Raw genomic sequence first — 72,089 nt, forward strand, 5'->3', positions numbered from 1 at the left:
ACCCATCTTAAAAGGTAACATCTCACACACAATCCGCATGATTTATCAATCTATAATGTGCATGTTGTATTTCTATTTGCATTATTTCAAACTTTGTGATTAAGATTTCGATAAATAGTTGCACCAAAAAGTGTCCTAATATAAATTTAAAATAAACAAAAATAGGAAAACAGCAATAACAATAACAATATTGAAGTAAACGAAAATATATTTAAACAGCACAACATGTTTGCTATGCAGCCGAATAACTCTTATCAATATACTCAAAAACGATGCATTGCACATGGATAATTTATCGTATTTTCTCTTTCAAGATTAGATTTAATAGTCCATCTATATCACAGATCTACCGATGTTATCATTAGTTCTGCATCTATGTTATGCGAAGAGAGGTGAAGTTAATCTTAGCACTTGAGATAAATAATCTTTATGTAAACTGCGAACTATAAACCTGTGTGTCTGAATGGTATATACATGTTCATGTAAATAATAGTTATCTCAAGTGTAACTTATGTAACACAACACATACATATACAACTATTATAAAATAAAACATAAACCAATTGACAAAAAAATGATCGGCCTTAACACAGGCTCGACAAGTCTATGCAGACATATCAACCAACGCGGCTTGGTTATATCGATATCGTTAGTAGTATGTCAAATACATCTGAAAATGGCTTCGGTGTTAAAACTTCTCAATATAGAGGATATGTGTTGTTCTGTCTGCGAAAATGAGAGCATAAATAAGAAAGGACTGGTTAATTGTCAGAAATGCTCGAATGCATACTGCGCTGAATGAATGGTTATGCACAACAGAGCATTGAAAAATCATTGGGTAATATCAAAATGTAGCAACTGGAATATTTCCAAAACTTTGGATGATAATGTTGAATTATGTTAGTAGCACTTTGTTGAAAATCTGACTATGATCTGTGAAGATCACTAGAGGCTGATCTGTCATGTCTGCCAGCTCCGAAATCGTATGTCAGTGACAAGTCATTTTTCGGTGAAATTGAAGCATGTATTATTTAGAGTGTTGAATACATCTGCCCATAAATGCATAGTGTTGCTTTATTTCCAAATGCTTGCTGAAGCAAACATATCAACAATAGATCAGTATACTGAATAACAGCAATGCAATGTTAGTCCACCAGCTCTTTATTCCGGAGATAAATGTTCAAAAGTTGTGGCATTTAAACAGTCAGATAGGTAGTTAAAGCGCATCGTAGCTAGGTGTATGCAGTGAGCTCCGTACAATAATTATGTTGATAAAGGAGGTTTAAATGTGTGTTTTGTTTGCAGGAGCAGATGAATCAATTGAGATGTACCCGCTTAGTTTTGAGTTCATGAATGTCATTAACCAATGGTGTTTTAGAGCTACTTCTACTACTACGTGTATTACTATTACTGCCGCTACTACTACTACTACTTCTACTACTACTACTTCCACTACTACTACTACTACTACTACTACTACTACTACTACTACTACTACTACTACTACTACACTACTACTACTACTACTACCGACTACTACGACTACTACTACGACGACGACGACTACTACTACTACGACTACTACGACTACCACTACTACTACTACTACGACGACTACGACTACGACTACTACTACTACGACGACGACGACGACGACGACTACGACGACGACGACGACTACGACTACGACGACTACGACACTACTACTACTACTACTACTACTACGACTACTACTACTACGACGACTACGACGACGACTACGACGACTACTACGACTACGACAACGACTACGACGACGACTACTACGACTACGACTACTACGACTACTACGACGACTACTACTACTACTACTACTACTACTACTACGACTACTACTACTACTACTACTACTACTACTACTACTACGACTACGACTACTACTACTACTACGACTACTACTACTACTACTACTACTACTACTACTACACTACACTACTACGACTACTACTACGACTACTACTACTACTACTACTACTACTACTACTACTACTACTACTTCTACTACTACTTACTACTACTACTTCTACTACTACTACTTACTACTACTACTACACTACTACTACTACTACTACTACTACTACTACTACACTACTACTACTACTACTACTACTACTACTACTACTACTACTACTTCTACTACTTACTACTACTACTACTACTACTACTACTTACTACTACTACTACTACTACTACTACTACTACTACTACTACTACTACTACTACTACTACTACTACTACTACAACTACTTCTACTGCTACTTACTACTACTACTACTACTCCTACTACTACTACTACTACTTCTACTACTACTACTACTACTACTCTACTACTACTACTACTACTACTACTACTACTACGACTACTACTACTACTACTACTACTACTACTACTACTACTTACTACTACTACTACTACTACTACTACTACTACTACTACTACTACTACTACTACTACTACTACTACTACAACTACTTCTACTGCTACTTCTACTACTACTACTACTCCTACTACTACTACTACTACTTCTACTACTACTACTACTACTACGTCTACTACTACTACTACTACTACTACTACTACTACTACTACTACTACTACTACTACTACTACTACTACTTCTACTACTACTACTACAACTACTACTACTACTACTACTACTACTACTACTACTACTACTACTACTACTACTACTACTACTACTACTACTTCTACTACTACTACTACTACTACTACTACTACTCCTACTACTACTACTACTACTTCTACTACTACTACTACTACTACTACGTCTACTACTACTACTACTACTACTACTACTACTACTACTACTACTACTACTACTACTACTACTACTACTACTACTACTACTACTACTACTACTACTACTACTACTACTACCACTACTTCTACTACTACTACTACTACTACTACTACTACTACTACTACAACTACTACTACTACTACTACTACTACTACTATTACTACTACTTCTACTACTACTACTACTACAACTTCTACTACTACTACTACTACTACTACTACTACTACTACTACTACTACTACTACTACTACTACTACTACTACAACTACTTCTACTGCTACTTCTACTACTACTACTACTCCTACTACTACTACTACTACTTCTACTACTACTACTACTACTACGTCTACTACTACTACTACTACTACTACTACTACTACGACTACTACTACTACTACTACTACTACTACTACTACTACTACTACTACTACTACTACTACTACTACTACTACTACTACTACTACTACTACTATTACTACTATTACTATTTCTTTGAGCTCATTTGATTAAGAGTACCGAGAACACAACGCCACAATAACGTAATTACCGGCTTCATTCAATACATATACATATCATATACCTTGCAAACAATATTTTATTTTTATTCAAATATATCGCAAACAAATTATCTACCACCATTAAAATATGTAAACATCACATGTACAACATGCTTTCAATATCAAACTTCCGTTTTTATATTTGTATGCGCTCCGCAGCTTTGTCCGAATGTCCGAATTATAATTATGATGGAATGAAATTTGCGAATGATTAATTATAGAAATCTGATATGCAGGTAACAATATACAAAAAGATTTCCTTAACAAATGCAATGTAACGAAAAATAAAGTCAAACTTGTGCGCGTAGACACTCCAACAACCATATCTTTTTTAAATAGCATTCGAAGCCTAATTGATTAAAACATTGAAAAAGATAGGGCATGCGATATGTAAGACAGAACTCGACGCGAATCTACGGTCACTGTTTTACGGCCATCTTTTTACCCGCTTCTCTTCACTTGAAGTGGATTTCCCGCAAAATTTGAAAGTCTCATGTAGTCTTAACCTAAAAGCAAAACAGTGAATTTCTAGTATACAAAAATGTTTTCCCTACCACGTCTACACATAAATATTCAACAAATGAAGTTTTGGCAAGTGCCCATACAGAGAATTGTATCTTCAAATAAATGACGTTCCATTTTTTTTAAAGAAATTGAACACCAAAAGTTTTTAGTATACGGTAACCTGCAGCATTCCTGTTGGGTCGGACTGTGCATCGTTATCAGATCGTTCCGGTAAAATAGTTTTTCAGGGAGTTATTGCCGTCTGATTATTACTATGACCTTCTCTAATGCATTTTTTGCCGAGAAAGATCTCAGGAATGCATGATCAATAATGTTTTAAGTATTTTTCTATTTTTGCGGGCATGCGCATTTTGAAAAGTTGTTCCGATCAGATTTTCAAGAGATTATTGCTTTTTGAATAATAATTCACTTACGCGTTTGATCTCGGACACTTATTATTCGAATGTTATAACACCACTTCATAAGTCGCGTCTGTAATGCGTGGAAATGCGTGTATTTTCGGATTGTTTCGCTTAAACATAAACAGGAACAAAGGATTATATATGTATGTTTTCGTGTCCTTATTAGATCACTTATGATCCAGATTCGATGGAACATAAGATTAATGCCGCATCCCTATAGGGCTTACATGCGCACATTTTCAAGTCGTTTGCGCCATGGCTTTGTCAGTAAAATACTGTAGTGCGTTCAGTTACAGCGAACGTTCGCCAATGATCGTTCGTTTCCGATTCGGTCTTATTGAACGATAAGTTCGGCGCGAGCGTTTCAAGATGGCGGCTCCCAGAATATTGATTGCGATTTTGATGGAGGAAATCGCGAATAACAACATTGTATCAGAGGAAAGGTCGTCGGAGGACTAAATACTGACAATTTCATAATACAAAACTATAAATACCCGTATTCTTTTTTAGATTAAGACTTAAATAAAATATATTTCAAAAATAATAAAACCTATAATAGTTTTATTAATATTACAAGTGGTGTGGATGCGATAGTGTTATTTTTCATTAGCGATCGAAATTTAGTGTAAGAGGTGCATTGAATCAGTTATAAAATAAAGCCCTTAAATAGCGCAATACATTACAATCTTCAAATATAGTTGTAATTTTCTTTTACATTGAATGAATTTTCGTTTCGTTTACATTTAATGAAAATATTAATAAATTTTAGCATTCAAATGGAAAAAAACACATGCATATTTTGCGCATTGAACTGTCTTTGAATGTACATGTATATTGAACACTCTTTTGTATTGATAATGAGCGATACAATTCTGGCATTTTATTTTACCATAAATCTATACATTTATTTTACCCAAGTTTTTCTATCCATATTATGATCAAACGCGATTGCTTGTTTTCACGATGATGTTTCGAACACTGCAGTAACGCACGATATTTAAACGTTATATTTGCAGGTACCCGTTAAATACGTTAATTGTGTAGCAGTAAAATTCCACAATATTTTTAATGTATTGTTATTATTAAACACTTTATTGTTATGTTTGTACAGAGACGTAGGTCTCTGGTTTAAACTGGCTAATATATATATACTTAATTGTTCCTGTTGATCCATTTCGGACAAATGTACGTCTATTTTTCAAAATATGTCCAAATATTTTATTAAAGCAACTGTTTAGTTTTTGGCTTAACATACCAAGAGATGACATGGAGGTATCATAAATCGTGTTTGACCAGACATCTGCGGTTTATGACCCCATACAGAGACATACAAGTATAGGTTCCTGGGTTTATGACAACCTGTTTTCTTAGTAATTGTCGGGACAGTATCCGATCATATGGAGATAATCGGTTTGTGATGAACGATGGGGCAATTAAACACTGGGTGGTTAAAAATGCTGAAATAAAGAGTGTCAACATTGATGTGAACAATTAAATAAAGCATTTACATGTATCAAGAGGATTTAGTTAATCTGTGCTTGGTCCGTTACTTTTTCTTCTTTATATAAATGACTTACCTAAATCTATTACTTCTCAAGTTCGCTTATTTGCAGATGACACTGCCGTTTATCTAACAATCAACAATATGCATGACTGCCATACTCTACAAGAAGATCTAGATAAACTAATGAAATGGGAACATCTTTGGGAAATGGAGTTCAGCCCAAGTACATGCCAAGTTTTAAACATAACCAGAAATAAATCAAAATTCTCTTTAAATTACAGACACCAAATACTAAAAACTGTTGACAATGCAAAATACTTAGTTGTGGACATCTCAAAAGACCTTTCCTGGAACATCCATATAAATAGAATTACAAATAACGCTAATAAATCTCTTGGTTTTCTACGCAGGAACATACAGACAAGAAATTCCAACATTCGCCAGCTTGCATACAAGACAATAGTTTGACCACATGTTGAATATGATTCTTCCGTATGGAGTCCTCACACTTTACAAAATATACAAAAAAATGAAAATGTACAGCGTCGAGCAGTCCGCTGGGTCAAGAATAATTATTCTCCATATGACAGTGTCCCCTCCATGCAACAGGAACTTGGTTGGCAGACCCTACAAACAGACAAAATGACACTAAATTAATAATCTTTTTCAAAATTGTTCAAGTTTAGTAGCCGTGCTGCTACCATCATATATCGAGCGACCCACCAGATTCACTCGTCACATGCACCCCGTCTCTTTCAGACAGATCCATACCACTGCAAATTATTATAAGTTTTCATTTTTCCCAAGACGCTATTGTGATGTGGAATAACCTCCCTGCCACTACAGTATTACATCCTGATCTTGAAGGGTTTAAGCGGTCCCTGCTTTCCCCTTCTGCCCCTTGAACTCCGAGAGACATGTTTTTATCAGTTTTAACTTTAAATCACTTCACCATGCATGATTAATCTAACATACTTTTACTTTCTCACTTATTCACTTTTAACACTTTTATCTTGCACTGACTGCGCACCTGTCAATAATACATGCAAGGGGAGTTAGACAGTATAGATAGATAGATAGACAAGGTAAGTTTTTACAGACATATAGGTTCAAATCAGTTTCTTTATGTTGATTACATAAAATCAATTAATTTGTTGTTTGTTTTCGTCCTTATTTGTGTTCGTTCATTGGATTCTATTTAATCTGAAAGAATTTCAATTTCTGAGTATTTTGTTGTTCTTAAAAAGGGTCGCGAATATGATTGAAACCTTATCACGATGCGGTTCATCAAACGCAAACAATAGCATAATGGCCGCAGTGTTGACGGCCAAAATTTGAGCATGCGCAAACTTGACGTCATTATCGGAATCCCCAAAACCTCCTATACACTTTGTTTATAATTCAATTCATTCTATGTACTACAAAAAAAGAAGAAAAAATATCGAAGTTACACTGAACAACAACGACAACTTATATGTCCGCCATCTTGGTTTCGCTAGCGAACTACCTCCCGAGAGGGTTCGCTTCGGTTCGCGAACGTTCGCTGCGAAATGAGCGTTCAATAGCGAACGTTCGCGACCGTTCGCGAACAATAGCGAACGTTCGCTGTAACTGAACGCACTACTGATCTTTCATTACAAATAAAACATTTTCCGCACGAGATCTCAGAAACTATTAACCCGAATGTGATGACAGTTGATATGCGATATTCTAATCGAGTGAATCGTAGAGACTTATTGATATTTAAATGATAACTTGTTATCTGCGATTTCTTTAATAGTATTATTGATTGGTAATGACTTCCAAATCTAGGATAAGAGATTAATATTGTTGTTTTTATCAGAATTTGGTATTTCAAACAAATACAACAATTTAATTTAATTTAAGTTATTAAAACACAACTTTATATGCTAATATATAGAATATCAACGTCTTAAATTCATGGTTAAATACCTTTAACGGAAGTAAGACGTTCAGTTTTAATATATTTCTCTCACATCGAGTTTATTATGAAATTATTGATCGGAAACTTGGAGTGTTTGAGTTCGATCACTGAAAGTTACAAGCTCTTGACAGAAACCGTAGAATACAATGTCCATCGATTAATTTGCTTGAGTGTCTTTTGTGAGACGCATTTAAATAAGATAATAAATTACCCTGTAATTGAAACATAAAGCGCGTGTATTTAGCTGTTCACTTTTACAGTGGGTATATGTTTTCTTAGTGCTGCTTTCTTTTTGAAATTTATATATTTTAATTTTAATAAATCGTTTGCTGCAATTGTATTTATTTCATAACTTCCTCACAATGAAGAACAAAGTGACCAATTAAACTCAGTATGTTCAGTGCAGTTTTCCGTGTATTTATAAACAAATGTAACAGTGGTGTAGTGGATATATGTTCGCATAGCGTATATCAAATATGTCAGGATAGCAGATAGCGTATATGTCCAAGTTTCCCACTCCGGGGCGACATTTTCTTAGTTAATAATGGTAAGTGGTATGAAACATTATAAGGATCTAAGTAAACACAATTGCAACAACGAAATGTGTACATTTTTGTCTGAATGTGAATATATCTTAATGCAGAAATAGTGTATTATTGTTTGTCGAAGTTTTGTTTATCATAACAACAAAAATATAACTATACAACCATAAACACGGCATTCTAACCAATTGGTATAAATGTTCGGCCTAAAAGCAGGCACGACAACTCTGTATATACACAATATATACGCTAACGCAGCAGGCTGTTTGAATATAGGGAAATCGAAAGTAGGTCTGACAATAAAGACATCTGAGCATGGCTGCTAACTTCGGGACATCGCAGAATAAAGGATCGGAAGAAAAATACGACGTGTGCTGTTCTGTTTGCGAGGAGGATAGTGCATATAAAGGATGGTTTTATTGTCAGAAATGTTCCAAATATTTCTGCAACGAGTGTGTGATAATGCATTAAAAGCTACTGAAGGATCATTCAGTATCAGCGAAAGGTAAATGTGACAACGGGCCTGTTAATAAGAAAGTGGATGATACTCTGGAGTTATGTGAGGAGCACGCTACTGAGAAAGTGACGATGTTCTGTGAAGATCACGAGAAGCTGCTTTGTCAGTTATGTCTATTTCACAACAACCACAGGTACGTATCATATAACCGTTAGACCAAACATATAAAACAACGTTTAATGTGCATTGTAGGGTTTTACACTAGCTCCTCTAATGCGAAATATCCATACGATAAAGAAAACTAAACTACGTGTCTTAATGACTAATTATGAATTCTAAAATTAATATTTAAACAAATTTGTATACTTACAATAATCAACAATTGATTTTTCAACATAGACAATATATAGTACTTAATAAATACCATCAATATCATTATTGTTATCATAATCAACAACACCATAATTTTGATCGGTAATATATTTTGATTTTATTTCCTTAAATATACACTTTATCGTGCATATCTGCAGTATAGATTTCATCATAAATTTTATCATCACCGGTTCTATTAATAACTCCATTTGCACAATGATCAGCATCAGCATATTTGTTGATTGTATTATAACATGATATTGTCATAAGAAAAAATAATTGTGATGGAGATAGTGATTGTCTTTATATCATTATCAACACCGCAACCATACTATGAGTCAATGTCATATACATCAGAAGAATCAGAAAAGGCAACGTCTGCAGATGTCACATTATAATGTCATGACAAACCAAATCATTCGTTTTAATTTTTAAATCATAGTTGTTTTAAAACCAAAAACTGATACTTTTATTAATTATATGTGAGACACGCCGAACTTAAGAGTGAAATAGTGATAAGTCGTTAAAGTTTATTACTAAATTGAATATGTTACTTATATTAACTCACATTTATCTTTCAGGCAATGCAGCCATGTAGTTTAATTATCTGAAAAATGCAAATCTTCAACACAACCTATAATCGTAACTGAGATTGCATAAAAAGCGAACAATTTCAGAAACGCTTAGCAGAAACGATGAACAGAATTGAACAGAATATGAAGTCTCTGAAAACATCATATGAAACTATCCTGTAAGAAATTCTTGATTTTCGTCGACAGATCAACGACCGTTTAGACCTTCTACAACAGCATACAATACGTGAATTGGATAAGTTGCACTCCAGTTTAAAGAATTCTTCGGAGGATGAATGCAAACAATGTGAGACATTTATTTCAAAGATTAAGGTGCATGATTTCAAAAGCATTAAATCGCACGCGAAATCATTCATTTTGCATAGAAAACATCTTGACCAAACTGCTGCGGAAGAGTTTTTTCTTCGAAACGTTAACACGAACGTAGACATTGAATTTGATCACAACAAAGACTTGGAGAAGAGTCTCGCTTCTTGCACAGATCTCGGGAAAATCCCTAGTCGCGTTGGTATGGTGTCAACTCAACATGTTGGTCCCAACAAGGTCATTAATGTTCAAGGAAACTCAAAATTCAAATCGGGAACAACTACTGATACCAATAAATGCTCCATAACTGGTATATTTGAGATGTCAAACGAGAATCTCGTCATTTCTGATGTAAACAATTGGTGTGTTAAACTCCTCGATCCAGCGTATAACGTAAAAGGGCAACTAAAGCTAACTACGTATCCGTGGTCTATTTGTGGCATTTCCCCCAATGAAGTTGCGGTGACTATAAGCGACTGTAAGTCTCTTAATGAGATTCATTTCTTACAAGTGGACACTGGAAAGCTTATTACGATAAAACATATGCAACTGTCTCATCGATGTTACGGAATAGCGCATAACAAGGGCGACATGTTCGTAACTTCTGACACTGCTTTGCTCCACTATACAACAGATGGACGATTAGTGAAGAAATTGTACGAAGATAAGTCTTCATTTTTCTCAGGTAAGTTACGTGAAGACTACACTTTTTATTTTGTCAAACACAATTTTTAGGCTATTAAAATTGTAAATAAATACACATTTGATGTTGGTAATGTAAAATAGGAGTAGAATGCAAATTTCAGGTTACGTATTTTGACATCATAAACCCTTTATTTGTACTTCTTTCTGAGTTGAATGCGTTTAACGTGTTGATTGTTAGAGAGTATGTAACTTGTTGATTGATTAACTTTTATTAATTATATGTGAGACACGCCGAACTTAAGAGTGAAATAGTGATAAGTCGTTAAAGTTTATTAGTAAATTGAATATGTTACTTATATTAACTCACATTTATCTTTCAGGCAATGCAGCCATATAGTTTTATTATCTGAAAAATGCAAATCTTCAACACAACCTATAAACGTAGCTGAGATTGCATCAAAAATCGAACAATTTCAGAAACGCTTAGCAGAAACGATGAACAGAATTGAACAGAATATGAAGTCTCTGAAAACAGCATATGAAACTATTCTGGAAGAGATTCTTGATTTTCGTCGACAGATCAACGACCGTTTAGACCTTCTACAACAGCATACAGTACGTGAATTGGATAAATTGCACTCTAGTTTAAAGAATTCTTCGGAGGATGAATGCAAACAATGTGATACATTAATTTCAAAGATTAAGGTGCATGATTTCCAAAGCATTAAATCGCATTAGAAATCATTCATTTTGCATAGAAAACATCTTGACCAAACTGCTGCGGCAGAGTTATTTCTTCGAAACGTTAACACGAGCGTAGACATTGAATTTGATCACAACAAAAACTTGGAGAAGAGTCTCGCTGCGTGCACAGATCTCGAGAAAATCACTAGTCGTGTGGCATTTCCCCCAATGAAGTTGCGGTGACTATAAGCGACTGTAAGTCTCTTAATGAGATTCATTTCTTATAAGTGGACACTGGAAAGCTTATTACGATAAAACATATACAACTGACTCATCGATGTTACGGAATAGCGCATAACAAAGGCGACATTAACGATTAGTGAAAAATTGTACGAAGATAAGTCTTCATTTTTCACAGGTAAGTTACGTGAAGACTACACTTTGTAGTTTGTCAAACATAATTTTTAGGCTATTAAACTTGTAAATGAATACACATTTGATGTTGGTAATGTAAAAAAGAAGTAGAATGCAAATATCAGGTAACGTATTTTGACATCATAAACCCTTTATTTGTACTTCAAATACGATTGCATTGCGATTGCTAGGAATGTGTACAACATGTTGCTAGGTTCAGGATCTTGTAAAGAAAAAGTGATATATAGTATACTCACATTTATTCGATTATATCATGCCTATAAGAGTTGTCATTATTTTGCTCTGGTGTATCTTAACAATAGAGAAATAAGATAGCAATTAAATCGAAACATTTGCGTATATATTTGAATTGCGAATACATTTTTGCGAAATTCTGTGTGGGTCAATATTTGTGATCATTGGTGTCGGACATTGACGTACGACCTACTTTAATGGACAGTGCATATAAGAATTTAGTCATTTGTTTATTGACGCGCTCGAACTTTATCAGTTACGGAATGTAACGTCAAACTTGTATAGGGGTAATTTCCCATTCATACCTGTGTGATGGGATGATTTACGCAATTATGTAAACAAGTTATACATGTCAACACAATTAGCATTATACCAGTTTGTTTACGTTGTAGGCCTTGTACAGTTGTAGGAGTTGCAGTAAGCAATGATGGACAAAGGATCTATGTGACCAACACTGATGCGGGCAGATTTGTCACCCTGGCCATGGATGGAGCAGTCAAAGCCACGCTCCGGGATTCTGCATTTATACATTCAGAGATAGCATGTAACATACACGTGGCAGCCACAGGACATGTGTTTGTCTTTGGAAGTAAATCAATATGTCAAGTAGCCACAGACGGAAAGAAAATTCTAGCCACAGTCGATGAAGATGGCTGTCCTAGATCTGTTTTCGTCAATGTACACAACAGCAAGTTACTTGTTGGAATGTTTGATATCGACACCATTACGGAGTTTAAGACAGTGATTTCATGACTTCTTAACTGATATGTCAAAGTGTACTGAACTGAGTGAACTATGGTATTTTTGTGAACACTTGATTAAAATGCATTTGATTAAAAATATGTACATGTTACTATCCAATGGTCAGTGCGCGTGTTAAACAGTTGTACGGCTTTGACGTCAGTTATTAATTCCATATACCGTGTACGCCATTCGCGATTACCTCGTATGAATATTTGATTTATTCGCCAAACTCGAACCAAAATCAAAATGAATTGCAAGTACACATACACAAATAATTTAAAAACACAATCCCGAGTCAAAACGTTTAATGCATATTGTCTTTCAACAATTTTAACACATAGCTTCACATGTATTGTATGTGTATACGAATCAATTGCAAGAAACTTTACAGTTGCACACAACCTTGTACTATGTCAAGTAATAAAACAGGAAATATATGTTGTATTATAAAAGTGGAGGTCTAATTCTAGTCATGCGTAATATATTGACGCAGAATGATACGGCATGCCATTTGGTCAACATAACATTTTACACACGCCTATATGTCGTTTTACCCGGACAGGCAGATACCAACTCTCGGCAAGAGCAGTTGAACTGTCTACAGACACTATTTGAGTCTGCTTATTATTTAAAAATTCACTTCGTCTGAGTTGGAAACACTAAACGACGTTTAATTATAAATAATACCACATACTTAAAGTTTTTCTAAAATCTGTCATATAATTCATGGTGTAAAACTTTATTGTGCTTTCAATAGTTTATTCTCTCAGCGATAAAAAATCAATATCATACATTCAGACCGCTTAATTACTCATAATTATGTTAATGGTTGTTTAAGAGAATGTTTACTATCGTTTCATTTCCTTGTATCGTATTTAATCATAAAAGTTATAACTGATAAAAATGTACTTTAATGAATTTTGAAAAACACAATTAATTGACATGCGAAAATTTGCAGCAACACTTAAGCAAAGAGTATGATGACTGTTTTATCTTTTGTGCGACTTTAATAGTTAATTAATATTATGAATTGCGTTGACTTATGTGTTAAATCGTATTTTAAAATAAATGTGATTTTGAAAACGCATTCACACAAGAGAACGATCATTTGCGATAGTAAAAAGAATGTTTTTATAACGATCGAATATATTCCTAACATATAAAACTGCATAAAGAATATAATACAAAAGATGGAATTTGTCAACAATTGGATTTGACTTTAAGTAGTTTAATTTTAGACAAATAAAAAAATGTCTAGCAAAACTAATAAACAGAAATGAAACACTTGATAATATATGCAGGACCTCTTCTTAACATTCCAGTTGCGTGTTGCTTTAAAAAAAACTACGTAAGTCGTAATGCAAAAACATGTTTTTTTGTTGTTGTTTTTTGTAAAATAACGAAATTCAATGTTTTTTATGAATTCATGTGAAGGATTTGTAATAAGAGGACAATTATGATAAGGACAGTATTTTGGCAGGTGTGTGTCCGGAAATAATTTTAGTTATATTGCTATTATTTCGAGTGAGCTTGGGTTTAGATCTGAAAGTTGTCCCTCTTAGGAACCTACCGTAGCAAGTAAATCTAACTGTTCGTTTCCTATAATGATTGCGTGACTCGGGATCGAGAGTAATTTAAGTGAATTATTTTTAGTTACAATTTTTTATATTCTTTTACACTGAGTCTATCAAGTGTCGGGTCGCGTATAAGATGTACCTGCTTGGAGTGCTTGAAGAGCGCTGAGCGAGTCAGACAGAATTACGTAATTCGGTCGTTCGTGCATTTCTAGTTCGTTGGGCCATGTGATAGCGCTGTCAATTATGGATAGTTCGCAGATAAATTTGGATAGTTGCGGTTTGTATTATATGTTGCTGTGTCGGATAATATAATGTTGAGAATCATATACTACATAGGCGGCGCCGGCTAGTTCTTGTTCCTCAGTTTTGCTCCCGTCAGTATAGATATGGGAAAACCTTGAGTTGTTATGTTGTATGTAATTTTAGGTCCACAAGCAAGTAAATACATTATACATGTTTTAAATATACATGTAAAATACTTAATACTTGTCATTCCGATCCGTATCTGTGTTACCTTGTTCATAACAAATGCGTATACACTGTAAACAAAAAATAAGTACTGACTCGTCTTAAGTAAACATTTACAACACTCGAAGGCTATTTCAAACATCACATATCAATAAAGAGACACTTTTGTACGTTGAAAAATGAGTACACATGTATTTGATATAAGATGATTACCTCAAATATCTGAAATGTTTTGTATGTAGCCGAACAAATGGACTATATAAAAGATTTTTCGGGAATTCCAGGAATTTAGATGGCGTTCCCTCGCTGCGCATATTTGGTTTTCAGCCGTTTTCAAAATGTGTTCAATCATGTCACTGCGGTCAGGTAACAAACTCAAACTTTTCCTGCGTGAGCTGTTTCACCAGGATAACGTGCCCATACTTATGCCTATGAGCTGTTTCACTAGTATAACGTGCCCATACTTATGCCTTAGAGCTGTGTCACAAGTATAACGTGCCCATACTTATGCCTTAGAGCTGTTTCACCAGTATAACGTGCCCATACTTATGTCTGTTAGCTGTTCACCCGTATAACGTGCCCATACTTATGCTTGTGAGCTGTTCACCAGTATAACGTGCCCATGCTTATGCCTGTGAACTGTTTCACCAATATAACGTGCCCATACTTATGCCTGTGAGCTGTTCACCAATATAACGTGCCCATACTTATGCATGTGAGCTGTTTTACCAGTATAACGTGCCCATACTTATGCATGTGAGCTGTTTCACCAATATAACGTGCCCATACTTATGCCTGTGAGCTGTTTCACCAATATAACGTGCCCATATTTATGCCTGCGAGCTGTTTCACTAGTATAACGTGCCCATGCTTATGCATGTGAGCTGTTTCACCAATATAACGTGCCCATACTTATGCATGTGAGCTGTTTCACCAATATAACGTGCCCATACTTATGCCTCTGAGCTGTTTCACCAATATAACGTGCCCATACTTATTCCTGTGAGCTGTTTCACCAGTATAACGTGCCCATACAAATGCATGTGAGCTGTTTCACCAATATAACGTGCCCATACTTATGCCTGTGACTGACAACTGCCCTACTTAAATCAGCGGTAAGAGTAGAATGGGCGTGGTACTAATTGTATGACCAATATCCACACAAATTCTGTGGACAGGTCGTGAATCAAACCTGCGATCCTAGGAAAAGAATTTCCAGCGCTCTGCCAACTGAGCTTACCTAGCCGACTTGAGTTGATTGCGAAAGTAAACGTATTCCTTACATCTACATTTCAATATACTGCACGCAAATCGTTGTAGGTTAACAACGGAGTAGTTTCCGCCTATCATTTTCCAGTCATTCTTGAGACCGTTTTAATAGCCTCGCGTAGGCTACAACAAATACGACTCGTCATTCAGTTGTGTTTACGGTTTGAGATTTGACGGGGCATATTAATAGGCAAAATTCATATTTGCCGTTAATGATAAAGTATCGGCATAGGAGCATTAACGATGCATACATGAGCTCAACAATGAATGTATTGATAATTTCTTAAGTTGATTGCTCTATCGTTTTAAGATTTCAAATAACAAACGGAATTAAAATTACTTGTTTAACTCAAATGACGAATCTGATGTTTGATAAGTGTTTCAGAATCGTATAAGCATTTCGTATTAACAATAAACTTGTCGATGTTTGTAGCAAAGTGATTATGACTTTTATTGTCAACATATGCTGATCTTAATCAAGAAAGTCGCCAAGGCAGCTTTGGTGGATGCCGGGCCTACGGTATACATTTTACCTACTTTGACTCAAAATAAATCTCCCCCCCCCCCCTTCAAGCTCACAGGGTCCAACGGGTCTTATTGTGAACAATATGTACATCTCATGGCATGGTATATGAGAAGAAATAGTGCTTTTTATATAGACGTCTCAATGACTAATGTGATACCAGGCGACGTCGGAATTGGGCACAATTGTAACAAATTTGAACCCAATGTGATGATGATGACAACATAAAATTTCATAGTATATAAAATATTACATATATACGCCTTGTCGCTTAAGAGAAGAAGAGGGTTCCTGTTATTTTGGAATGACGTCTTTATTAGAATTGTTAACCCTGGGGCGTAGTCCGCTTTGACCCCATTAGCATGCTTTTAAAAAAACTTTGTAGAGGACCATAACTCACCCTGGGAAAACGGGGTTTAATGCAGTTGCGTGAAGTGTCGTCCCAGATCAGCCTGTGCAGGGAAGACACTTTCCGCTTTACGGTATTTTACTTCAAAAGCAAATCTCTTCTTAACGACAATATAATTTAGGCGTAAAGTATAGTCATTAATTAGCCTGTGCAGACTACACAGGCTAATTTGAGACGATACTTTACGCGTATGCATTAAACCTCGTTTTCCCAGACCAATGCATATATGTTTTCGGCGTGCGCACGCGTCGAATCATCGCTGAATAGGAAGACTAGTAATTTTTCATGAGCAATTGCGCGAATAAACTTAACTGTTAATAAAGAATGGTATTTCAGACGCGCCTTGGGGAAAAACTCAGCTCAATACATGCGCGTGATGTGTCGTTCCAGATAAGCCTTTGTAGTGCTCATAAGCTTATCAGGCACGGCACTTTCCCACTAAACTGGATTTTCGCAAAGACGAGTCTTCCTTTAATCGATAAATACCGTTTAAGCGAAAAAGGCCTGACCTAATTAATCAATGCATCCAAATAATTTAAAAAAAAATAAGGAACACGTCTTTGAAGTTTTGCAAAAATCTGATAAACGGTTTAGAAGGAGATATCGTTTTATGAAAAAGTCGACGGACATAGGCAAGTACTGACGCATGGACGGACATCACGAGATCCCAATAGCTCGCCATAAAACGTTGTTTTCAAGTGATAATTAATACATAATATTGAGCAATATATACGAGCCTTGCTGTTTGAAAACGGGCTTTAATGCACGTGCGTAGGGTGTCGTAACAGATAAACCTGTGCAGCCCGTACAGGCTAATTAGGGCCGACACTTTCCGCTTTCATGGTATTATGCATGAATGGACGAGAACGGACATCACGATATCCCAATAGCTCACCATGAAACGTTGTGTGTTCATGTGATAATTAATACATAATATAGTGCAATATATACGAGTCTCGTTGTGTGAAAACGGGCTTTAATGCACACAGGCTAATCAAGGACGCCACTGTCAGCTTTCACGGTATTTTTTGTTTAAAGAAAGTTTCTTCTTTGGGAAAAGCCAGTTTAAGCGGAAAGTGTCGTCCCTGAAAGCCTGTGCGGGCGATAATCTGGGGCGATACTTAACGCATATGTATTAATCCCCGTGGTTTCACAGAGCGTGACTCATATGTTTTCGGTGTAAGTTCACGTTTTATCATTTCTGAAAAGGAAGACAAGAAATATTTGCATATGCAATTGCACGAATAAACTTTACTATTCATCGTCTACTTTATAATACCACCTCACGCATAGCAATGTTTTTAAGGGACATTTTCACGTTTTTGTAAATTAACAAAAGTAATGTTGTTCAGTTATGCACATTTTCGTTGTAGATATGATATTTGCGAGGAAACATTGACTATGCATTTAAATACCCAGTACATGCATCCTTTGACGATTATCAAACCTGAAAATCATAAAGCGTTACAAACGCGAAAGGAGATGAATAATTTGGAGAGATCTGATGTTATCGTTATATTTTGTGACATAACGAAGATTGCTTATATATATTGTAACATTCGTCGCTTTATAACAGTACGGATAGCCGAGTGGTCTGAGCCCTAGACTTTTACTCCAAGGATAGATTCAGTTAGTATTTATCTACACTTTTAGATTAATACCAAGTAAAGTCATATTGGTCTCAATTCCATATAAACTTTTTTATTTTATAAATATGAATAACTCATAAAACATTTTTTAACATATTGTTCACCTTATGTATTGTAAATGTATGCAAGTTTTTTGCGCTTTAATAAACTCTATTTGTGTTTCTTGCACATAAGAATCTGTTCTTGTGTTTGGAGCGGATACACAAATTATACGTGTTTTGTTAGCGCATAAAACATTGTACTCGTGTTTCTAGTGCATGATTTCAGTGTTTTTGTGTTTCTAGTTGATACAAAACTGAACTTGTGTTTCTTACAGATGAAAATTGTACCTGTGCTTATAGCGCATAAACACATTGTTATTTTGGTTCTTGTTGAATAATAAGTAGCCCTTGAGTTTATAGAAGATAAACATATTGTACTTGTGTTTCTTGCGGATGAACACATTGTACATTGGTTTCTAGCGGATGAACACATTGTACTTGGGTTTCTAGCGGATGAACACATTGTACTTGGGTTTCTAGCGGATGAACACATTGTACTTGGGTTTCTAGCGGATGAACAGATTGTACTCGCGTTTCTAGCGGAAGAACACATTGTACTTGGGTTTCTAGCGGATAAACACTTAGTATTTTTTTGTTGCGTATGAGCACATTGTACTTGTCTTTCAAGCAGACAAATACATTGAATTTTAATCGTATAAAATAAAAGCATATATACGCTACTTGTTTGCAACATGTCGAGCCAATTGTCAATAATGCCTGTAATTTTAATAAGATCCACATTGCACATGATTTGCTTTCAATCTTTAGTGCGAATTTGACTTTTATTTGATAACATACGTTTTTAAAACTTTTTGCGTTTAATCATTAGTTTAAATGTTTGTTTTGGTTTGTTATAGTTGTGTCCCTAATTTCCTGTGTCCATTTATTGTGAATAACATAAATTAGCTGAATTGGTTGAGAACATTTATTGTACGCATTATTCGGCTGGAACATGAATTATGCCGTGTCAGCATAATTTCGTGGTTCTTTTTAACGATCGAGCATTCAAATATATTCAATGATAATGTAATATGTTCACAGGTCCAATGTGCCTTTGACATATAATGAAATACAAATAGCTTTTTTTGCCGAAACATTTATGAAGTGCTAACTGCATGCCTGTGGAAGAACTGGAGATATAGAGATGTTGTACGTTTACCTTAACCAAGTACACAAAGGCCACAACTCTGCTAAATTGCAGGTCAGAAAAGATGCATCTTTACCTTATCCAGAGAATTACGCAGACTCTTACGCAGACGCCGATATTAATGTGAATAAGCAATGCTCGGACTGTTCGGTGAATATCCGAGCCAAAACTGTAGACATGGTGCACATACTGAATTAATGTATGATGTTACGTCATATGCGACATAATGGAAATTAAGGCACATGTTTGGTGGACGCATGTACGCGTTTGCGCAAAATGAAACAGTACGTCCCGTCGTACAACTCGTGATAATTCACAAATAAGTTGTGAAGGGACACATGTGGTCACCATGAGTATCATGTGTTGAGATACATCTGTCATAAATTAGTTGTGAAGGGACACATGTGGTCACCATGTATCATGTTTCGAGATATAGGTGTTACAAATGAGTTGGGAAAAGAAACATGCTGTCACCATGAGTATCATGTGTCGAGATATAGCTGTCGCAAATTAGTTGTGAAGAGACACATGCTGTCAATGTGAGCATCATGTGTCGAGATATAGACGTCACTCGCGTATCAATGATGTTTATGTGTTTATGTGCATGACTGAAGTCATTTTAATGTTTACTGTTAAGTGTATTTTTACAAACTCAAATTTTTTTTTCAAAGTAAGACCGACAATATTGAAAAAATGACGTAGGGACTAGAGAACCAGTTTTTTGTTAAGATCTGATCAGAACAATTGCTCGAAACGAAAACACGAACGCTCGTGGTTCAGGTTTTCTTTCTAAATAAACTTAATATCCACTTACTTGGAATTTTCTTAATCAGCATCGAATAATGATAAATTCCTATTATAATGCAAACAAAAAAGTATAACGTGTATAATTGTTTGTAAATATGCTGCTGAAATTTATAGTCAATAACAATGTTAAACTCAAAGAACTAACTGATAAACAGAGTGATATGTTTACACATACGTCTAGCTATCGTTTTTGCACACTTAAAAGTTGTAATATCATTCTAAATTATTCATTAGGCGCTGGACACGCTGTCTGTGCCAGGTCGCGGCATTGTTCGTATTCCACCAATGCAACGATGCAACGTAGATATCTAGCGCCGTTTCATAGTCGCCTTCCATTTCATAACAGTGACCAAGCAAATTGTGCGCTGTCTCACAGTGATGAATTTTGAAATTATTTATTGGATCAAGTATATAATACTTGAGTTTTCCAAGTGCATGAAGCTGTCTGTTGCGTTTACCGAGTCCTCCATACGCGAGATACTGTAGATAGTAAAGGAAAGGACGAGCAGATACCTCAGCATTGTCCATCCATATTTTGTCATTGTGATTTCTCTGTGCAACTTCCTCCTCAGTCATACCGCGATTCATTTCAAACCACAATATGTATGGGGCGCAGTGCGCTTCTTGTCTAATAAAACTGACACAGAATGCGAATGGTATTTCAATTAGTACGTTGTCACAACTATCTGACATCATGTTAGCAAATACATGAAGATCGATTTCCCCAGGAAATTGTCTAACTGCACACACAGTCTTGACCTTGCTATGATACCTCCTCTCCGCATCATTCAACACTCTAATTGCCGCGTGAAGATGTCCAAAGCAGTATAGCACAGAAGCCAACTTTAAGCGGCTAGAAACGACATCCGTTTTGAAGGAATATTGGAAGCGGCGTATAATTTCGATAAAAGCAGGGTTTGGTAGTCGCAAACACGTTGATGATTGCACTGAATTGTGTAATTCAAACAGGTGATTTATAAAGTCGAAAGCAACGGTTGTCAATTTGCAATTTTTTGAGTGTTCAACAACAGCTCGTAATTTATTGTGTATACCTTGCAGGAAGTTTGTATTCGAACTCTGTATCCGAGATATTATTAATGTTAATTCTATAATAAATCTTTGCAAGTACACGAACTTCAGAAATAAACTTACACCATTACGTAACCATACAGGTCCCAGTTCCCATTCGGTATCTTGTCCGATCTTCCGAATATCACACGCTTGTAACCGATATCCTAATTTATCTATATCTATATGAAATAAATCGTGCAAGTTGTTCTTTATCAAGTAGTTCACGTACTGTAAAAGGCGTCTCTGTTGCGCCATAACTAGTTTCCCATCGAACAAGTTCACTCCTTCTATGATATAATGAGGGAGGCTTCCCAGTCGCAGCCATTTTCTTAATACTTGTAAACAAAGTAAAAGTAGAAACATGAGGTTATGTTCCTTCCACAGAGAAGGATGTGCTCTTTCAATGGTGTGGAACATTAAAGTTTTACAATGAAAACTTGTGGTACAATCCCCAACCATTTTATTAAGTAAGGCTTTTTTAATTATTTTCAGACAAATGTAACATTTTATTTGTGTCATATTCAAACTAAACATTAACATTCGTTCAATAAGGTTCGGAGACAGGCGCCATTCTTCGCGCTTGTAATCACTGTCTGGATGTCCTGCAGGTACCAGGAAAATCGGACATCGTCGTGCAGCCTCCAGTAATTTGGCAGGCGGCCAATGTCTGCCTCTACATCTGTCTATCCAGTGCTGTATTTCAGGAAGAGGCTTGCAGACATGAAATGCCTCTACAATATCCCAGTTGGGAACATAACTCACAGAAGGTCCATTTTTGGTGATCTCTCCTAGACTTGATAACTTTTGCTCTGATTGCTGTTTCACTCTTTCTGAGCTTAATAGTACTTCCCCAGAATCTTTCCTTACAAACAAGTCATTGGCAAAACTGGTCACCGGTTCCGGTGTGTATGTGTGTATGACTTGTAGCAAATACTGTTGAGGTGGAGTGAAGTCGTCTATACGCATTAGAAGGTTCCCCATCCCAGCCTCCCAGTCTCTCAAGTCTGTCATGATGTTCACATCTAAGGCAGTATGTAGAAAATCAATATCAGAATTGAGACCGGGAGTGGTGCTGCCTTCAGATTGGCTCCCGAAATGGAAACCTTCAATGTGACAGCCTCCTGATATTTGTCGCCCTATTATCATCATGCTCTCTATCCTCAAATATGTTTCTCTCCGCTCCATTACAGTGCATTTTCCGGCGCCAATATCATCCAGCACATCTGATAACCGGATAGATAATGTTTGGAAGTGCTCTGGACTCTGGATGTAAAAGTATTACATCAGCATTCTGTAGGTTATTATTATTAAATCATCATCAACACTATAAAAATACGTAACAATATTCAGTTGTTTCTATTTAAACAAGTATACACGCAATTATATATTGTCATTTATGTTTGTTTGTTTTTTTTATTTTAAAACGAATTAATTATGGTTGTTAAACGTTATATTTTACTAATGCCGCATAGATTTAAATGAATACAACGAAATGCAAATGTATGTATGTCTTCAGACGATTTAATGCTTTTTTGAACGATTTGATGAATTTGCTCCGTTTCAATTTTCTGTAACATATACAAAAGAAGCAAGAACAGATTACATTGAGCAAAATAATACTACATAATAGCCATATACGTAAAATACATGTTTGTTAATGGCTAAGCATCATTTCAAATCATTACAATTATAATGCTTTACAAATACATATAGGATCTGGCACGAGTTGTCATATCATACCATATTTAATTAAACAATTTCAGGAATTTTGTACGTAACAGAGCCTGTGGCGAGCTTACTAACGAATTTCCCGGACGAGTTTAATAAAATATGGTATGATATGACAACGAGTGTCAGATATTTTTTATCACATGCTTTTAAATGAGCAAATTAAATAAATATTTACGCAAACATAATGATAAATCCCGAATGTTGTTTACATTTCGTGACGTCATTTGACGCATTGCAGCAAAATAACAAAATGCGATTGGTCAAAAACGAAAACTAAGCCAATGAAAACGCTTAAAAATGTTGTATTACACATGTGTAATAATAAACAAATATGTAATGGTTGTATAACATGAGAAACAGGGTAAAGCATGTGATAAAAACGATAAAACAATGTGGTGTGTTTCGGTTGTGTTTTTTATGTTTGGCTTCATTAAGATCAATTATTCTAATTAAAATACTCATGTAGCAGTTAGACGATCGGGATGGTCGAGTGAAAGGACTCGGTATTAGGACGAAAATTGTCCGAATTATGATGAAAGTACCCATTTCATTGAAATTTGTTCTTTAGGCTAAATGTGTTTGCTGTTTGGTTACCATGAGATCTTTGACGTATTTCGTTAAATCTATCAAGATAAGGCATATCATGACAATCTTCAAAAGTGCCAATAATTTGTAGTCAACTCAATTAAATTGTTTCCGATAAAAAAGCACTTTCAACATATTTCGCGTCATTTACAACACAACATAAATATAATTTTATAGAAGTTGTCTTAATCGCAAGAATTACACGCCAGAAAGCGTATATGATTAAATTCACAACTTTTGAAAACAATAACTGATAAATGCACAAAGACGTCTTTCTTAAATTAAATACGACGACTCAAGTCTAAGTATAGGGGCACATCTTTGTTATAAATATAAAAAACAAATGTTCTTCTCGATCTTATAAGTGCATTTGAAACGTGTTATAATTGAGATGTATAGTTCATTTCTTAATGAAAATAAAAAAAACTTCGCGTTTTACCAGCAAGTTTGTTACACGATGTAGACCCCGTCTGTTATTTGACCTCCTCGGTGGATCCCCATTGATACAAACTCTCCTAGCACCAGGAATGAGTTTCAAACTGGGAGCACGTACCTCGAAGAAACGTATTAGTAAATGTAAAAGTAAAGAAGCATGAAGAAACATATCAGTATACTATAAAAGTGAGGATGTTTTGTAACCTACGCTAACCAGTCAAACGAAGTTATAGTATGTAATGTAATAACCGCCAGTACAGTCTGTTACATTCAATGGTGTCATTAAATATTTCAATTCCGAATTACTACGTATTATTTTCTAAAACATGGCAACCATTTTCAATTCAAAAATTAAAAAAAACACGATGACCAAACGTGGACTATTGTTAATAATAAATTTTTATTGTGTTTTGCCGCTAAAGTTTCCATTACTTGAATTATTAGAAATTAATTTAATTTACTTAACATATAAAGCAACGGTATACTGTCTTCGAAACCTAATGGTCAACATAAAAAGGATTCGTTCATAGTCTGTTGCAGAAACAATTACATGATATTTTACTTCTTTTATAAAAGGAAGAATAGCCGTCTGTCTTGTTAGAAAGGAATCGCGTTTACATGTATCCATCACAAAACACAAACCTTGTTTGTTGTGCCTGTTTCCCGAGGAAACGCCTGCATAGACGGCAGACTTTTGACTGTCGTGTTGATAGTATCTGATTTTTTCTCCATTTTGTCCAGCCTGAATATATAAAGAATGATATATTATCTAAACATTAAATATATTTTATTATCCCGCTGCTAAATGTTTCGCGTTTGCGCCATGCATAGCCTAACTGGAGAACATCGACATATTCTTTTATATAAATGCAATTTTATATGAATATTTAAATTTAATATAAATATTAAAATACAGTTTACGCAAACTGAAAATACTCATAATAAATTGATAGTTGATCTCTTGTGTTCGCTTCAGAACTTTTTACAACAACGTTATTCACTTTCGGAATTAATAAATTATAGCCGTTAGAAAATAAGTTTCTAGTTACTTTTAAAAATCAGCCACAACATTTGTTGATAGTGCCATCGATACTTTTTGTTAATCTTTATTTTTATCAACATATTTTTCACACGTACGAGCAATTTTCTTTCAAAATAATCTAAAATATTCTGTTAACAAGGTGTCATAATAAAACAAGTGAGCCAGTTGTTCACCTATTGTTTTAGCAAATTTCGGCCTAGTATGGGTACTCTTGTTCTTGCAAAGTTTCAGCAAGATTGGCCTATAAATGCGGGCGTTAGTGAGTGTCCAAGGAAAATATTTAGGACGCAGGGAGTATGAAAGGAAGCCGCTCATAGAACGAAAAACGTCGAAAAAAGACAATTGCAAAGGCGCACCACGAGCTTGCAATAATTAACATTATCGTTAATTTGTTCATGGGGTAGTTGTCTTAAATATATAACTATATTGATTACTGTTGGATTACTGTTTTTTGTAAACTTCTCTTATTGAATCAATGTATTAATATTATTATACACACTGCGTACCTTTCTGTTTTGTGGCAAAAATGCATTGTGTTATGCTTATATGCTAATAAAGGTTGTTGTTGTTATAAAAAATATCAACGTAATCGTTATTTCAATAGTTATAATTATCGTAACCACATATTTACTTACATCATTGTAATCATCATCGTCATCATAATCATAATACTTATTACAATTATTAAAATAGTTGCCATGTGTTCGTATTCCTCTCCCTTTTTACTTACATGATTAAACATTAGCCCCGTGGAGCCCTAGAAGAAGTATATATTCGTTGTTTATAAGTAATTGCCTTTGCTCTTTAAAGCGTCGTATTGTAAATGTCTAATTTTCTGTTCGTAAGACGTTCAACTTTAAAGTTGTTTTATGTTATCAGTTTTCGCGACTGTAATCTACCATGGCTTCAACAAATTAACGACATTGAAATTACCTATTATTCTTTATATATGTATTTGCCCGAATTAATCACTATTTAGATGTGTCATTAAATGTATGTATTTTTTCCTTTAATTTGTAGTTTGACGTAGACGATTGTCAGTAACATTGTTTAATAAATTCGAAGTCAAACGTGACAAACGAAATTGTCTTCAGTCAACTCTCGGGCTAAACTTACAGTTATTGTCGTTATATTTAGTGACACAACAAGGATTGCTTATATACAGTTTAAAGTACATCAGTCATTGTATGAGCACGGATGGCCGAGTGGTCTCAGCGTTAGATTTTTACTTCAGGGGTCGGTTGTTCGAGCCCAGTTGAGGTTTACTTTTTTTTCTTTAATGGCATTATGTTTTTGTTTACTGGAGCTTTTAAGATCCAATTATTACATTATCAATATAAAGCATTTAATGACAAACTTCAATATCTGCCAAAATCTGTGAAAATGTCCCTTTAAAATTACGTGCCATCGCAATGGACATGTAGGTTTTGTTTGGTTTTCGAATGCCTAATAATGGGATTTATACAATAAATATGTTTGATGTACACATAGATGTAGTACTACTACTACTACAAATACAAAAACAAAAAAAACACAAATGTTTCTACTTCTTCCGCTACTACTACAGGCGCAAAGGAAGCTCCGGGACATTTGGGCCGCGGGTGGGGTTGGTGCGGAAAGGTAAAGTCTACCCGACATTTTTTTAACTCTCGATAAATTTTGATATTGGCTAAGAACATCAATTTTAGTGAATACATGGTAATTATGGTGATGACGAATTTAATGAAAATGACGATGATAAAGTTGACAATTACGCAAAACCAAATGTCATAAATACAGACCATATGAGTACGTCTATTCATTTTGAATAATAAGAAATAAACAAACGTATACACGCAATTACATCTCACTATAAACAGGCATAGAAGCAACAAACTTAAGTTGATCATCAAGGAAATAACAACTGTTACAACATGTTCACTTGGAGATATTCTAACGCAACACGTATTCAAATTAATGTAGCTCCCTTATTTGAGAACGGATTTTGTTGAAATTTGGACTAAGACTAGTTCAACACATATCTAATACTGCATGTAAATTTAATTGAAATTGATCAACATTCAATCAACAAACATAACAAACTAAAAACAATCAGTGAAAAACTAAATTTCTCAAAATTGTACATCGTAAAATAATAATGTAAAATGTCAAACGCATTCACTTACACGTCTTGATGACCGACTGGCTTGCAACATTGCGCTCGTGAGTATTCATACGAACCATATCGTTTTTCTAATTAATGTTATGTTTTCCTGGTGTATAAAACTACCTAACATGGGGAAATTGAAATAAAATGAGAATCACATCGCATTTCAACACTTTCGCGTGCAAAAAGATGACACCACACCTACCCCACGTGCAAAAGCGCCCCATTGTCACGGACGAATGATGGTATCGTAACCGTGCACAGAATGGAGTCAAATGATCACATGTGCAATTTAAATCACGATCATATTTCTTTACCGAGTTATTCAAGTTTGAAAAGTTTTGCGTGGGAAAAGTCTCCTAGTGTATTCTGATTTAATGACTACTTCTTTACATCAAGGAAACAATATACACTCAGTTTACATATAGAAACGTTAAAAACGATTAGATGAGCTGTAGTGTAAAATATAACTCAATACATTTCATAATAAAAACATTTACCACTTTACAACATGTCGTCTTCGTTATTCTGTCTGATTGTATGTGTCTTCACGTATCTTTAGAACATTAAATAATAATAATAAGATATTTACTATAATTAAAACGATGACCATTCATTGACTTCGGTGTAACTTGACAATCCAAGTACTAAATGTACTAAAGCGAAATCGAAAGAAATGTGTTATAGATTGTTGCGGGAATTTCCATTGACGTAATTCAAACGTCATGAATTTACATAGTAACCATAGTGCAAAGCGATGCATCAAATATCGATTCGGTTTGGTTTTAGTTTTAATACAGAGGCGCAGAGCGCACAACATACGTGTTACTATTTATATTCTATATGAAAATATAAAAATTAAATTGTAATGTACATGTAGCTTTCAATTATTTCCAATAGTTTCATCAATTCTTATATGTTTAGCAACCCACATATGTTGGACATTATGACATATTTTTTTTTATTAAACGTGCGCTATTAATCTTTATTTAGAGCACTGTATTAGTGATAGCTGTTAATTCCAATTGAAAAATCACAGACAGTTGTTACATGTGAGACCGTACAAAAGCAAGCCCAACCAATTAAATATTGAACCCACAGAAAAAGTCAATAGTGAGATGTTTTTAACTGTTTGCGTTGTTAGCCGACGGCTTATTGAGAATGGACAATCAGAACAAAGTATTGGGAAAAACAATTTTTTTCTTGCCGGCTTCCAACACATCACACTAGCATTGTACGGTTCAGTATTGTACCATATATTAGAGTTTTAAGTTATGCAAGATTAATATATATATATATATATATATATATATATATATATATATATATATATATATATATATATATATATATATATATATATATATATATATATATATATATATATATATATATATATATATATATATATATATATCTATATATATATATATATACATATATATATATATATATTTATATATAATTAATGAAAAATGGTTCTGATCAATACAAAAGTGCGTCAATTTTTTATTCGAATCTTTAAAAACAAAAGCTCTTTATGTTTACTGACGTTTGTAACGTATGTTTCAAATAGCAGCGAATTTGTGTTTTGGTATTTCAAAACGGTTAAGAAATAATAATGTTTTTCAGGAGTAGATAAGCGGACATGGAACTAATTGTGTGCTGTTTCTTTACATTTATTTGGGCCGGTGTTAAAATGATCTGTATGCGATTTGAAAGCTAATTAAAAAACAGGTAGAACAACAGAGGAGTGAAGGAAGGAATAAAAAAGAAAACAAGTACATACTTAACACAATTATGATTGTAAAATGATCAATCGATATGCGCGCTTTTACCTTATTTAAGCAAAGATTGTTTTTTGTTATTGTATTTCCCTTTAGTTAACGGTAGGCTAGACAGTTAACGATGATGAAATAAAACCATTTTGTTCTGTGTTGAAATATTTATTTACGAAACACAAATATGTTATAAGAAACTGAATAAACAGTTTCCACTTTACTTCCTCATTGTTATTAATGTTCCCTGTCTCATTCACAGAATTGTATTTCCAATAATAAGGGATGAATATTTCAACATGTTAAATTATTAACCAGATCACATGTATGTCATGATAAAAATTCGCTTCAGATGTCATGTTTAATACAGACACCATAAATAACCCCATAACGTCGCTCGTCTCCCTCACTTGTTAAAAGGAATCATCTCACGTGTGTGACTCACATGTCTCGTTTCGTCTCACTTGTATCGTGTTCTCACACCCACTTGTCTCACAGGCTATTCCCACTCACCCACATGTCTTATTTAAACGTATCTGTTGCTTAGTCTCGTCGGTATAAATCATCTGAGTCACTCGTATCACTGAATCACTTACAAGTGCAACTAACTTGACGCAGGATACATAGTTTCTGTACAGTCGTACTTATTATGCGGCATGCATTTTCACGAATTTCGTGTGTTAACCGATTTTAAATTTTAAGATCGCAACGAACAATTAGTTGTTTGTATGATTGTTGTGTTGTTTTGTATGTGTTTTTATTCAGAAGGGGATTGATTAGAATTCAACGAATTTACGTGTCCAAGAACCTTCTATTTTACCACACATATTTTGCATGTTGGTCTTAAATTACACGTGTTCTGTGAATATTCCTCAATATATGTTTAATTGAATTGTAGTTTACAAATGTTGTCCTTCTAAGATGACAGCGTACAATTGACACATTTGAGCCTCGCTATGGGAAAACAGGGCTTAATGCATGTGCGTAAAGTATTGTCATAGATTAGTCTGTTAAAACTGCAATAATCAGGGACGACACTGTACGCTTTAATGCTATTTTTGGGTTTTATCGGGGTCTTTTTGTAGCGAAAATCCATTTTAGGCGAAAATGAAGCCCGGATTATCCTGGACGGACTGCATAGGCTTATCTGGGACGATACTTTACACACATGCATTAAACCCAGTTTCAGTTTGTTCAACCCTCGTCTAAATATATATATCCCTAAAGGTTTGATTGTGATTTCATTTCCTACAAATCTGCACGATATAGCAACATCTCATGTATCAAACGTGTAGATAAAGCCAAAAGCCGATCACAACTCCTTTTTGAAATGCACATTCCATATTAAAGTACAGAAACGTCGTTTAACGTCGCTTTAAGTCACTTTTAATGTGTATTCTATTTGAAGTCATGTTTTATTATTCCTATGTGTGTCGTATTTCATATTTCATTCCAATGTTTACACGTTTAAGTCATGTACGTTGAGTGTCCAGCTAGCCAATAAAATACTGGAAAGAAAAAATGTATTTGTTTTATCCCGATACCTAAATGATATGACGACTATTTATAAATGTAGCTGGCTCTGGGAACACGGGTTTTAATGCATGTTTGTAAAGTGTCGTACCAGATCAGCCTGTGTAAACGGCACTGGCTAATCCGGAGCAACACTGTTCGTTTTGGAATATTCCGTTTCTAATAAATCCCTTCTTAGCGAAAATCTAGAAGATAGGTAGGAAAGTGCCGTCCATGAGTAGATTAGGTACGACACTTAACGCGCATGCATTACTACCCATTTTCCCAGAACGATGCTAAAATCAAAATAAATCTTTTTATCAAAGAGTAGTTAAAACAATGGGATTTTTCATATTGAATCGAAAATATTGATCTGACGAGTGTATACTAATTTAATTAGTACAATTGAGCAGAGCCGTGGGAAAACGGATATAAATGCATGCGCGTAAAGTATCACCCCCAGTTAAACCTGTGCAATCCGCACAGTCTAATCAGGGACCACACTTTCCACATTAACTGCCATGATGAGACTTGCCTGATTAGACTATGCGGACTGCATAAGCTTATAATGACAACACTTCACGCACATGAATTAAGCCCTGTTTCCCCAGAGCGCGGCTCATTAATAAAGCATACTTTCCCGATCTCGGTTTTGTTGTTGAATATAAAGCAAGAATATGAAACACACATATACCAATTATACAATCCTTTATTTAAAATACCATTACTTGAAAAAATCGTTCGAGTTTTTAACACGCAATGTAATTGGAAATGGGTCCCGGATTCCGTGACTTGAACAGTAATATTTCGTTACCGATGTTGTAACACTGGGCACGCTTTAAAGGGATCTTTTCACGGTTTGGTAAATTGACAAAATTGAAAAAAGAAGTTTCAGATTCGCAAATTTTCGGTTTAGTTATGATATTTGTGATGAAACAATATTACTGAACATTTGCCATGGTCTAATATAGCCATTATATGCATCTTTTGACGATTTAAAAACCTAAAAATTATCAAGCGTTGCAACGCGAAACGATTGAATAATATGGAGAGTTCTTTTGTTGTCGTTTAAATTTGTGAAACTACGAAGATTGCTTATATAAGGTACAAAATACGCTACTTATGTATGCTTGGCAAGATAGGTCAGTTGGCTAATGCGTTTTTACTTCAGGATTCCGGGGGTCACTGGTTCGAGCATTGCTGCGGGCTACTTTTTTTTCCTTTTTTTTTTTGATTTTTTACTGGAGCTTTTAAAATTTAATGTTTACATTTTCAATATAAATCATTTAATGACAAACTTCTAAACATGCCAAAATCTGTGAAAAGGCCCCTTTAAACCACATCTGAAAACGTAAAACAGTGTCTCTAACATAGTGTTAGGGCATTTATGATTCCTGATCGGATCGTACCCAAATACAACTATGGTTTCATGTTGGTGAATAAGTGTTCATGTAACTGTCCCTTATGTGTATGAAAAACTGTTCCAACTTTGGAGATGTGTTAGGTGTTAGGATGGGGTATATAACTGTGGATGAACCATCTTCTTGAAGGATGGGTATTTCACAGTATGTCTGCTTAATTCTGCCCACGCCGAAGTCTCCAATAGGAATATGTATGTCTGTTCGTATGTCTATGTCTGTGGTTGTTCACATTTATCTTTCTCCATATATAGGACATTAAGCTCAGTTTCCCCAGAGCGAGGCTCTTAAATATTATACGTTTTAGGGTTTCCAAATTACTTTTTCAAAAGGCCACTTTTCCTAATCGATCCTTTATGTCTTTGAAATTTCCGCGTATAAATGTCCATCACACAACGCGTGGCACGTGAATCGTTAAAAGTTTCACATTCATAATGCCAATAATATAATTGAATTTGTATGTCTTTTTTTCAAGCTGCGACTAACTGTCCCTCATGAACTAAAAGCACACACAGGCCTTGACTTTCATGTGTATTTATTACTTCAAGACGACATTCGATTAAAGAACAGGGATCGATTACAGTTTCGTCGGTGCAAAGCAGGACTTGGAAATTTATGACAGAGAATTAGATACATTTATTTTATTTGAAAACACACTGTTTTTTACAAATATGACATGCATGTCAGTGAACACAAATAGCCGGAATTATACTTTAATATCCATGTTTGAGTTATTCTAAACTGTATTCACAGTGTATGTCAAAATTTACTTTTTCGTACCACAGTTTCTATAGGGCGTGATTTCTTCAGGTTAATACGCATTTGGGGTAAATTGCATTCCTTTATGCCTCACATATTTTGAAAGTGTTCAGATGATGGGGGTAAAGAAATCTAGACATCGTAAAAACTAACATTTTTTACAATATACAAACCTGGTAAGGTCGTGTGAAATGAAAAAGCGCCTTGACGATGCGCCGCGACACCGTCAGAGGCGATAATCCACTCGTATACTGACAACAGTTAACAGCGTAAGATCATTGGTCGATAAAGTAAGATCATAGGTTAATAACGCTCGATTGGTCATTGTCGGCTCGGGTACTACTTATATGTACCCCGGGTACATGTAGGTATACTTACATGTACCCCGGTTACGGTAAATATACTAAAACGTACCCGGCCAATATTAGACTGTACCCGAGTTTTATTCCCGCCCACTATCCGATGTCGTAAAACGCACTACTGACTATGGTAATTACGAAACAAACTTATTTTTTCACTGCATCAAACTGATGTTTGAGTATGAGTTTCGATTAAATAGTGGCCATTTAACAGAAAATTGACATAAATATGAACATTATTAATTTTAAAAAATAGCCGACAACGACCGATTTAGCGTTGAAATTGCCGGGTACATTTTAGTATATTTACCGTATCCGGGGTACATGCAAGTATACTTAAGTGTAACTGGGGTACATATAAGTAGTACCCGAACCGATAATGACCAATCGAGCGTTATTAAGTGAGTGTAAATAACGTAAGAGCATCGGTAAAATATATAACAAAAGATCATCGGTTCATAACGTAAGATCATCAGCCAATAACGTGTTAATGAAATAATAGCATTGGTCAATAACGTAATACTGATTTGCAAATAACGTAAGAAAGTTGGTCAATACCGTATAATGATTGGTCAATAACGTAATATCCTTGATAAATAACGTTTTATCATTGGTTTATAACGTTAGAGCATTGGCAAATCATGTAAGATCATTGTTTATTAATGTAAGACCATTGGTCAATAATGTAAGATCTTTGGTCAATAATGATAGATCAGTAGACCACAACGTAAGAACATTGCTGAATCGCGGAATACAGTTTCAGTGAGATTATTGTAAAAAAGGTAAGATCATCGGACCATAACCTATGATCAATTATCAATAACGACATACAGTTACAGTGAGATAATTGATCAATAGTGTCAGATCACATGCCCAGAGCGTTATATGACTGATGAATCACGTAATACAGTTGCAGTTAGATGATTGATTAATAATGTAATACAGTAGCAATGAGATCTCTGATCAATCCTTCCACGTGACTGCATATTCCATAACTTATTGGAACCGTTCCTTATGCTTCTAACATCGTTATTATACATGAAATGACCTATTTGTCATGCATGTAATTGTTAGTCTTGAGCGTTCAACTCAATTACCATACGAGGCTCCTGAAGCTAACGTACAGAGTTTTGCGCTTGCATGTGTTCTTCCGGTATATTGCTGAAAAGGAAATCAAAGCGCCGAAGACACTGTAGGTAATCGCTGTTGTATCAGTTTAGACGCAACTCAGTTTAAAAAAATATGTTATAGCTTTTTATATTGCAAGTTTCAAATGAACACAACCCATTCAAATTTATAAAGAGTGTGTCTTACAGCATAGGTCCAGATGTTTTTTTTTTAATCATTAATACAAAATATAATTTAAGCTTCATTTTAGTACAACATGGCTTAATGCATATGCATTTATTGTCATCCTAGTACCAGATACTCTCTTTAAACGAAAAACATTATACAATCAGAAATGTCGTCCTTGGTTAGCTTGTGCGCATTGCACAGGCTAATCAGTGTGCACAGGCTAATCTTATTTGACATGCTTTAAGCCCCGTTTTCCCTGAAAGCAGCCAATATGAACAGATTTCAATGATAAACAGTAGACTAGCCAATGTCGTCTTACAAGCTGTTAAACACTTTTAGTCATATACACACACAGCCGTGTACCAGTGGTGAACTATAAACAGGCAGATGTGGTGGTTATCGTGCCTAGCAGACGCTCCTAGCATTTGTCGTCTGCATTATTTTACTGCAACAGGCAGTGGTTGTCTTTCCATAGCGTAGTTAAGAAGTAAATCGCATACTGATTTGTAAAATTTGCTCTGTATCATAAGTGTGAGCTAACGCTCACACTAAAAAATGACTTTGTTCAAACCTGTTTCTTTTCATGTCCTACATAAAAAAGGGTCGTCATCTTGTGTGTTAAAACTTGTGACACAACCTTTTTGTTATTGTTTGCAAAAGGTGAATATCGTCTGTTATTATGTGAAAATTGTGTCGATATTTACATATATCACATGCTATACCCTGTTTCCCATGTAATACAACCATTACTTTTTTTTATTACACATGTGTAATACAACATTTTTAAGCGTTTTGATTGGCTTAGTTTTCGTTTATTGACCAATCGCATTTTGTTATTTTGATGAAATGACGTTGCAACGTCAAATGACGCAACGAAATGTAAACAACATTGGGGAGTTATCATTATGTTTGCGTAAATATTTATTTAATTTGCTCATTTTTTACACTCGTTCAGGAAATTCGTAAGTAAGCTTGCCAAAAGCTCGCTTACTAACAAAATTCCTGAACTCGTTTAATAAAATATGGTATGATATGACAACTCGTGCCAGATCCTATGTGTCTTCTATGGTATGAATATATATGAGCCAATCTTTGGGATAACAGGGCCTAAACATATATGTAGTGTCCTCTCAGAATAGCCAGTAAAGACCAAACAGGTATATCAGGGACGACACGTTCAGTGTTATGGAATATTTATTTAAACGAAGTTTCTTCTTAGCAATAGTCCAGTCAAAGCGGGAATCGTCGTCCCTGATAAGCATGGACTGCAGTGATAACAATGAGACGGCACTTAACGCAGATGCATTTATCCCAGTTTTTCTCTGAACGAGGCTCATAATAATAAATTATCACCCCTGGTGATACTGTGATATCAGAGTGTAGCCAGATATACAATTGGCTTCATTAGCAATTAGACAGACGCGTGTGTACATTTCGAAATGCCGCGGCAATAAATCATAAGACTATTTGTATGAGAAAAAGTGTGTCCTACATCAATACACCCACGTAACAGCATGGCGTTGGTTGAACATGAATTTACAGCAGTCACTGCGTACTTTAGTGATTGAAGTGTTAAAAACATACAACACAAACGCAAAATTCTAATTGTTTGACACTAACGGGAGTCCGGTGGTCAGAGACTCCTGGAAATGAGACTCGAACTCTTTGTTTTTGTGTCAAGCAAGTCCGTTGGACTTCTTCAAAATTATCTTTGAATTTAAAAAAATCCCTTCATTGTTGTAAAATTAGAATGTCTGTACAAAAAACATCTTTCTCAGAAAAGTAATTGTAAACACTGTCTTTAAAAACTTTAAGTTGCATGTGTTATTTAAAATTGTTGTAAATTAATATTAACCCTATACATACTGCAGAAGAAAGTTTTTAATACCAAGTCATAACCGCACACTTCAACCACTGCTTGGGAACCGTAAGAGTTCTTCTTAACAAGGAAGATTATAGACAGCTGGTCTATTGCTAATGAGAAGTGTTCAATCAAAACTAAGTGATGTCGGAAGTCGGAAGTATATACAAAACGTGAACAATACCAAAATTTGGACTATGCACTTGAATACGTATTTTTCTTTTATACCATGAAAACTCCTGGCTGGTCTACAAGTTTGTTTTCAGAAGATAAATTGTGTGTACTTTTAATTGTAGAGCTATTATAATTATGAAAAAACCTTGTATTGTCAATTGTATTGTATATGTAAGCAAAAACTATTTCATTAACCAGTTTTAGCGAAACGACTTTGTACGCAAAGGACCCCAGTATAATTATGAAACAATCAGAACAATGGTACTCATGAAATTTTAACTGCATTTGAAGTCCGTACCAAAATTCGACTTAAGGTGAAAGTAGTTTAGGGAGGGATTAATTAGAATTCACTATTGTTAATCGTTCGGTTCGTCCGAAGTTTAAAATTGTTTTTTTTATATAATACCCTGGGGTGAAAATTTGCACCCCCCCCCCTGATGGTTACTTGCTTTATATGTATGGAGCAAACACTTAAACAAATAATTTCAATGTCTTCCCTCCAACCGCAAGGCCAAGAGGTTTGTTTTTTAGCACGTATCATTTTATTGTGGTCCTCTGCCAATTTTTTTAATATCGTCCCTCATGTCAAAAAATTGGCCACGACATATCATGAAACAATATGTTAAGACTTAGAGTTTTTTTCTCAAAACGTTTGGGCAGGGATTTATTTTATTTATTTTTTAATATCGTATACTGGTCCTTTAGCAACTTTATTAAAACATTCCTCTTGGGTAAAAATTGACCCAGCCCGATGTGTTACTTGTTTAATAATATGTGTTAGTGAAAACTTTGATAATCTTTCTTTTCTGGAGCAGCAGGGCCCAGATGTTTGTTTTTTATTTTGCCTGTACCGTCTTAAAGTAGTCCTCTGCTACATTTCTTCAAATTATGCCCCCAGGGGGTCGAAACTCGCAACATCCAGGGACTAAAATATTATTTTTTCTTTGAATCTTCAAGGGTCAGGGGTTTGATATTTGATGTGTAACTTGACATACTTTTCCTCTTTTCGTCTTATAAGTTTTCTCAAATCATGTGTCTGTGGTCAAACCTTACAACAGCGCAATTATCTTTAAATTATGAAAAAAATGCCGTTTCGCAAGATCAGAATTTCCGCACGTTTTCACATTCGAATAATAAGCCACTCATCATTCTGCTCAATGACATCGACAAAACAAAACAATCCGGAAATATGTATTTTGGTTTCTTCTCGCAATGCTAGCGAGTAGCAATAAGGGAAACTCTCGAACTCTGAATCAACCCGATCTTGGTTGCTGTTTAGTACAATATTTTCTCTTATAAAACTTGCTTCCGCTGAACAGTCTCTTATCACTATAAAAATCATCAAAATACCCGTGATTGTTTACACAATGCACGTCTTACGGTCCCAAGGCACGGAAGATGGGAACGACTGTGAATCAATTGTGCGTAAATAACCCCATGTTACTATTAATCAATAATGTTAGGGGCTTTGTGGCAGTTTGTTGGTTGTGTTATAGTAAGTTAGATATTATGGTGATATGTATAAAGCAATGAGATGATACACCGAATTCCCAAGCTCAACAAGCAAGCATATATACCGTAATTACTCTATGTTTTCGGACACCCCTTTTTTTAGCAAAAATAATTATTTTTTGTGACTCTTAATTTTCGAACACACGAGTTTTCGTCCATACTTTATGTCTCTAAGTTTTCGGACAGTATATTTTACAGCGCTATTTTTCCAAATTTCGGTCATTTTTTCGATATCTAATGACACTTTGATCATGGAGGTTTACAATCAGATTAACATCATAAAACATGACAGGTGCATGCCTGAGGGTAACGGACCATTACATTTGCGTTATTGGGTTAATAACCTTGTAAACCGGTATTAGACAATGGTTTCGCCCGATAGCACAAGCGTTATGACAATTACCAGGGGTAGTGCCAATTAACAGTTCAATTATCTACCGCAATAAAACTACCCCTTCTCAGTAAAATAACTGTGACAAATACTAAACGCTTCAAAGTGTGATGCACCATATTGCAAGTTTTACGAACAGTGGAAGGTGTTAGACAACAACTATCTGAAATGAACAAACAAAGAATTCATAGTTTGCTTTTTTAATGCGTTAATTACATGTTCATACTAGCGAGTATCGGTGCATCACATGCTCATCTTTGATCTGATTGGTCAAAGTACAACCTTGTAGTAACTTTCTGTCAAACAAATTAAGCATTAAAATTATTTAAAATGCAGTGCAAACATATATAATTGTAATTTATACTGAACGGCATGGTATTATACAAGCGCGTGCTATTACCGGTAGTCGATGATACAATTGACTCTATTTTCTGACACTTCAATTTTCGACTCTAAGTTTTCGGAACCTGTATTTTGTGAATATTTTTCATATCTTAGTTTTCGGACACGAAAAAAATTAATTATTTTTAAGTGTCCTAAAACATAGAGTAATTACGGTACATGCACAATAGAAAATATTTTGTTTTTTTAACTTACGATAATTAACTTAAATGTTACTGGCATTTGTTAAATAAATTTGTAATTGAGATAGCGAATGGCAACACGTATTGAACAGCAGTGATTGTGAACTTCGATATCAAACCAAACATGAAAGAGGATTTAACAAGGTATGGTTAAGATTTGTCATAAACCGAAAAATACGGGAGCCAAAAGAACTCCTTACTCAGAAGAGTTAGTGTTGAACACTGATTACTAGCTCAACCCCTCATAATTTTTCTGAATTCAAAAGGAATGCAATTGTCTTAAACAAATTAGAAGAATTGAAGCAGATGCAAAAGAATACGCTGGAGAGACGGAGGGGATAATGTAGTAAGAATATACAAATAAATTCGTTGAATTTGTATACCCCGCAAAAATGAATTTTGTTTATTGACGGGTGAAGAAAGTGTGCATGGTTTTCTCATCGCGGATATCTATACACCCATGTAATCGTGTACAGTATCTGAGATATAGACCTGAAAAGCTACATCAGACAAAAACTGAAAACGGCCATAATTGGTATTTAGGAGTGTGTAGTGTTAAGGTTCTTGTGTATGGCACTTCTCATCATTGATACATTTACATCCATGAGGTTTCATGTTAAAATCTTATATAGTGTATGCCATAAAGATCTTAAAAGTTGCATGATACAGCATCAACAAAAGGCAATTACTCTTATTTAATAATGTGAAGGTTTATGGTTATTTTGCATGGTTCTTTTCGTCATTGACATCATTACATCCACTAGGTGTCATGTTGATATCTTATATAGATTCTGAGATATAGCCCTGAACAAATTGTGACATACGGACGGAGAGATGGACGGACGAACTGACTGAGGGACGGACGGAAGGACTGACGGAAAACGCAAATGCTATATCATACTGTCTTTGGCAGGAGATTTTAACATGATAAGTGTTATTTTTAAATTTGTTTCGCCATCTTGTTTTCCTTTTTTTAATGCTTCTTGATACAAATAGTTATGAAAACAATTAAACGATTACAGTAGCTGTCCCCGCGCCCGTCATAGTAGTTCACGGACTTGTTAGGTGTTTCGTTTTCTGAAGTCACTACCGACCGCCGGGCATGACCTTTGACCTCACGTGTAAATTTGTAGAAACCTCTGGGAAATGCTTGCTGGTCTTCGGGTCCTCGGCGCCCAACGTTTCGTGGGTTCGATGTGGTGGGGTTCGTTTTGTCTTATTATTTTTTAACCTCATACACGGTGTTCAAAGCCACAGTATGGTTTATATCAAAGTACGTAAATACGATAACGTACTTTCTAGTTGAACACCAGTTATGGGTTGACATCACCGTGGGGTAAAACAGGATACAATTTTGTATTTGTGTGTTTATGTTGATGACACCACTTATTGGAATTAAACACAAAACGTTGATTTAATGCGTGACTGTACTATCAACAAATGTGCAAAATTTAATTGTTTTGTTTTTAATTCTCATCTTTGAACGTTAACAATGAATGCTTTTATCAATGCATTTATCACAGCAACAAAGAAACAAATAATTTAAAATTCAAGACTATATACATGTCGTACGCGTTATTTTCAGTGATTGGATATGCACATTTAATGGCCTCTTTCTGACAAAAATATGTACCTCCAGGTAGCGACCTAGTACACGAAGACGGCTCGTCGGCTTCCTGTCGTGCTGACCTAGTTTTGAACAGTTGTTGTTTTATTGGGCTGGGCCTTAAGACGACATAAACCTATTCAGTTTGTGTTATTTTAAATTAATGTCTTCTTTCTGACAAACAAGAGGTATATTGTTTATGTATCACTTACAGCGTTTAGCGTTCCTGACCTTCAAATGCAGAACATTTTAGACCAAAATTAACTTAGAAGAAACTTTTATATTTATGTGACAGTTATTTGGACCAAAAAGCATGTTTAAAACATTATAATAGGAAAAGAGAATTTGATTCATATGTATGTTCGTTTTGACATAGAGTGGGGGAGCGAACAATAGCTAATTAATATATGATGATAGCATATGCCTTAAATATAAAATGATAGCATATGCCTTAAATATAAATATCAATCTTCCGAAAAAACTATTTAAAAAGACAATCGGTTTCATAAAGAATCACAGTCCACATAGTCATAAAGTGGTATTGTTTAGTTAAGTATGTGCTTCATAATATATCACGTACATGGAATTGAAGACTTACGATTATAAATATAACAGCCGCCTAAATCTTCCTTATTAAGGAGAACACTCACAGCTCTCATCTATCGTTCAGGCATTTCGCTAAATGGAAACACTTGAACACAATCTAAACAACGACAATCATGATCTGTGGAGGAGAAAGGTTTAACAAAATATATTCAACTAGATTTCTTGTTGAATTTACAATATTTAGCTTTACAATTTAGTTTTTTACTAAATGTTGTTTTTTTATTTGATTATTTTTTTAACAGTCAAATACATAATAAATCAATAATATATCGGTGTATATGGTCTTAAAGTAGTTTGATGAAATGGCTCTCAGTCGGTTGTTTAAATTATAACACATTTTTCAAATACACGTATTTCTTACAACAAATAATGGAAGTTCAACATGACCGTCGGGTCCATCTCAAAGTGTGATATGAAATAATCAGGCATGGTCTTATGCAAGATCTGTTCAAGTATCGTAATGATATACAGCATGGCGTAATTGCAAGGAGATGCAGTTAACAAACGGAATTATGCACTTGCTAGAAAATCATTACCGAGAATACAAGGGGCATGCACTAACAATCAAAAAGTGTAAAAGCAGGGAAACGATGATTTCTGTAGATTTGCCTTGGAATACTTCACGACACTTTCTACGAACAAATGGGAACCAAACATCTAAACAATTAATTTAGCTGAGGCAAGTATTATTTCAAGTGAATTTACAATACTTAAAGTATGGGCTGTTTATGATGATCAAAGCGCTGAAGGCACTGAAGTTGTTCGCTGTTGTTTTCCTTGATAAGCTTGTACGCATTGCACAGGCTAATCAGTGTACACAGGCTAATCTTATTTGACATGCATTAGGCCCCGTTTTCCTTGAAAGCAGCCAATATGTAAAGATTTCAATGATGAACACTAGATTGGCCAATGTCGTCTTACAAGCTGGTAAATACACACTGCAGAAGTAGAACAGACGCTCCTAAGCATTCGTCGTCTGCAGTGCAGACAGGCAGTGGTAATCGTTCTTAGCATAGTGAGTTACTGTCCTTAGCGAACTTTAGCAAGCTAAGCACATACTGATTTGAAAAACATGCTCTGTAAATTTAGTCGGCCGCTAACGCGACCAATTAAAAATCATAGAGCAACACGAATATCAAACAAGTTCTTGCGCTTTTATCAGTCAATGTTGTTATTCTTGGCATGTGAACAATGGCATTGGGCGATTTATATATGTATGATAAAACAACCGATTAATTGCCCCATTGTGGGGAAGCTATTAAAATGTATATTTCAAATTCGCCGATCCTGCAATGCTATTAAAAAAGTCAACGTCTTTATAAACAATCGATTTCTCCCTGATAATTCATTGAAACTATGCGTAGACGAACTCTATAAGAACAATATATTTGAAGTTAAATTTGATTTGTACCATATGTTACAGAAAAGTAACCAAAAAGTATTATCAACAGAGTAAAATAAAGAACTTTATACAGAAAACATTTTTAGACTTATTTTTTGTGTAATTGAAGATTGTTGTGTGTTTTTTTTAAATTGAACAATTGTTAAACGTATCGTTTATAATCTTAAATGAAATTAATTGTAGGACCTATACTTGATTCATAATAATTATTTTGACCTTTTATTGTTTTTCTATGGGTTTGTTGATTAACTTTTTTTTAAGTCCCCGTTCTCGGTGATATATTTGAGCAAAATCGTAAGAAAACGTGGTTTTATTCGGGATATCACTGAAAATCCGGTTGAAATCGGTTGAAAACAAACAATATAGCGATTTTCATTTTCATTCATGATTTGACACGTTAATTCAAACCTAAACAAACAACATTGCGGATACGGGCGAATTTAGCGGAGAGAAGGTAAGAATAAATGCAAAACATCAGTAACAGACGAAAACTGAGTTGCAACGCTACGTGTTTGCTAAATTGATGTATATATGTTCCATATACTAATAATGTTAAGCGAAAGCTAAATATAGATATCATTTGCATAACTCGTGACGCTGCAATGATTTTCGCCTTGTGCATGTATTTATGATCATCAATATATTATTTTATCGATTCAAAACCGATTTTGACCAGGGTTTCGATGTTAACCTCGATACAAAATATATTATAATGAATTTATGTAAAGTTATTTCTCGCGGTACTATTTATATGCAAAACAACGATCTACCGGTATTCCGCGAACGGGGACTTTAAAAACTCTTTGGTTATAATAGTTTACATATACTTTAATTACGTATACTTTACTTTACTTATACATGTTCAAAATGAATCACGTAAAACAACAAGTAAGCAGAGAATGTTTTTCATAGAAAAAACAATTCTTCAAGTACATACTCAAATTGATGGTGTTGTTGTGTTGTGTTTGTGCTTAAGACAATACTTAGCTTCAAGTGAACAATTCTCTGTATCAATATGCCAGTGTCTAAAAACTTCCTTGATAAGAAGATCAATCACAGACGTAAAGAGGCGGTTTAAGTGTGCAGTAAATGCTCTGTATTAAAGAACTTAACGAAACTTCCTCCTGCGGGCTTCATAGGATAAATGCCTATTATAAGTGGTATTTTAAAGAGACCATAACACCATAACAATTTATGAGTTGTTTGTATTGATTTAATAACGCTCAGGTCTAAAATTCCTGTTGGTAGTGATGATAAAAATGATGATATGGACAACGATGATGTCGACGATGATGGTGACGATGATGATGATAAAGACGATTCTACGGATGATGGGGATTATAAAGATAATAATGGCTAATGATAGCAATAAACGACTATGATGTCAACGATGGTTTTGATAAATATATATTATGTATAAATAACGATAACGATGATGCAAAGAATGGTGATGACAAGGATGGTGATGACAAAGATGATGATAACGATGTGTATAATAATGATGAGGATAATAATAATAATGATAAAAATGATGATAATAAAGATGAAGATGATTAGAAGGAGGATATGGGCAATGAAGGTTTCCTCACTATCTGAAGTCTGTTGTAAGGTTTATTACAGGAGCCGCGTTTTGAGAAAACGGAGCTAACGGGGATTAAGGGCTTACTTTATCGGCGCAAAGTGTCGTCCCTGGTTAGCATTTGAAGTCCGCACGAGCCAATCACTTTTCCACCTGAACTCGACTGCACAGATTTATCTGGAACGACACTTTAAGCACGCGCATTTAGCCCAGTTTACCCTGAGCGAGGCTCATTGAATGTTATACGTCAGGTTGTTTCAACATGTACGTTTTTAAACTTCATCATTTTTTAATGCAATCTCTGTGCCGTTGAAAGTTACGCGGATTTAGTTCCATCACAATCTGGTAGTATGTGCATAGTAAACAGCTACACGCTCATAAAGTCCATGATATAGTATTGAATGTATATGCACCGTGCTTCCGGAATAGCAGGCTTACCATTTAAGTTGATAGTATTGTCCCTTATTAGCCTGTGCGTAATGCTTACATTAAGCCCAGTTTCCCTAAAGCGCGGATCATATGTCCTTTTTCAAGCCGCGACTAACTGTCCCACTTGAACTAATGGCACCGCAAGCCTTCACTTTCATGTTTTTGTATTTCTTCAGGACGACGTTCGATTTTTTGTCGAAGTATTAAACCTTGATCGATGAATCTATGATAGAGAATACGATGCCTTGGTTGTATTACATAACATATCTACAAATACAACATACATGTCATTGATTACAAGTTTTTTAAGTAACCGGGACTATTCCTAAAATGGTTTTACTTTTTATTCTAAACTATATTAAACATTATACATTTATGTCGAACTTGGCATTTGCAAACCAAAGTTTATAATGGGCGCGAATTTTGGACGTACATACGCATGTAGGGACAATTGCAATTCTTTATGCTCAACAGTTCGTGTGTGTATGTGTGTGTGTGTGTGTATTTTTGTGCGTGTGTGGAGGTGGAGGGGTTTAACAAAATGGAGACTCGGCAAAACACTTTTTTCTTAATTATACAAGGTAAAGTCGTGTGAGATGCACATGCGTCTGGACGATAGCTTGATTAGTCGCGTTCATCTAGGAGACTAGGGGGAATGTGCACTCGCCGCCGCAGTAGAACGCCGCTAGCCGTCAGGCGCAATTATCCAGACCTAAAATGACAACAGTAAGCAAAGTAAGCCATTGGTCAATAACGTCAGATTATTGGACCATAACGTAAGATAATTGTGTAATAATGTAAGATCATCGGTCAATAATGTAAGATCATTTGTCAATAACGTTAGATGATTTGGTAATAACGTAAGATCATTGGACCATAACGTTAGATCATTGGACCATAACGTTAGATCATTGTGTAATAATGTAAGATCATCGGTCAATAATGTAAGATGATTGGTCAATAGCGTAAGATAATTGGGCAATAACGCTAGATCATTGGACCATAACGTAAGATCATTGTGGAATACTGTAAGATCATCGGTCAAAACGTAAGATGATTGGGCAATAACGTAAGATAATTGGGCAATAACGTAAGATAATTGGGCAATAACGTTAGATCATTGGACCATAACGTATGATCATTGATCAATCGCATTATAAAACTGCAGTGAAATTGTTGGTCAGTAACGTAAACTCGCTGTATAAGCGTATATTTTAACGGAACAACCGGGTTAGTCGCGTGCTTGAGAAGGAAGGGTCGTCATATTATGTTATTAAACTTGTGACCAAACCATTCTGAATTTTCATGAACAAAATCTATATTTTGTGTTAATCTGTATATTTTCCTGGTGTTCTAATGCGATTTGTGAGTGTGGGTTGTTGGTGTTTAAAATTGGGTAAATTCACTATTTGAAACAGAGAACATAAACTGTGAAAATTATCAAAACAATGCCCATGATTGTATACAATTATTGGTTTGTCTTCGTGTTAATAATTAAAAAAACTACCACTAATATGAGTGACCCGACATCTGTACTTTTTAAATACAATACTGAATTATATTGAGCCGCGTTCTAGGAAAACTGGCTTAATAGGTGCGGAAAGTGTCGACTAAGAAAAGCCTGTGCAGTCCACACAAGGTAATCAGGGACGACACTGACAGCCCAGACAGAAGTTTCGTGAAGAAGAGACTACCTTTTAACTCCATAAACGCGGAAAGTGTCGTCCCTTATTAGCCTGTGCGGAATGCACACGCCAATCTTTGACGACACTAACGCACATTCATGAAACAAAGTTTTACAGGAACGAGACTCACGAAGTTCTTGAACATATTCTGATAAAACTTCTACCCTTACAAAGCTTAGACAACAAATCTTATCATCTATTGAATGAATATGCCAGTGAAATTGCTCCAGTTATATATATGCACTTCGAGACCTCCATATGATAAAATTGCGTGTAGACCTACTTAAATAGTACCCCTACGTTCTACTTGAATAGTACCCCTACGTTCTACTGGAATAGGAACCCTACGTTCTACTGGAATAGGAACCCTACGTTCTACTTGAATAGGAGCCCTACGTTCTACTTGAATATGAACCCTACTTTCTACTTGAATAGGAACCCTTCGTGCTACTTGAATAGGAACCCTACTTTCTACTTGAAGAAGAGCCCTACGTTCTACTTGAATAGGAGCCCTACGTTCTACTCGAATAGGAACCCTACGTTCTACTCGAATAGGAACCCTACGTTCTACTCGAAAAGGAACCCTACGTTCTACTCGAATAGGAACCCTATGTTCTTCTCGAATAGGACCCCACGTTCTACTTGAATAGGAACCCTACATTTTACTTGAATAGGAACCCTACGTTCTATTTGAATAGGAACCCTACGTTCTACTCGAATAGGATCCCTACGTTCTTCTCGAAAAGGACCTTACGTTCTACTGGAATAGGAACCCAACGGTCTACTTGAAAAGGAACCCTACGTTCTACTTGAATAGATAACACTTTACGCCTAAAGTTGATTTTCGCGTAGAAGATACTTCCTTTTATTTACACGAAAAAATACAATTAAGCGAAAAGTGTCGTCCCTGATTAGCCTGTGCGGACAGGCTTATCATGAACGACACCATACGCACATGCATTAACCCCCTTTTTTCTATACCAATCTTAAAATATAAAAAATAAACTTCGCACCTTTAGACAGTCTGTTCATCGTATTCTAACAGCGCAGTTCGAGATATCACTGAAGTCGCACGTCTGAACATACGTTATGATATCTAAACATACAACTGTATTGTCTTTATCATGCCCCGGTTTCTTAAATAGTTAAGGTCCGTTTTAGGAATTATCTGCTTATGTCGTTTTTGCCAATGATTCATCCTACGAATTGGTTTGGTATCGTGTTTGTTTCAAATATAATTCACCAATGAAATGTTTTCACATTTTATTTAAATATAAAAGCGGTGAACTGAAGCTAAACAATATTAAGAATATTCACGATATCGAGGCCCGAACTGGCAAAATTGAGCTTAATGCATTAATGGAGACGGGCTAATGTTTGGATGTCAATTATTATTAAATTATATTTGTAAGTAATGTTTGTCAACATTTGCTTCAAGGGTCATCTGTACCGACATTCATATCTTTACAAATTTCATCAAAAGTATTTACTAAAACGCACTATAACATGTTGGCCGTATACATGAATCCAGTAAAAATAGAATTCTTGAACGCGAACACATGCTTATTAGATACAATAATTCTGGTTTATTTGAAAAAATTGCCATTAGGAGCATAACAATCTGCCTATTATGCACTAGTTGACATTCTTAAGAAAAAATGTTAAAAAAGTTGTTGGGGAAAAGCACCGCTTATCGGTCTGTTTAATCCAGTAATGTTTAATTGGGAAAACCCACAAAGTCAGGAGACCTTGCACCCTGTATATGTATATTTTTTATCACATCTTTTCACTTGCATTATCGAACCCAGGTGTAGATTACTTTTTAAAATGTTATCCTCGTGTTATACTGGAGCTATTTAGTTAAAATCTTTACATTTCCATATTGAAGCATTAAATAACAAACGTAAAAAACATGCTAAAATCTGTGAAAAAGTCCCTTTAAGAGATGTATACGGCATTCATGATGTCCATTTAGGTTGTCCGTACGGCCGCCACGTTTTTCTGATCAGACATCAACTGGAAACTTCATAAGTAGACAAATATCATTATGGGGAAGTATTTGTCAAATGGTCACAGCTCTTGCTTACATATTTTTAAAAGTGTTGTTCTTCGTAAATATTTATATTTAAAGGTTGTCAAATGCACATCTCGATAATTGTTAGAGGTATCTTTTTAAAACTGCTTAGGTCGATTGATCTTATTTGGGGTGTTGTACACACGAGCCATATCTTTTGATTGATCTTATTTGGGGATGTTGTACACACGAGCCCTATCTTTTGATTGATCTTATCTTGGGTTCTGTACACATGAGCCATATATTTTGATTGATCTTATTTGGGGTGTTGTACAAACGAGCCATATCTTTTGATTGATCTTATTTGGGGTGTTGTACAAACGAGCCATATCTTTTGATTGATCTTATTTGGGGTGTTGTACACACGAGCCATATCTTTTGATTGATCTTATTTGGGGTGTTGTACACACGAGCCTTATCTTTTGCTTTTTTTCCCCAAAGATTTATTGCTCGCCTTATTGGTACATCAAAATGAAGTAAGTCCTCAGAACTTTTAGATGTTGCCATTATAGCTTTAAACAATAAAACATTGAAAGCAATTTACAAGTTAATTAGACTGAATATTTATCCTTAAAAATCAAATCTTCAGTCTTTATTGACCCAAAGTCTTAATTGGCGCAAAAGCGAAAGTCGTACGTGTTATTAATAATTTTTACAAATAGACAGTATGTTGATTTCATGTAACATTGTGTTATCATTTCCTTTGTGGTAATATAAAATAATGAAAGTTATATATGACTTCTAATGAAAATACACCGAAAAATGAAACCTTCTTTAATTAATGATTGTCTGTAGGCAGGGAATAATCAATGATTTTATAGCGATCATTCACCGTTTTCAACACATTGAATGATAAAAAGAGTGAAACGTTTAAATAGTTTTCTCTACTTTACTGTTAAATGACGTCCGATATGCTGCAGCTTAAATCTTTACAAATGTAAATAACTCGAAAAACGGTGGAAAAAGAATTAGATACAAATAAAAAGTGTTAATTTTTGGTAGATTTTCTAGATTAAAATCACTCGTTATCGTCGAAAAAATTAATTCGTTCCTCCGCCACCAGTGAACATATTAATTTGTCTTAACACTCGTGATTTAAAAATGATCAACTGAAACCAACAAATATCATCTATGTATTATTTAACGCTAAACACATGTTTGATACATAATTTAGCGTTGTTTATGTGTACATCAAGTTGAACACAATAAATGAACCTCGCTCTGGGACAACGTGGTTTAATGCATGTGCGTCAAGCGTCGACCGAGATTATCCTGTGCAGTCCGCAAATGGCTTATCAAGGACTACACATTCCGCTGATATGATATTTTTCGTATAAAGGAAGTCTTTTTTAACCGAAAATCCAGTTTATGCGGAAAGTCTCGTCTCTTTTTAAGTTTGTGTTGACTGCGCAACTTATTTGGGACGACCCCTTACTCTCATTAATTAAATCCCGCTTCTAATTGTGATGCTCAAATTGTGTTATTTGTTTACAGGGCGATCAGCCAATGACATGCTAAAATTTTATTTGAAACGTGATCAGCGAGGGGAGGTTTTTTTCCGTTATTTGAGTTTCTCCTGTTTTATTCGTCAACAGAATCTTCGCTTTATGAAACACATTTGATCGAGGGGGATAAAATATTTTATTTTAGGTAAAAATGTCCGGAAAGATATAAAGCAAATGTCTTCACGTGCTATATTTTTTGCAGATCCAATTGCTTATGTTTCTCGAATGAAGCTTATCTGAGAAGGGAGGTAGCTACGAGTATCAATATAACCGGATATAATAAGAGTTACCTTTCTTTTACATTTAATGAAGAATATCATAAGAAGAAGTAGTCCTTAAGGAATATGTAAAATGGCGAACATCTGCGGATGCCTCTGCAAATACCAACGAGTACGCTCTACGTCATAGTCGGACTTCTTCTACTGTCACTTAGAACTTGGAAAACCTACCATATGATACATTTTTTCTATAATCCTTCGGGAGCTACTATAATCGGAAGTTAGAATGACGGGAGCAGCGGAGATTGCAGCCACAACAGACGGACGGGGCGGACACTGGATAGAAATGAAGTAACGGAAGTGTTGCCGGACGGCGGTACTGAGTGCGTTCAACGTGCCGTGTAAACGAGGCGGTGCAGCGCGGTAATAGCTTGAAGATGTCTTGACGACCCGAAATATCACTCCCTTCGTTTGTAGAATCGCCTTTATTTCATTTCAAAGCCAAGGCAGCTTTGGTGGCGCCGGGCGTACGGTATATATTTTACCTACTTTGACTTAAAATGAATATCCTAACACCATTCAAGCTCACGTCGGCATCTCTTCCCTTAGATGTAGTCTTATATGCCGCAGATCGGTATAAAAATAAGCATCGACTACTTCTATCCGCGCCGAAACGTTACACTATTTAATTGTTTCCCATTTCTGGCTATAATATGTATCTAAATGTTAAAGGGGTGAATATGGTGACTGGTCTAAAACTGAATGTGCGCGAGAATCTCGGAATAATGTAGCCTCGTTCTGGAAAAACGGGGCTTAATGCATGTGCGTAAAGTGTCGTCCCCGATTAGCATGTGCAGTCCGCACATTATACTCAGCGACATGTTCCGCGTTTATGATATATTTCCGTAGCGAATATTCAGTTATGGCGGAAAGTGTCTTCCCAGAGTATCCTTTGTGGACTTCACAGACTAATCTGGAACGACACTTTACGCTCATTCATTAAGTCCAGTTTTCCCAGAACGAGGCTCCTATAGTCTTATGTATCACACGTGTGGAGTGAACAAGGTGAATAGTCTAAAACTGCACGTGCGCGAGATCACGGAATGATTATGCCTTCGTTTTATATCAAATATGCCTCTGTCCCACATCATTTACACAAAAAGTGGAAAAGACTGGTGTTTGTGAAACATAAGCTCTTAATGTTGACTTTTGTGAAGAACGATATGTTATGTCTTTACAGATTTGAATTCTATGATTTGCGAAGACATATATAACATTTCCAAGGCATGTCAGTATTAAATTAAATGTGACCACAGTCAGATTGTATTAAAAGAAGGTCTGTTATTTAAAAGCGCATACAATTTCAACGAATATTTCGTCCAATATATATTTAAAATAATAAAGTTAAAACATGAACAGTTAACGTTCTGTGAAGCAAAAACTAAACGTTCAACGCTAGATGTGGTCTGGAAACATATATTTAACAACATACAAAATGCTATTTTCTTTATTGTGGGACAAGGTATTCAACACTTGTTCATGTACCAAGTTATTGTCTGTGTGTCGTATCAATAGATTTCGTTGCAGGAAATTAAAATGGAATATATTGTGCCACAAAAAATGTTTAGTTTCTCGTAATTTTTTTAAGGTGTTCACTTTATTTTGCGAAAAAAATTTACGATATATTCGTTGATTTTGAGTACTAATGTTACTTTAAAGGGAAACACTAGCGATATGGGAAGCTTGTCTCCAATCCCGAGTCTTTACAAAGAGGACCAATATGATTATAGATCGCCCACCTAAGTAATGATTAAAGGAGGATTTAGGGAAGAAATGTTTTTAGCCTCACTCTGGAAAACTGGGCTCAATACATGTGCGTAATGTGTAGCTCCAGATCGGCCTGTGTAGTCCACACAAGCTGATCAGGGATGACACTTTCCGCTTTAACTTGATTTCCGCCAAGAAGAAAACGAAAACTACCGTAAAAGCGAATGAAAGGCATCCCTGAAAAGCCAGTGCGTATTGTACAGGCTAATCTGGAGCGACAATTTACGCACATGCATTTAGTCCTTTGTTCGCAGATCCCGGCTTATTTCAGTCACTTTGCTAAAACATTGTACATTGGTCATTTGCCCCTCTCACACTCATCCCTGTCCACACCCAGGTTGTCGCCACTTTTGACCAACTGGCCTTATTGTGAACAATTTATACAAGACCCACTAAAATAGTACATGGTATTTCACGTAGATGCCTTGTGGTTAAACAAAAGAAACATTTATTATAAATGAAGTCATTTTGCTGTATAAGTCTATATAGTATATATAAAGCACGTGACAGCGCGGTTGGTCCTTTTTTGACATCAGTGTATGAACACATTTTGTGGAGGAGCTCAATCTCATGTTATGGTTTTTGAAAACAAATAGTGCTTTTACATACACGTGTAAATGGCTAATGTGACCCCAGGCGACGTCGGAAGTTTTTGTAATGGGTACGATTTTATAAAATTTGAACACAATTTGAAGATGATGACAACATAAAATTTCATAGAATATAAAACATTAAACATATGGGTCTTGTCGCCTCGGTGAAGAAAAGGGTTCCAGTTATTTTGCAAAGACGTCTTTATTAGAATGTAAAACCTGGGGCGTGGTGTGGTCTGGCCCATAAGCATTTTTTCAACAAACTTTGAAGAGGACCATTACTCGCTCTTGGAAAACGGGGTTTAATGCATTTGCGTGAAGTGTCGTGCCAGATAAGCTTGTGCAGGGAAGACACTTTCCGTTATATGGTATTTTACTTCTAAAGCAAGTCTCTTCTTAACAACAATATAATTTTGGGGTAAAGTGGAGTCATTGATAAGATTGTGCGGACTACACAGGCAAATCTGAGACGACACAATTTACGCGTATGCATTAAACCCCGTTTTTCCAGACCGAGGCTCCTATGTTTCCAGCGTTCGTACGCGTCGAATCATCGCTGATTAGGAAGCCAAGTAATATTTTCATGAGCACTTGCGCGAATAAACTTAACTGTTAAAAAGAAAGGTATTTCAGCTGCGCCCTGGAAAATCTGGGTTCAATACATGCGCGTAATGAGTCGTTCCAGATTAGCCTTTGTAGTCCACACACGCTAATCAGGCACGGCACTTTCCGAGTAAACTGGATTTTCGCAAAGACTAGTATTATTTTAATCGAACATAGAGAATAACAGGTGTACTGCCTGATCTTTTTATAATATATCAGGCAAAGCTTAGAATAATAAAACGGCGAGGCCTGCCGAGCCGTTATTTTATTCTTGCCGGGCCTTATATATTTCAAAAAGATCAGACAGTAACCTGTTTTTCTGTTTATAATACCTCTATGTCCCGGATTTTAAACAAATAATAAAAAAATGGCTAAAAAGCTGCAGTTTTAGCGCGAAAGAATATGACTTCTGTCGTTTGACGTGTTAATATGATGTCATGAGCACGCGGGCTTAGCATTTGTAAAAAATGTTTTTGCTGCTGTTTGTGATGCATTTTGTGTTTAAAATATATTACACCTTGGTATCAAATTGTTTGTTTTGTTGATTCGACTTTACTAAAAATGATTACTTTATAGTTGATTCCGAGTAATATGACCATACTTCCACACATGACTGATATAAAAACTTCCTGTTAACCATGATATAAAACAATATATATCAGGCAACATTATATCAGGAAGATATCAATGCGTTGGTATGATAAAATACCGTATAAGCGAAACAAGGCCTAAAAAATCAATTCATCGAAATGATTTGAAACAATTTTAAGGAACATGTCTGTGAAATCTGTCAAAAATTGTCAAAATCTGATCAGCGGTTTAGATATCGTTTGAAGAAAAAGTCGACGGACGGAGGCATGGACTGACGCACGGACGTACAACGGACATCACGAAATCCCAATAGCTCGCCATGAAACGTTGGGTTCATGTGATAATTAATACATAAATATTTTGCAATATATATGAGTTTCGCTGTTGAAAAACGGGCTTTAATGCGAACATGCGTAAAGTGTCGTGCCAGATAAACCTGTGCAGCCCGCGCAGGATAATCAGGGACGACACTTTCCGCTTTCATGGTATTTTTCGTTTAAAGGAAGTTGTTTTTAAGAAAAAAGCCAGTGTAAGCGGAAAGTGTCGTCCAAGATAAACCGGTGCAGCCCGCACAGGCAAATCAGGAACGACAATATCTGATTTCAAGGTATTTTTCGTTTCATTTTAGCGAAAAGCCATTGTAAGAGGAAAGTGTCGTCCCTCATAAGCCTGTGCGGGTGATAATCAGGGGCTATACTTTACGCATATGCATTAATCCCCGTGGATTTCCATCCTGATAAGCCTGTGCGGGTGATAATCAGGGAAGATATTATACGCATATGCATTAATCCCAGTGGTTTCTCCGAGCGATGTTCATATGTTTTCGGTGCGTGTTCGTGTTTTATCATTTCTGGAAAGGAAGACAAGAAATATGTTCATGTGCATTTGCTCGAATAAACTAAATTATTCATTGAATAATCTATATAGATTATTGCAAGTTCAATATGCATGTGGAACTGGAAGGATATTAACTTAACATTGTCTTCATTGTAAGAAGACATTAAAGCAGCACTTTATAATATAAAAATGCTGTCAAACATGAACTTAATAATTTTAATTCTGTTCTTATAATCATAATTAAATGTTTCCCAATTTCATGGTTTATCGCGTTTTTTTCCCAGTTTCATGGTTTATCGCGCTAATTTTTCCAATCCAAATGGCACAGGCTGTGATAAAAAAGGCAAAAAAATCACTGGAATCTGGAAATAGCATTAATTAAAATAGTGTATATTATTAGAATCTCTGCGATCACTTTTGACACCATCTTTACAGTACAACAATAAAAAGCTATTGATTATAATAGATTAATGTCATTGTTTTAATTTTATTGTTTGCATTAATTTAGACACTCTTCGTTTCAGCATTGTAAGCCGGTGATATTAGACCGTACACGAGTTGTATATCCCCCAAAAATCCAATACCGTAAAACGCGCTACGGATTACCGTAAAACCATATTTTTTACCTTAAACAAACTTCTCTTCTAAAAAATCTGCATCAACATGCTTTTTGAGTATGAGTTTCGATAATATAAAGGTTGGTTAACAGAAAATTGACATAAATGAGAACATAATTTTCATTCATTTGATTATGCAATTTTTGACGTATTTCGTTGGAAATTATTTGACTCTTTGGATTGAAACGAGTGGTTTCCCGTGAGCCCAGGGCAAGTAGATTTTGGCCTTGGCAACTCAATTTCCAAAGTTGGAAGTCCGGCCGAGCAACTTGGTTTTTTTAAAGCTTAAAACAATTCAGTGCAATAAAAATTGATTAACAATTGACCACCATGGATCAATACTAGTTAAATAACATTCATTATTCAGGAATAGGAAATGATTCAATTCATGCTCATAATAATACATCATGCATTGAAAATGTGTAATGACAGCAATTTTATTTAATTATCTATTATTTATTAAAAGAATGTATAATATACACATGTACATATTTCTGGGCTCGTTATTCTTTATCTAGGCAACCAAAATACTAAAAAGGGTTGCCCGTGCGGGCAACCAATAGTAAGAAGTTAGTTTCAATTCCTGACATATCATTGTAACTTTATTATTATAAGCATGGCATTAAAGTTGTGATTGAGGTAAGCTTGTTGTTTATAGTATATTTACTTTATAAGTCCCCCAGTCTATACTGGGGAAAATATTGTTTTTGCCCTGCCTGTTTGTTGGTAAGTTGTTTGTTTTTTGGTTTGCATCAAACTTAAACATTGGCCATAACTTTTGCAATATTGAAGATAGCAACTTGATATTTGGTATACGTGTGTATCTCATGAAGCTGCACATTTTGAGTGGTGAAAGGTCAAGGTCATCATTCAAAGGTCCAATATATGGGGGACATATTGTTTCACAAACACATCTTGTTTATGACTCCTATAAAAGCTGAAATGTGTCAACAATCTTAATGTACAGCACCGTTTCATTTGCAATCAATATTTTAATAATTCCAATTGTGTGCTACATGCAATTATAATGCTTTTAGAAACATGATTTGTTCCCCACATTTATTTATGATTTTATTAATTAAACGCTTATATTGTGATTCTCTCGTGAACCTTTAATTATCGATTGTAGAATAAATAGAATACAATGTTAATGTCTGTCAGTGTCATACTAATTCCTAATCGGATTTCATTGATATTTTGATAACTTTTAATCTGATATCTGGGTCGAGTTAAAAAATGGTTCCGTCCGCTTAAAACCATGGCTGTCAGGGACAGGGCATTTTTCCTTATATGGCTATAGTAAAATCTTTTAACCACACTAGAAATCACATTTACTGCCCATCCTTCAAGAAACTTGGTCAGGTTATTTGTTCTAACAATATCTTGGCTGAATTTCAAAAACTGTTTCGGTTCCTTGAAAAACATGGCTGCCAGGTGGGGGGCATTTTTCTTATACGGATATAGTGAAACCTTGAGGCACTTATTAACACATTTATTCGCAAATCTTCATGAAATTTGGTCTGAACATTTGCATCAAATAAATCTCAGCCAAGTTTGAAATAGGGTGATCTGAGCTAAAAAAAATTGGTCAATATATTAAATATACAAAAACCATGTTTATTCCACAGGAGTCACTTAGTTTGTCTTATCTTCATGAACATCGGTATGAATATTTAGCTTCAAAACTAACATTGGGCATATAAATTAATCATTAATGTTTGATAAAGTACTTTCTTTTTTTAGCTCGGCTGTTTTCGAAGAAAACCTGAGGTATTGTCATAGCCAACTCGTCGTGTCGTGTCGTGTCTTTCCGCCGTCCGGCGTCCGCCATGCTAAAACCTTAACATTGGCTTTAAAATCAAAGTATTTCCACGTACAACTTTGACACTTCATATGTAGATGCACCTTGATGAGTTCTACACGCCACACCCATTTTTTGGTCACCAGGTCAAAGGCCAAGGTCACTGTGACATCTACAAAAAAAATCTCACAAGCTTTCGCAGCCGAGCGTGGCACCCGTTATGCAGTTCTCTTGATTAATTTGTATTATATAAAAATGCTGCTTGAATTTCTTCTTACCCTTCATAATAAAAAAATGAAATATCATCTGCTAGTGCAAAATATCACTGGGAATGCTGATTTATAGTCATTTCATAGCAAAAGAGAAGAAAATAAGTGCATACAATTAATGTATTCAGATTTTTTTATCTGGAATATTTGTATTTCAAATAGACCCCACCCTATTATGGCCGAATAAGGGCTAAATTGCTTTCCGACTTTAAATCAAAAGGCATATTGGTTGATCGTGAAGTGTTAATGTGCTACATGAAGTCGGAATTCAACGCCAGGGACTCTGTGAGCCATTCACGCAACAATAGCTTGTGCGTATAGAATGATCATTTAAACTGAGCCCCATTCCACCAACATGGAATGGTGGACAGTTTGACAATATGGACATTGCAGCAGGCATTCAATTGAGCCAGTCTGCATATTTCATAAAATCATGAATATAACAAGCTTTATCACTTCCTTTTATTCATAACAATACACATAAAATACATAAATGCGTGTGTTTTTGTTTTAATTTTATATCTATTTCTATTGGGTATTTTAACTTTTTCAGGTAGCGAAATGTCTTTGGCTAATCCGAGGGGCATTTGATAAAGGTTGTTGATGCCCAAACAGGTAATGATAATAATTTGTTATCAGGTACACAAGCAAAAAATAATATTTTAGATGCTTAAGTTGTGGAAGACTGTCATAATCAGGTTTTGGGTCCCTCAAACCCGTACCGTTGTGTAATTCCTCATGCAGTTTGTATCGATAGTGCCGCGTCCTGACACGTAACGCTTGTGCTTTGTTGGCAGCGTTAGTTGGCACTAAACAGGTTTAAACTTATTCCTGTCAGGGCATTAATGCAGTCCAGCTGAGTTGATTTGCTACTTATAAACCTACAATTATCTTATAAGCGATGATGTTTTAGGAGAAAACCCAAGGTATTGTCATAGCCTGCTTGTCGTCTGCCGTCCGCCGGCGTCTTGCTAAAACCTTTACATTGGCTCTAAAATCAAAGTGCTTCCACCTACAACTTTGAAACTTCACCTTGATGAGTTCTACACGCCACACCCATTTTGGGTCACTAGTTCAAAGGTCAAGGTCACTGTGACCTTTAAAAAAAAATTCTGACAAGCTTTCGCAGCCACGCGTGGCACCCGTTATGCGTAGACAACACAAACAACTACCCAGTTAGTTCGATATTATTGCAATTATCTTTGTAACGATATGCCGTTTTATATCTTTTCTGTCACTGACATGACTCTTAAATTGGATGCCTCTGTGAAACAGGATTTGCGTGTGTTAAAAAAAAATATGTATAAATAATAGGTCAAGTTCAGTGTTATAATTATCAGATTAGAAAATAAGACAAGTATCACCATATCAGCCATGCAAGTACAACAACGTTCAGTTGAACAAGTTAGCAATGCAACACGTGAACGCATTTTACCAATGCATCAAATTATGCAATGTTTAAAGTCAACCTTTAAAACTAACCGACATAATAAACATACCATGCAGTGCCGAAACACATATGACGTTCCGTTCAATAAGCGAAAGACATTTAGTGACAGGAGCTTCAGTACAGCTGGGCCAAGACTTTGGAATTCCTTGCCTCAGGATCTTAGACAATCGAATTCCTTAGAATCTTTTAAGAAGAATTTAAAAACTTACCTTTTCCGTGATTTTTATGGACTTTTCTGAGATTATGTATTTTAATCGAAATACCGTATACGGTTCAATGTTTAAAATAACCCCGATCGTATCTCTTTTACCAGGTTTATAATTGGTTTATTATTTATATATTGTTTAACTTGTTTTATTTTCAGCTTATTGTAAAACTATGGTTCAATGTTTTATATAACCCCGATTGTATCTCTTTTACCGGGTTTATAATTGGTTTATTATTTATATATTGTTTAACTTGTTTTATTTTCAGCTTATTGTAAAACTATGGTTCAATGTTTTATATAACCCCGATTGCATCTCTTTTACCAGGTTTATAATTGGTCTATTATTTTTATATTGTTTAACTTATTTTATTTTCAGCTTATTGTAAAACGCCATTGAATATGTATTTTCATAGTAATTGGCGTTAAAGCAAATAAACAAGTTTCAAGTGCCGAAACACATATTTCATCTTAAAACTATAAATACCTTATACACAAACGAATAGCAAGGTAAAACATAAACAAATGACAAATGTTTGCAAAACACTGTAGGTAAAATAACAATGAATTCAAACCAAAATAAAAAAGCAAAATATGTTGAAATAGCCTTTTGAACTAAAACATTAAAAAAAGATTGGGATTTTTCTTTAAAAAAAATTACAAATCAAAGACGGTGACTTCATGTATGTAATGGTGTGGGTATATTTGTGTATTTCATAACCTCGTCTTCGGTTTGAAAATGCTAAATAAATGTAATTAAGGGGTTTTCACCTTTAGAGCTGTATTATTATCATATTTATTATGAATGTTTTGTGCATTGGATGCGGTGCAAGATGTTAGTACACAGTCAACAAGTAAACACGAACCGCATGCTCTATGATTGCGTTTGCATAATAATGCGTGTTTGCGATCTTCATTGACCGCAGTTGTCAACCGATGCTAAGACGCAGCGTCAAAATATGTAATACAGCTGTATGGGGAAATTTAGTTACAGCTTAAATGGTGTTCAATTAGGTAAACGGTTTATATTCTGCATATCTTATTTTATAAACATAGGACACTCCTAACAAATCATATATATATTCCTTTTCAGGCGCCTGAACTTATTATAATACAATAGAATGTAAGTTGTCGGTGGAAGAAAAATACCATTTATAACAAAGAACATCTACAAATCTAAGACACTCAAGGTCAGAGTTGTATGTTATTTTCCTGTCTCGTTATGTCAAATCCGTACAAACACGAAATTATAACTTGCAACGCATCAAGGTTGTTTAATACAATCAAATAAAATAAATAAACATCCGCTCGCAAACAAGGTCTAATTTCATTTATTACGCATTTCTTAGTGGGGTTTGCTGAGGTATATTTCATTACAATATTATAATAAAACGACAACCGTTAAACATACACGTTTTTAAACGTTAATATTGTTATGAATATATACAAGCTTATACAACATCATTTATTTCATAATAAGTGTACATATATTTATACTTCATGAAATGTTTTTAATACTTTGTTATATTGTTGTTGTTGTTGCTCTTGATGTTGATGTTTTGTTTATCATCTCGACTCGAAAAGTTTGTTCCCATATATTAACTGAATATCGAACGAAAAATACAGCTCTTAGTATTATTTTTGTGATGACATTCATGCCACTCTTTTAAAGTGGGATATCGTTGACTGTATGAAGATCTTTTAGACGCTTAACCCATTTAAGCATAGCGTCTAGAAAAAAGGCCTTGGCAAACAGCGTAGACCCAGATGAGACGCGGCATGATGCGGCGTCTCATCAGGGTCTGCGCTTTTTGCTTTAAGGAATTTCTGTAAGAAATATTCTAAATATAGAAATAAATATACTTGACATCCCTAATTTTGGAAATAAATTGATACAATTTAGAAGGATGGGATAGTCCACTAGTCTTAAATGGGTTAACAACAACATATCAAAATGTAATCAAATATCGAGGACGTAAATAAATGCGATCCTCTTGTAAAAAAAATTCCACGTGCCTCTATCATGTTTTATCGACAGACTTAATATATACATCATACATATTACTACATTAAAGCGAGTCTAAACGATTTGAATAATAAAATCGTTGTTTCTCAAGCTTAAGCCAAAACAGATATTTGAATGACGGATGCTAAATATAAAAGATTTTCTCTCTAATGATGGAACATAAAACATATTTGTGTGTTCTTCAATGAAGCCGATACCGTCATGTTAACTCCTATATAACATTGTATACCCTCGTTTTAAAGACCTCATAATTGTGCAGAAATTAGTACTACGATTGTATATTTTTATGCAAAATTCACATCATATTCTATTTATCCTATAATGTCCTCCATTTTTCCTTTAATAGTTATCAAATATCGCATTTTTACAATTGTGTTCTTTCGAGTGTGTCATGAATTAATTACAAAGTAGTTAATGAGATAACAAACTTTTTATTGAACAAACAACCTTCGTAACATACGTCACATATGCTATTGCGTTGAAAACGAGACAACGCTTTTTTATAATAAATCAATAACGATAGTTCTATATTATTGTCGCGTCACTAGTGTTCACTCGCAGGGCTCAGTACTCAGTATGGCTCGATTGGTAATACTTACATGTACCCCGGGTATCTTAAGTATACTTACATGTACCCCGGGTACTCTTAAGTATACTTACATCTACATCGGGTACGGTGAATATACTAAAACGTGCCCGGAAATTTTACGCGAAATTGGTCGTTGTCGGCATATTTTAAATTAATTATGTTCACATTTATGTCAATTTTCTGTTAATTGGCCTCTATATTATCGAAACTCATACTCAAAAAAGCATGTGGATGCAGTTTTTTTAAAAGAGAAGTTTGTTATATACACAAACACATTCTTTCTGTTTCCAGAACTCCTCGATTCAGATTAACAATACCGTTTTACGGTAATCGGTAGCTCATCGGATTTTGGGCGGTAATACAACTCGGGTACAGTCTAATATCGACCGGTACGTTTAAGTATATTTACCGTACCCGAACATTTGACATGTGCTCGAGGGAGAATTTCAATTTCAATAATAATTTATTTAGATCTATGAGTGATCCTGTACTCGAGGAGTACATGACAATGACGTTTTGGATGTTAAATGTTGTTTCATAAAATTGTGATGTTAAAAGCCTTGCTATTGAAAAAATAAATACCGTGTTTACAGTGAAAGTTGTGTGATGGGTGGGGAACGTGAAATCTGAATTCAAAGTATAGTCAGGAATTGTGACAGACACAGGATTTGTTTGTGACTTTAGTGTTGCTGTACATGTATTAGTTTTTTCTGATGCTGTGTTCAGTCCCCGACTGTGCTTTTGTGGACGTAAACAGTATATCTGAACATCGTTGAAGTTACTTTTCAGTTACCGACGAATAGTTCAAAATGAACTGAATATTCTTATGACAAGACCAATAATAGCCATAATTTCTGTGGGAGGAGAATCATGGCCTCGCAGCTTCTTGACAAGATGTTTTCGTGCAGAGTTGTTTGTGTAGCGTTTTCCATCAGGAAGATTTTATGCATTTGCCATGGTTTTGATTTTCTTCTCAGTTTGACCTCTCCAAGGCGCGGTCTCAAAAACCACTGGCTGGAGCAACCTTTGCTACGCGGCGCTAGGTAAAATGGATCATCATCGTTTGAGAATTGCTCTGGTCGCTTTTCGGAATAAGCCTTGCACATGGCGATTGGGTCACGAGGAAAATTTACCCCAACTATTGGGATTGACCTTCCTGTTAAACGCATGACATTAAACTGATATCTTTTCTATGTTATTGTTGATCGCAAACAAGAAATTTATTAACAAAATAATTGTTTATTATCTTGGTATTGCATTTCGTGTTTATGTGTGAAAATATTGTTATAACCAAAATAACCAACATTACCAATGAAAATATAAATAGTGTGTCAGTGCTAAAACGATCGAATCTAAAATATACCAAGCTAGATACTTTTGGATCCGCCCATATGTGTAACTATTTTTCTAAAAAAACAACCATTCTGCCATGCATTATTACATCTTTTATTGATTTTACTAGTATATGTCGTAATTATATTTATTTTACATCACGATACTATGCGGTAAAATATATATATATAAATTATAGGAAAACCCTGTTAAATAAGTTTTGCAATACATTTTAACGTTTTTGAATATGAGTAACCTGATCCTTTTTATGTATGTTGCTGTATGATTAAAAAGTAAGATAGTGGGGTTTTAATACAAGGCAAAAGACCGGAAATATGCTTAATTGAAACAATTTAGTTAATATACAAATTATGTTGACGAATGACTATAGGAGTACGACGTAAACAATCGCATTCAACACAAAGTGTCTGTTGTGTTTATAGCCAGGTTATTTTTTTCCTTCGAATTTCCCTCGTTATTTAAAATGCAAATGTAAATTCAGGGATTTCTCCTGGTTCTAACTTCCATGCTTTATTATTTAAAATGTATATTGAGTGTACGGAAAGCGTTCGTTCGCAAATCATGCGGGTTTTTTCCCCGGTATGATCATAGTTGTTCACCAAGGTTTAGGTTCGGCATTTACATTTTTGAAACAATTGTGTAGGGGAAATTTGGCTTTGATCAACCTTTTTGACCGCTGCGTGTCAAAATACACGACGCTTTTCATTCTTTTGTCGTCGATTGAACGTACTATTATTAACCCTGCGATACTCGTATAGAGGGTGAATCATTTAATTACCATGAACGTCTTACTATACATGCTAAATACAAATTGTATGTTCCATCCGGTTTCAGAAGAGACAAGATTTCATTATAAACAGACTTAATTACAGACTCATAATTCGATTAAATTTTGTGGAAAATCTGTCGAGCGACTCTAGCGGAAAAGTCGTCGCACGAAAGCGGCCTGGCTCGCTCAGACCCATGGATTAACGGACAACACGGAATACTTACATCTCCCATGAGCACTATGTGCTCAGGTTATCTTAAAACAGACAAAAACTCTAACACTAAGGGCGCCATCACCTTCCGAAAATTAATGCAAAAACTCATTTGGACTCTTCCATCGGTTTTAACGCGACCAAACAAAAAGCTCACGCACTTCCCATGTTTATTCAAAGAATGTAAAGGAACATAACAGTATAGCCTATCTTAAGAGTGATTTATATCGAAATATGTGTGTATTTTACTTGTATTTCGACATCACTGACGTTATCCACGTTATCACCAAATGCAAATGATTGCATCATAATTATGAAGCGCAAAGTGAAAGCCGCTTGACCTCTCAAAACCATTTTGTTTAAGATAAAAAGGATTAGGTATTGAAAACCAAGAAGCACGAATATTCAAAGAAAAATAGATATATGTTTGATAGGTAAATAATCAGAAAAGTAATTAACCAGTCAAAATATGCAAAAGATGAAACCAATGGATCGCCAATGGATCATCAGTAGTAGAACCTATTTACTATGAATCAGCAGCTGTAACGCCCCGGCATATATTACGCATTTTAAAGTCTTTATTTCATGTATAGATTATTTTGTTTACGTGTCATATTGTTCGTATTGCTTCTTTTTTGTTGTTGTTTACCTCTCTCTGATTTGACACAAATTGTGACCAATCACTACTGGAATTGTGTGTTCTTCCTGATTGAAAACCTTTATAAACTACAGTCGCAATTGTAGTTCAGACTCCTGGATCCTTTAACTGTTTACAAATAAAAGGCTTCGCGCATCTACGTATGTTTGTTTAATTATTAGTTTTAAAGTTTTATTGTTTTCATCAATTTAGAAATGTTGGTGATTTTGTTCATATGCGATATTATATAATAATATAACTGCAAATGGGTTTAATATGAATTGCAGTAGTAAAATGTAATTTCTTTGTATTATATTTGCGGTTGTTAAACAAAGTATTCATCTTTTGCAAAATCAGACATGATAGTAATGTTAGGTATAAAAGTCTTCTCTATGCGTGCTCTCAAGCATTACTTTTCATTACACATTGTAGTAATAGAACATGTACTGTTGCTTGATTTGCAATAAAACTAATCGAATATTTAGTATTACCATTATAACATTTTTTGTATTGTATTTGACGAGGTTCATCCTTTCATTAGTTATCTTTTTATCTATTTTTTACAAATACAGTTTAGATTGAGGATACACTAAAAGTATACCTCACATATTTGCCAAATTTACTTTATCTTTCTGAAGTGTTATCAAACTTATTAAAATGGGTTTTGTTATAAGTAAACTAAATACAATCAATTGATACACCATTTTTTGCGCATGGGGGTATATTTATACAACGTTTGGCCGACCGAGCTTCAGGCTCCAAGCATGAACAGACGCAATGATATATGATTACCAGAAAAACGAACCAGCTAAAAAAGTTAAAAAAAACCTCAAGCAGCAATGCTTTGTGATTAAATAAATGATTGGTATTCACATGATAGTTAGTAAGCTCACAACTAACCCGCATTACCAATTACTTTTCAAAATAGCGCTTTCTCCATGGTTACCTTGATAACACATTGTTTCAAAAGCATTGAATCCGTACCACGGGTAGGAAATCCGGTAGACGACTTTGGCTTTGGCACGATGCAAAACACTTTTCAAAAAGCACAAACAGCTAATATTTGCTAAAGTAAGTGGTCGAACATTACAACAGATAATCGTTGGCTCGAACTCGCTCGAATTTTCATCGAAAAGTTAAAATGTTATTGCTATATACTCGTATGAATTATATATTTTTGATGACTCATGTTTTCTCAATTCGGTCCGGGTCACAACGTTTTACACTATTTTGTTTGATTGGCTCACAATCGCTTTAAGGTACGTTGTTAATCTTGAAGACGCGCGTGATCTGTATCGGGTGATTTTTTTTCTAGTTGTTATCAACACTTCATCGTATTCATCTGAAATGACTTGATTAAAATATGGCATAGACACTTTGCATATATATGATGAATGAAATTGAAGCGTTTTAGCATGCTTCATATCTTTGTTCTTATTCTTACATGTAAATTTGCATGGTGGAAAGGTGCTGTTGAATATACATTTATATTACTAATAATATGTGTGTGTTTTGTATTTATACCTGTTTACAAATATGTTTGAACAGAAATATTATTAAATAGTTGGTTCTTGTAAATTTCTAAGGAGTAAAAAGTACGTAGTGTAGGCAATATGGAAACTCTTCGACTGAAGTTTCGAATGTGTTGCAGACTATTGTAAGTAAAACGATTATATTAAGGATCAATTTGCTCGAAGTTTTCTTGTCGATCCCCGAGACCTCAAGCATTCGAAATATTCGTATATAGTTCAAAGTTGCCCTTTTAGACTAGTCGCACATGCGTAAATCTAACAATTTAAACTGCCCATGCGCGTATCGAACCAGAAACCTAATAATTAACATATCTCAAAATTTGAAGACAACATGCTCTTTTAAACTGGATGGACCATTAGGATATGAAAGGGAAAATTCGTTCCTTATTTAAATTTTTTAACTTGCTTCCAGACCATACCGACTTTAGAATGAAATTTCATATTTTCACATTGTTATGCAATCGTTATGATATATTTTCAGGCACACAATGGTCCGAATAATCGCATACGTTGTAGTTTTGGTTATCCTTGCTAGCCAGCAAATCAAAACGACTGAAGCATTACAATACAGTAAGTAGCTGAACTTTATCAATGCCTAAAAGTCACCATAGTCGATGACGTTGTGAATATGGTGTTCGCCGAGCGATCAGGAGGTTTCGGTTTAGAAACCCACTCAACATTTCCTCCAAAATACACAAATAAATGTTTAAATCAAGACAACTAGATTTAGATGGTTTAATAAGCATTGAGCTTAAAATTATATGATAGTTAGGGTGATCTTAGTTTAAACCTAATTCTTTTAAAATGCTATGTATTGTATATGGAAGTTCTTTATAAAAAGATATGTATGCCCTTCTAATCACTATAACGTATTTGTTATTGTTCATCATAATTTCAGTCGGCAACTGCTACGAGACTTGGTCGCGATGTTCTACATGGAGCAACTTCTTCACAGGTTGGCTGTGGCAAAATTGCAATGACCGCTGCAAGTCGCTTAACAACAGAAACAAAGGAGGAAAGTGCGTGCTGGTGAAGTCTAATTGTCCGCTATCCGCAAAAGCTTACCAGTGTCAGTGCTTTACATGAAGCTATCGGTGATGTATGAGACGTTTGCACCTTTAGAGAGATTTTCTTTTCGTTCGGTTTACCACATTGCTTTAACAATCGAAAATGCTAGACAGATAAACAGCACATACAATATGTAAACGCTTACTAGCAATGTATAACATATCAGCTCCTCTTTTTCTGTACTGTTTAAATAAAAGTATTATAATCACTCTTGTCGGATCATAACTATCATATCTACGATGTGCGCCTAAAACATAAGTTCACACTTCCTCTTTACAAATTAATGACATGAAAAGAAAGTGATTCAATGTTGAACGTCGTTCAAAATTATCTTACATTATGTCGAGTATACGAAACGTTTCAGATTGTATTTTTGTCGTTCGTTTAGAAAACACTAGACAAATACTTGTTGAATCATTTGTCAGGTTGATTGCTTGTTATTAAAGGATCTAAATGTGCTGCAAAACCCTTAAGGCCCGTAAGCGCTAACAGCATCATGTTCTGAAGAAAGGCTGCACTTTATGCCATGAATTCGTGTTTGACAGAGGAACAAATACGGACATGCAACATTTTACAGTTGTTTCTTTCGTTTATGACTACTCATTTTAGTATGAACTATATCTGCACGAAAGCAATTCTTATCCGGTTTATCAATAAAACAAGTGAAAGATTACGCTAGACTAGCACATACAATGTTATTTTAAGCGATCGAAACAAAATGATTTTTTAAGAAGATTCTTTTTATTACTCGATATTATTGAAAGCCAATTATTGCTATGTATGAATATTTGCATACACTTAAAACTACATATACAAGCTATGTAAAACAACTAGGTATTATGTGTATTCGGCGACTTTTCAGTTAAAATTATGATAACTTTCATTATTTACTAACAAACGGAATATAAAGTTGAATTTGCTAGAAACGTTGGATAATTGTTCTAATTATATATGACGGAGTTGCTCGTGTCCAAAAAGCCTAACTTAAGCGCAACAAATACATTAAGCGAGGCAACACAAATTACCCTATTTGAAGGAAGACTTATACAATTATGGTTTAACTTTCTATAAATGAAGATGACAAACAATTAGTTTAATGTTGTATCTAATTCTCTTTCTGTTGTTAATACGGAATGAAAAATAATTCAATCATACAAATGTGGTGTGTTTTCTGTTCACATTCTACCTGACTGTATGATACAAACAAAATGATTTTGTTGCTCTCCACTAACTTAATAACATGACACTTATCATAGACACAAGGATTACAATTGGGACCAACGCCTTAAAAGAATTGAAGTTTTAAATCGGTATATATATATATATATATATATATATATATATATATATATATATATATATATATATATATATATATATATATGAGTGCTAACCGAACCGCTCATGTACCTCAGCATTAATCACAAACCAAACGCATAACCAAAACTACTTTGTTCAAATGACCCTATTCAGACCAAAAAAAAATGACAACATGAGTGTCAGAACGTGATGCGGGAATCAAATGCCACATACATAATTTAAGTGATTTATTGTCCAAAAAAAAAACGGAAATCTATTAAAACGCTTATTCGATGGGTCATTAAGAAATATGGTCAATCTATGAACGATATTAAAATATCATGTGAGCGATGAATCTACAGTTACTTCTCAAACTAACTAGTAACACAAAAATAGTAAAAAATATTTCATCTAATTCTGAAATTCTCTGAAGACTTAATTACGATACTTTCTTACTGTATCCACTCAGCAATAATCAAAATGTATGTTTTTAATTCGTTTGAATACCTTTTTATATAAATATGAAGTGTTCTTCACGAAGTTTTTTGTTTTATTTAAATGGAACCAGAAAGACAATTATGCAATTGTTTAAATAAATACGTACCGGGCATTTTCACTAATATTCAGCTTTTCAATATCAGAGGTATCATAAAAGTTTTAACAACACTCACGGAAACTTGTTTGAACGAAGAAAAAAAGAACCAAAAAGTCACAAATACCAAATCCGCATTTGTCAACATTATCCGAAATGTATGTTTTTAATTCGTTAACACGATCACCAAATACTCATGTGTGTCAGACGTAGGTGGCTTGCGTGAATTTCGGATGCAAGTTAATTATATGTCTGGTTTACATTATTAGGCGAACAAATCCGTTCTGTAACTGACCTTATGGTCTTTATATTCAATGCATGGGTAAGATATAAAAATATGTGAGATTAAGACGGATACGAATAAAAGATCGTGTGGTATGTATAGTCCGTGTACACAAATGTAAAATCATACACTTTGTACACAAATATAAAATCACGCAATTTGTACACAAATATAAAATCATACAATTTGTACACATATATAAAATCATACAATTTGTACACACATATAAAAGCATGCAATTTAATAAATACAAAGAAAAACAACGTTTAGTTTCACAAGATACCCTCAATAATTGTTGTTGGTTTCGGGTTGAGCCGCTAAATATTGTTTAAATAAATCTTGGAATTATATAAAATGTGTGCGAACTAAAACCAATTAAAGTCTTGCAAATGTGATTTTGCAAATATCTTTAAAAGGCGATGACCCCCTCATTTTTCGAAGTTATGTCCTGAATTAAGTTCATCAGAGCACTTAGTGCGCAAATAGAGCGTGTATGGCTTATCCGTCGGTGCGTTCATCTGTGCGTGCGTAAACTATTTTTCCTCTTGAACCTTTCTGCAGAGTTAATGGAAAGCAACCGGGAATTATCCGGGGGTGACTCCCTTTCAAATTTCATCAACTCGTTGAAATCGTTCCTAGCATATCTAGGTCAACTATTTAAAAATATATTTAGTACGCAAGCACTACACAAATAGTCTTCTTCAAAACCACACAGATCATGGCTTTGATGTTTGGTGTGTAACCTCGTCTAGTAGTCCCCTAAATAGGTTCGGTCAAATGCATGTAATATCCTACGGTGGTATCTTAGCAAGTTTGTTTAAATCATACCCCTGGGGTAGAAATGGGCGCTGGGGTATAACTAAGCCTTCCCGTTACTCATCAAGGTCGCCGTAGTGTAATGGATATTGTGTCCGCCTATCGCCCGGGAGGACACGGGTTCGTTTCCCACTATCGGGGCGTTCTTTAGATCTACACCAAAGACACCAAGTACTGGTTCTAGGCCCAGGGAACAGACTCGATATCGTTTCAATAAGCCTAAGGCTTTCGATGCAATCGAGCTGAAATAAATAGGTTTAAAGTAATCTAATGTTGACCATGAACAAGCTACAATACAATTCATACGTTCATACGACATATAGACAAATGTTCGGTACTTAACACAAATAGGAGTAAACGTATTGGCTTAAATCTATTCGTAAAGATTTAATTGAAAGAGTCAAACATGTGATTAATGTCCCATGATAAGAAAGTTAAGGTATGATATTTAGCATCCCTCTGTCATGGTTTAAGCTTGAGAAACATCGATGATATCATTTATATCGTTTATACTCGATCTAATATAGTGTTATGTATATAATACATGTTTTAAGATTATATGTGATGAACTGAAATAACGCTATGCTGCCCGGAGGCATTCAGTAGTTTGGCGTCCATTTTATGAAATGCTGCCCAAAAATGTTGTAAATCTGATTGTACAAACCGCAGCCTCAATTATTCCCAAAGGAACACCCTATAGATTGTATAGATTTTATATGCAGACATTATGTGTCTCACTTGGTTTCTTATCCTTGAATCTATATTATAGCGCTTGTGTATACCTATCATATTGTTCCCCAAAATGTCATGTATTTTTTGCAATTTTCTGATATTCAACACGTTGAATATACATGATTTGCTCAAATCAAAATCGGGAAATAAATTGCCATATATCATTTGGGCAAACAACCTAACATATTTGCTTAAGACACAAAGTATATTTCAGCCTGAACGATTCGAACAAAACAGTATTTTGTGTCGATGGCTGTACATGTAGGTAATCAAATATTTTTTTTACTGTTTCCAGTGAAGAAAAGCTTATTTTATGCATTCCGGTGGATTATAGAAAAATATCAGTGAATTAAAGCTTATAATTTCACTGTTTCAAACAATGAAAATTATCAGTGAAAATAATCGATAATTTTTACTGTTTACTGTTAAATGACGTCATTTTTTGACGAAATGACGTCATTATCCCAGCGAAATTCTTTAGTTAAACTCTGTAACAATGTATATAAACTGTGAAAAAAAGCATAAAATAAAAAGAAAATTTGTTGGATTCGGTGGAATATCGATTTTAATTCACTTGTGATCATAGAAAATATATATTTTCTATGATCACTCGTGAATTTAAATCGATAATCCATCGAATCCAACAAGTATCCTCTATATTTTCCATCAAGATTCCGTTTAATGCCTATAAGTTCCCGGCAATCAGTATCATTGGTATGGTCGTTCACAACCCATTTACAGTTGACGGAATTAATAAAGGCGCTGAGAAATGCTGCAGACGCCTGTTACATATGTGTTTTAGTTTATTAAGAGTTAATAACAACGAAATGTTTTGGCCAATGATAAAGTGTACTTATGTTGGCGGTAAGTGATTGCAGAGGCTAATCTGGGACGACACTTTTACGCACATTCATGGAGCCACGTTTTCTTAAAATG

At 34.9% G+C, this 72,089-nt stretch overlaps 2 protein-coding genes across 8 annotated transcripts in view; one reads left to right on the forward strand and one right to left on the reverse strand.

Annotated features, from left to right (window-relative positions):
* LOC127841026 (uncharacterized) overlaps positions 1–13,599 on the forward strand; it is a 21,024-nt gene extending 7,425 nt beyond the window's left edge. For 2 of the 6 annotated variants that reach the window (XM_052369533.1, XM_052369532.1), the window contains exon 3: positions 12,465–13,599. In XM_052369533.1, coding sequence (XP_052225493.1) covers positions 12,465–12,814 — 350 coding nt within the window. In that variant the 3' untranslated portion in view covers positions 12,815–13,599. Of the gene's footprint in view, positions 1–8,354; positions 8,986–9,745; positions 10,749–11,088; positions 11,811–12,453 lie in introns of those variants that run through there. The other 4 variants (XR_008030674.1, XR_008030673.1, XR_008030675.1 and 1 more) reach the window with 4 other exon arrangements.
* Positions 13,600–20,656: 7,057 nt separating this feature from the next.
* LOC127841025 (uncharacterized) lies at positions 20,657–28,350 on the reverse strand. 2 transcript variants are annotated; one of them, XM_052369530.1, is made up of 4 exons: positions 28,206–28,350; positions 25,160–25,259; positions 24,522–24,635; positions 20,657–23,029 (listed from the first exon to the last, which is right to left on the reverse strand). In XM_052369530.1, the coding sequence occupies exons 2-4, from the start codon at positions 25,247–25,249 to the stop codon at positions 20,909–20,911; spliced, it is 2,325 nt and encodes a 774-aa protein (XP_052225490.1). In that variant the 5' UTR covers positions 25,250–25,259; positions 28,206–28,350; the 3' UTR covers positions 20,657–20,908. The 2 variants fall into 2 exon arrangements, with proteins under 2 accessions (XP_052225490.1, XP_052225491.1); XM_052369531.1 differs by lacking the exon at positions 28,206–28,350 and adding an exon at positions 27,725–28,005.
* Positions 28,351–72,089: the final 43,739 nt, after the last annotated feature.

This window comes from Dreissena polymorpha, chromosome 8, assembly GCF_020536995.1.
Source record: "Dreissena polymorpha isolate Duluth1 chromosome 8, UMN_Dpol_1.0, whole genome shotgun sequence".
Lineage (NCBI taxonomy): Eukaryota > Metazoa > Mollusca > Bivalvia > Myida > Dreissenidae > Dreissena > Dreissena polymorpha.

Coding starts and splice junctions, on each gene's coding strand:
- LOC127841025 (XM_052369530.1), bottom strand. CDS start 25,249: ATGGAGAAAAAATCAGATACTATCAACACGACAGTCAAAAGTCTGCCG. Junction 24,636..25,159: donor AAACAGGCACAACAAACAAG/GTTTGTGTTTTG, acceptor CGTTTCTTCGAG/GTACGTGCTCCCAGTTTGAA. Junction 23,030..24,521: donor ATCGTGTAACAAACTTGCTG/GTAAAACGCGAA, acceptor TTTTACATCCAG/AGTCCAGAGCACTTCCAAAC.